Source organism: Rhea pennata, chromosome Z, assembly GCF_028389875.1.
Source record: "Rhea pennata isolate bPtePen1 chromosome Z, bPtePen1.pri, whole genome shotgun sequence".
In the NCBI taxonomy this organism is placed as follows: domain Eukaryota; kingdom Metazoa; phylum Chordata; class Aves; order Rheiformes; family Rheidae; genus Rhea; species Rhea pennata.
Window position 1 is genome coordinate 7,000,805 of NC_084702.1, and position 69,920 is coordinate 7,070,724.

The following is a 69,920-nucleotide window of genomic DNA, read 5'->3' on the forward strand; positions in this document are numbered from 1 at the left end:
TGAGCTGGCCACAAACGAGTGGCTTACTTTGCCTCTTCTAGCCAGTGAAATTCTCATATTTGGGCTGGTTAGCAGCTTTCTGCAGCTTGAACTCCACTTCTCCTCTGTCCCATCAGATCCGAGGACGTCTGAAGTGCCTGAGGCATCAGCAGCCCTGGAGGAAAGCAGAGTTCTTTAGCTGAATTATGCTGGACAGCGGCATGCCGTAGACATTCTCGTTTCCGCAAAACACCAGTCAGAGTTCTCACTTCCCTTCCTTATCCAGAAGTGACCAAACTTTATGAATCAAAATTCAACATACAGCTGAATTTACGCCTTTGGTTCTGACCATGTCATTTCCCAGCGCAAGATGGCTCTTGCAGCTGATTCTGTGCTGATCCTATCCCTCTCCGAGTTTCTCTATACCGGATCAGGTTGGGTGATCAGGATGGCTAAACAGTAGTAACACCAGCCAGTGAATGGACTCCCATTTGAAGTAGCTACTCAGTGTGTTCTTGCAGAGCAGCTGCTCAACAACTCGGTAGTTGTGAGGAGGCAGAGGCTACAACATACAGCTCAGGATGTGGCACATTCTCTTTTCCATAGAGCACACCGTCCTTGGGTGCCACATTGCTCGTGCGATGGCTAGGATGTCAGCGTCACGGCTACATTTGCCCATTACAAGCACATCAACACAGATTACTAACCCGCTCTCTAGCTAGTTGTGAACAAACATAACTGGTGTAGCTCTAAGGAAGATGAGATACAGAATTAATAAGGAAGACAGAATTCTGGATTAGGGAGGGGAAACTGCCAGTGCAGCAACTGCTCCAAAATGAATATGTGAACTGCCTAATGAGAAAAGTGCTCAGAGGTGTAGAGGTTTATATTTGCTGCAGTTTCCCTTTGAGATCATTTTTTTTTTTATCTAAAAATGAAATTTACTCTTTATGGATAGCTGTATGGAGGGGGAAATCTGCACACAAGCTGCTCTTTCTTCTTTCTTTTGGGTTATGCAATCAGAACAGAGAACAGCTCTGGAGGAGGCCTGCACAGAGTCCTGTCAGAATTTAAAAGAAAGGACCTCACAGTAGAGAAAGACTAAAGCAATGTGAGGCTGCATACGGACACCACGTATATTAAGGGTACTGAGCATTAGTTCTGCAAGCCCGCTTTGAACTTCCAGGCTGAATCTCTCATGAATCTTCTCATGAATAATCTCTATGCGTAATGAATGGCTCACAGACCAGGCTGCTGCATGGCACCGCTATTGCTCCTGTTAGCTGCTGTATAGACGGTCTGTTCTCTTCCTTCAGAAAGACCTAAACGCCAGGCACTGGGGAGTGTCCCTAGAGGCAAAATTTGCTTTCTGTCACCTTTAGCCCGCAATGGGGTGTGGGAGATGGGCAGACTCCGGCTCAGGCTGTGAGTAGAGGCGAGTTTGCAGGCCAGTTAGCTAGAATAATGCATTGAGTTTCAAACTCAGGATATTTGCAGCGGACACCGTTGAGACGTGGTTAGGAAATAGTATGTAGTTCCGTTAAAATGGGTTAGTTTTGTGCAGTGATGCAGCAAGGAGGAAAGGGAGGCAAGCATGGAATATACCTTTCAGTGAACATTAGGAACACACAGGCTGCCACAGGTTACTACAGTTATGCCTTCAGCCCACAGAAATTTGTGATCAGGCAGTCCGACCACTGAGAGCAGAGGCCTCTCCCTGGAAAAAGACCCTTTCAGAGTGGTGCGTGGTGGGATGCTGAAAAGCACTGAGGGAGCAGAAGCAAGAGAGGATGGGACCGGTTAGAAGGAGCAGCTTTTTCCCGGCAAGGACAGTCATGCTAGAAATGATGAGATGGGAGCCAGAAAGGGGTGGGGAGCAACGCATGGCTGGCAGCACCAGAGCAGGTCAATGGTATATGGGGAGCAGCAGAGTTAGCTGGGAGGATCTAAGCGCTGTCAAAGTTGGAGAGGGGAAGTTGCTTCCCGGGATCCAGACCAGGCGGTAAGTTCAACGGCATTTTCCCATCTGCAGTAGGACCAAAGCCCTGAGAGGGGAGAGCTACATGGGTCAGGCTTCCCCCATGCCCCGGAGGTGCTGGGCTGCCTGGGCCCTGGGGCGAATGCAGCACAGCTGCTGCCGTGCTGCAGCCTGGAAGGGTTTCTTGCTGCTTCCTGGAGCTGAGGAGAGTGGCAAGGTAGCGCAGCGCTTTGCTTGGGCACCTGTCTGTGCCCGGAGGGCCCCAAGCCATGGCACTTTGTCTTCCTCTCTCACTGCCGAGCAATCTGTAGAGGCAGTGCAGAGCATCCGCAGCCCCCCAGCTGATGCCCTGGTCCTCGAGAGCAGAGCAGAGGAGGGTGCAACTCCTCACAGGGCTTTGGTGCCAGGGCAAGGTTTGGGAGGAGCAGAGGCTGTTGTTGAGGAGGGGCAGTGAGCAGCCCTTTGCCACCGCACCAAAGCCCTGTGAGGAGGGGGGCTGGCCTCTGCCCGTACCCAAGAGACAGGGAGCGGTCAGAAAGAGGGGCATGGAGCAGAAGCCTCCTGCTTCTCTGAGGGAGCTGGCCGCTGTGCTGCAGCATGCTCTTCGTTGCCAGGTCTGGCGAGGGTGGAGTGGGGTGTGTGGGGTGCTCAGTTTGGAGGGGTCCCGTTCCTTCAGCGTGAGAGACAGAGCCATGGGAAGCGCAGTCCCTGTACGTGGCAGACCTGCAGTGCATTCTGCAGCTCCCGGATGCTGGAGGTGTGCGAATCAACCAGCATCGCCTGCAGCACATCATCCAGAGCACTCGGAGCCTGCAGGGACCAAGCAAAGGGAGATGATGCCATGCTGGTGTGGGGTGCCTGCAGGGCAGCAGCTCGACCCTCCAGGAAGGCCTGTGTGAGCATAGAAGGAGCCGGTGAGAGGTGTGGGCACAAAGCAGGTGTCCGGGTCTGTCCATACCTGTCCTGTAGCTCTGGGAAAGGCCTGGCTGGGCTGCGGAGCTTCCTGCTGCTCTGCTGGCACCCCCATCTGGCTGCAGGCAGAAGAACCTGGCTCCAGCAGAGAGAGAGAAGAGGGAGAGCTGTAGGTGCTGGCAGCAGAGAGCAGAGCAAAGGACCCCCCAGCAGGCAGGGGCGAAGCTGGAGAGCAGCAAGGTTGAGAAATGCCGCCGGTGTCCCCGGGCTGGGACCTCTCTTGCAGACAGCCCAAAGCTGTCCCTGCCCTGCAGCAGCACTTGCTGCTGCGAGCTGAGCGGCCTCTGGCTGCCTGTGCCGCGGGCCCTGGAGCAGGATCCCTGTGCCCGGGGCTCCTGTCGCCCCCGGGGGCATCCTGGGGCTGGCTGGTGCCAATCGCAGAGCCCCAGCTTGCAGCCCCAGCGAGCCCCAGCGCCCACCTGGCTTGGTGCCCCCAGGCACGGGCTGCAGCAGACAGGAGGCCACGGCAGAGCCGGGCGGGCTCAGTGCCCCCCGAACTGGGGTGCCCCGCAGCGCCGGCTCACTCACCTGCCTGGTGCAGCGCAGGTGTGCAAACCTCGTGGGGCTCCGGCGGAGAGCTGCTCTGCCAGGGACCTCTATGCTGCTGCTGCTGCTGCGGGGCCGCCGAGGGCCCTGCGGAGCTGCCAAGCCCCAGCACCATCGCTCTTGCTGCTGCCGTGAGGGGATCTTGCGGGGAAAGCCCTGGGCCCTGCCGAGGGCCTGTGGCTGCCGGAAAAGCCGTGGATGAGCCGCAACTGCTCCTGCTGCAGCTCCGCACACTGCCACGCTGTGTCGTCCCTGTGCTGCTGGGCATGGCGGGGCCGCGGCCGCCCTGGCACCCGGCAGTTCTGCGGCTGTCACAAAGAGCGGTGACAAGGGCCCTGCTGCCGCCAGGCAGGTGCCCTCCGGGTAGCGCAGCCTTGCTGCTGCTGGGCAGACTCCGCCGGCCACCGCAGCCAAGCAGCACTTTGTGCGGCAGCCCCCCCATGAGCAACCTCCTGCCACCTCGGTGGGGCAGACCAGAAGCCACCTCACCCGCTCCCGCCTCCCGTTCGGGGACGCAGTTTTGGCATAAGCCCTGCACCTCTGGGTGTGTGTCGCAGTGTGAAAAAGCCATGACCAAGCCTCCGTCTGCCCCTGCCGCTCCTTTCACCTGTGCCCACGGCAGGAATCCAGGCTGTCCCGGTGTAGACTGCAAGCCAAGTGGCAGAGCTCTTTACCGATAGTCCCTCGGACAACCTCTGCCCTAACACAGCCATAGTCTGAGCTCTGTGAGGCTGATGGAAGAGGTAATGCCTGCTTGGAGCATGGTGCCTCAAGAGTTTGTAAGGGGCTTAGAGCTTCCTTCGGGTTGAATGATGAGTGGATCCTCTGGGTGTGGAACGGGCAGGGCGTGAGTTGCAATTGGTCCCTTGCGGTCGTTCCAGGAGGCTGTTGCTGAGTGTCACACGGTGCCTCAGGGTTATTGCGGAGAGCTTGCTTTCCTACGTGTGTTTGGTTCCACCTTCAACAATATGCTCACGTGCTCCAGCGAGCTGCTGGCCTGTGGCTTGGGTGGAAGACCCATGTTACACCTGAACGTCATGATTTTTGAAGTGTGACCCTACCTCTGACTGAGTAGTTACTGCTCAGGGGAGTACTGCAAACCACAAGGTTAATGCCTGTACCACCATTGCCCCTGCGCGTTGTACGTCAACAGCTGTCTCGGCGTGCGGCGACGATTAGCAATCACAACATATCATATCCGACGCCAGGTAGCATTCAATCAATCTGTCGGTATTTCCACCGCACGGGTTGTGGGTGCCTGATTGCTGCCACAGACCCGTTCTTCTGCACCTGGGTACCAGCTTCCCAGGCCTGTGCCTGGGACCTCACGAGAGGTCTAGGGGAAGATTTATTCTGTGGAGATCTGTAACCTTGGCCAAAGCTTTAGCACAAGGGTGGCCTTGAAAGTCGTGTAAGCACTGGGCTATGGTGGCGGTTCCATGGTCCAAGCAGAGGATTTAAGCTGACTCTGTGTTACAGGAGCTTCTGGGGAGGGATTCTCAGGAGCTGTCTTTCGCCTCCCTCTCTTGCAGAGACAGTTGTTTGTCCCTTATCTCAAGATGTTTACTCTGTGGCTTTGGTGCAAGATAGAGATAGTGCTAAGCCTTGCTTCAGCAAGAGGGAGACTAGTACCTGCTTCCGTCCTCTGGACCCACTAAACTCCCAGCCCAAAGTGCTTTCCTCCTGTGGCTACCTACCCTGCCCCCTTCTCTACCCTACCCCAACACCTGTGGCACAAATCGCTGGCCAGAAAACGGGATTTTCCTTCCCAGGAAACAAAGGGCCTGGGCTAGCAGAACTCTCGCAGCTAGGAATGAGATGTGGAGGTGGAGAGTGGGGCAGAGCAAAGCCAAGCTAGTCTGCAGGAGCCTGCCACTGTGGAGACTGTGACCCTCCAGGAGCAGGAGTATCTAATTAACTGGGTTTTGTCCAGCACCAGGCCTCTCACCGCAGAAGGTCCTGCGCTTTGGTAGCTCAAGAGCAATAGCACCATGACCTCCCAGGCCAGCCCATCATTGAGGTTAGATGTGCTAGTGGCTAGTGTGTGTGACTGTGTAGATGTCTCGTTACGCCAAGCAATTTACCTCCACTCATATTTGCCAAGCTCCTGACACCAGAGAAATCAGAGCAAGCTAGTAAATTAACATCCTTACTGTCAGGGAATTCTTGGCAATAGTCTGCCATACTCTCTTGGCTAATAAACCCGAGCAGGCTGTCATCAGCCGCTTCACTTCTCTCCTGTACTCTAGGAGCCCAAATCCTGAGCTGGCCACAAACGAGTGGCTTACTTTGCCTCTTCTAGCCAGTGAAATTCTCATATTTGGGCTGGTTAGCAGCTTTCTGCAGCTTGAACTCCACTTCTCCTCTGTCCCATCAGATCCGAGGACGTCTGAAGTGCCTGAGGCATCAGCAGCCCTGGAGGAAAGCAGAGTTCTTTAGCTGAATTATGCTGGACAGCGGCATGCCGTAGACATTCTCGTTTCCGCAAAACACCAGTCAGAGTTCTCACTTCCCTTCCTTATCCAGAAGTGACCAAACTTTATGAATCAAAATTCAACATACAGCTGAATTTACGCCTTTGGTTCTGACCATGTCATTTCCCAGCGCAAGATGGCTCTTGCAGCTGATTCTGTGCTGATCCTATCCCTCTCCGAGTTTCTCTATACCGGATCAGGTTGGGTGATCAGGATGGCTAAACAGTAGTAACACCAGCCAGTGAATGGACTCCCATTTGAAGTAGCTACTCAGTGTGTTCTTGCAGAGCAGCTGCTCAACAACTCGGTAGTTGTGAGGAGGCAGAGGCTACAACATACAGCTCAGGATGTGGCACATTCTCTTTTCCATAGAGCACACCGTCCTTGGGTGCCACATTGCTCGTGCGATGGCTAGGATGTCAGCGTCACGGCTACATTTGCCCATTACAAGCACATCAACACAGATTACTAACCCGCTCTCTAGCTAGTTGTGAACAAACATAACTGGTGTAGCTCTAAGGAAGATGAGATACAGAATTAATAAGGAAGACAGAATTCTGGATTAGGGAGGGGAAACTGCCAGTGCAGCAACTGCTCCAAAATGAATATGTGAACTGCCTAATGAGAAAAGTGCTCAGAGGTGTAGAGGTTTATATTTGCTGCAGTTTCCCTTTGAGATCATTTTTTTTTTTATCTAAAAATGAAATTTACTCTTTATGGATAGCTGTATGGAGGGGGAAATCTGCACACAAGCTGCTCTTTCTTCTTTCTTTTGGGTTATGCAATCAGAACAGAGAACAGCTCTGGAGGAGGCCTGCACAGAGTCCTGTCAGAATTTAAAAGAAAGGACCTCACAGTAGAGAAAGACTAAAGCAATGTGAGGCTGCATACGGACACCACGTATATTAAGGGTACTGAGCATTAGTTCTGCAAGCCCGCTTTGAACTTCCAGGCTGAATCTCTCATGAATCTTCTCATGAATAATCTCTATGCGTAATGAATGGCTCACAGACCAGGCTGCTGCATGGCACCGCTATTGCTCCTGTTAGCTGCTGTATAGACGGTCTGTTCTCTTCCTTCAGAAAGACCTAAACGCCAGGCACTGGGGAGTGTCCCTAGAGGCAAAATTTGCTTTCTGTCACCTTTAGCCCGCAATGGGGTGTGGGAGATGGGCAGACTCCGGCTCAGGCTGTGAGTAGAGGCGAGTTTGCAGGCCAGTTAGCTAGAATAATGCATTGAGTTTCAAACTCAGGATATTTGCAGCGGACACCGTTGAGACGTGGTTAGGAAATAGTATGTAGTTCCGTTAAAATGGGTTAGTTTTGTGCAGTGATGCAGCAAGGAGGAAAGGGAGGCAAGCATGGAATATACCTTTCAGTGAACATTAGGAACACACAGGCTGCCACAGGTTACTACAGTTATGCCTTCAGCCCACAGAAATTTGTGATCAGGCAGTCCGACCACTGAGAGCAGAGGCCTCTCCCTGGAAAAAGACCCTTTCAGAGTGGTGCGTGGTGGGATGCTGAAAAGCACTGAGGGAGCAGAAGCAAGAGAGGATGGGACCGGTTAGAAGGAGCAGCTTTTTCCCGGCAAGGACAGTCATGCTAGAAATGATGAGATGGGAGCCAGAAAGGGGTGGGGAGCAACGCATGGCTGGCAGCACCAGAGCAGGTCAATGGTATATGGGGAGCAGCAGAGTTAGCTGGGAGGATCTAAGCGCTGTCAAAGTTGGAGAGGGGAAGTTGCTTCCCGGGATCCAGACCAGGCGGTAAGTTCAACGGCATTTTCCCATCTGCAGTAGGACCAAAGCCCTGAGAGGGGAGAGCTACATGGGTCAGGCTTCCCCCATGCCCCGGAGGTGCTGGGCTGCCTGGGCCCTGGGGCGAATGCAGCACAGCTGCTGCCGTGCTGCAGCCTGGAAGGGTTTCTTGCTGCTTCCTGGAGCTGAGGAGAGTGGCAAGGTAGCGCAGCGCTTTGCTTGGGCACCTGTCTGTGCCCGGAGGGCCCCAAGCCATGGCACTTTGTCTTCCTCTCTCACTGCCGAGCAATCTGTAGAGGCAGTGCAGAGCATCCGCAGCCCCCCAGCTGATGCCCTGGTCCTCGAGAGCAGAGCAGAGGAGGGTGCAACTCCTCACAGGGCTTTGGTGCCAGGGCAAGGTTTGGGAGGAGCAGAGGCTGTTGTTGAGGAGGGGCAGTGAGCAGCCCTTTGCCACCGCACCAAAGCCCTGTGAGGAGGGGGGCTGGCCTCTGCCCGTACCCAAGAGACAGGGAGCGGTCAGAAAGAGGGGCATGGAGCAGAAGCCTCCTGCTTCTCTGAGGGAGCTGGCCGCTGTGCTGCAGCATGCTCTTCGTTGCCAGGTCTGGCGAGGGTGGAGTGGGGTGTGTGGGGTGCTCAGTTTGGAGGGGTCCCGTTCCTTCAGCGTGAGAGACAGAGCCATGGGAAGCGCAGTCCCTGTACGTGGCAGACCTGCAGTGCATTCTGCAGCTCCCGGATGCTGGAGGTGTGCGAATCAACCAGCATCGCCTGCAGCACATCATCCAGAGCACTCGGAGCCTGCAGGGACCAAGCAAAGGGAGATGATGCCATGCTGGTGTGGGGTGCCTGCAGGGCAGCAGCTCGACCCTCCAGGAAGGCCTGTGTGAGCATAGAAGGAGCCGGTGAGAGGTGTGGGCACAAAGCAGGTGTCCGGGTCTGTCCATACCTGTCCTGTAGCTCTGGGAAAGGCCTGGCTGGGCTGCGGAGCTTCCTGCTGCTCTGCTGGCACCCCCATCTGGCTGCAGGCAGAAGAACCTGGCTCCAGCAGAGAGAGAGAAGAGGGAGAGCTGTAGGTGCTGGCAGCAGAGAGCAGAGCAAAGGACCCCCCAGCAGGCAGGGGCGAAGCTGGAGAGCAGCAAGGTTGAGAAATGCCGCCGGTGTCCCCGGGCTGGGACCTCTCTTGCAGACAGCCCAAAGCTGTCCCTGCCCTGCAGCAGCACTTGCTGCTGCGAGCTGAGCGGCCTCTGGCTGCCTGTGCCGCGGGCCCTGGAGCAGGATCCCTGTGCCCGGGGCTCCTGTCGCCCCCGGGGGCATCCTGGGGCTGGCTGGTGCCAATCGCAGAGCCCCAGCTTGCAGCCCCAGCGAGCCCCAGCGCCCACCTGGCTTGGTGCCCCCAGGCACGGGCTGCAGCAGACAGGAGGCCACGGCAGAGCCGGGCGGGCTCAGTGCCCCCCGAACTGGGGTGCCCCGCAGCGCCGGCTCACTCACCTGCCTGGTGCAGCGCAGGTGTGCAAACCTCGTGGGGCTCCGGCGGAGAGCTGCTCTGCCAGGGACCTCTATGCTGCTGCTGCTGCTGCGGGGCCGCCGAGGGCCCTGCGGAGCTGCCAAGCCCCAGCACCATCGCTCTTGCTGCTGCCGTGAGGGGATCTTGCGGGGAAAGCCCTGGGCCCTGCCGAGGGCCTGTGGCTGCCGGAAAAGCCGTGGATGAGCCGCAACTGCTCCTGCTGCAGCTCCGCACACTGCCACGCTGTGTCGTCCCTGTGCTGCTGGGCATGGCGGGGCCGCGGCCGCCCTGGCACCCGGCAGTTCTGCGGCTGTCACAAAGAGCGGTGACAAGGGCCCTGCTGCCGCCAGGCAGGTGCCCTCCGGGTAGCGCAGCCTTGCTGCTGCTGGGCAGACTCCGCCGGCCACCGCAGCCAAGCAGCACTTTGTGCGGCAGCCCCCCCATGAGCAACCTCCTGCCACCTCGGTGGGGCAGACCAGAAGCCACCTCACCCGCTCCCGCCTCCCGTTCGGGGACGCAGTTTTGGCATAAGCCCTGCACCTCTGGGTGTGTGTCGCAGTGTGAAAAAGCCATGACCAAGCCTCCGTCTGCCCCTGCCGCTCCTTTCACCTGTGCCCACGGCAGGAATCCAGGCTGTCCCGGTGTAGACTGCAAGCCAAGTGGCAGAGCTCTTTACCGATAGTCCCTCGGACAACCTCTGCCCTAACACAGCCATAGTCTGAGCTCTGTGAGGCTGATGGAAGAGGTAATGCCTGCTTGGAGCATGGTGCCTCAAGAGTTTGCAAGGGGCTTAGAGCTTCCTTCGGGTTGAATGATGAGTGGATCCTCTGGGTGTGGAACGGGCAGGGCGTGAGTTGCAATTGGTCCCTTGCGGTCGTTCCAGGAGGCTGTTGCTGAGTGTCACACGGTGCCTCAGGGTTATTGCGGAGAGCTTGCTTTCCTACGTGTGTTTGGTTCCACCTTCAACAATATGCTCACGTGCTCCAGCGAGCTGCTGGCCTGTGGCTTGGGTGGAAGACCCATGTTACACCTGAACGTCATGATTTTTGAAGTGTGACCCTACCTCTGACTGAGTAGTTACTGCTCAGGGGAGTACTGCAAACCACAAGGTTAATGCCTGTACCACCATTGCCCCTGCGCGTTGTACGTCAACAGCTGTCTCGGCGTGCGGCGACGATTAGCAATCACAACATATCATATCCGACGCCAGGTAGCATTCAATCAATCTGTCGGTATTTCCACCGCACGGGTTGTGGGTGCCTGATTGCTGCCACAGACCCGTTCTTCTGCACCTGGGTACCAGCTTCCCAGGCCTGTGCCTGGGACCTCACGAGAGGTCTAGGGGAAGATTTATTCTGTGGAGATCTGTAACCTTGGCCAAAGCTTTAGCACAAGGGTGGCCTTGAAAGTCGTGTAAGCACTGGGCTATGGTGGCGGTTCCATGGTCCAAGCAGAGGATTTAAGCTGACTCTGTGTTACAGGAGCTTCTGGGGAGGGATTCTCAGGAGCTGTCTTTCGCCTCCCTCTCTTGCAGAGACAGTTGTTTGTCCCTTATCTCAAGATGTTTACTCTGTGGCTTTGGTGCAAGATAGAGATAGTGCTAAGCCTTGCTTCAGCAAGAGGGAGACTAGTACCTGCTTCCGTCCTCTGGACCCACTAAACTCCCAGCCCAAAGTGCTTTCCTCCTGTGGCTACCTACCCTGCCCCCTTCTCTACCCTACCCCAACACCTGTGGCACAAATCGCTGGCCAGAAAACGGGATTTTCCTTCCCAGGAAACAAAGGGCCTGGGCTAGCAGAACTCTCGCAGCTAGGAATGAGATGTGGAGGTGGAGAGTGGGGCAGAGCAAAGCCAAGCTAGTCTGCAGGAGCCTGCCACTGTGGAGACTGTGACCCTCCAGGAGCAGGAGTATCTAATTAACTGGGTTTTGTCCAGCACCAGGCCTCTCACCGCAGAAGGTCCTGCGCTTTGGTAGCTCAAGAGCAATAGCACCATGACCTCCCAGGCCAGCCCATCATTGAGGTTAGATGTGCTAGTGGCTAGTGTGTGTGACTGTGTAGATGTCTCGTTACGCCAAGCAATTTACCTCCACTCATATTTGCCAAGCTCCTGACACCAGAGAAATCAGAGCAAGCTAGTAAATTAACATCCTTACTGTCAGGGAATTCTTGGCAATAGTCTGCCATACTCTCTTGGCTAATAAACCCGAGCAGGCTGTCATCAGCCGCTTCACTTCTCTCCTGTACTCTAGGAGCCCAAATCCTGAGCTGGCCACAAACGAGTGGCTTACTTTGCCTCTTCTAGCCAGTGAAATTCTCATATTTGGGCTGGTTAGCAGCTTTCTGCAGCTTGAACTCCACTTCTCCTCTGTCCCATCAGATCCGAGGACGTCTGAAGTGCCTGAGGCATCAGCAGCCCTGGAGGAAAGCAGAGTTCTTTAGCTGAATTATGCTGGACAGCGGCATGCCGTAGACATTCTCGTTTCCGCAAAACACCAGTCAGAGTTCTCACTTCCCTTCCTTATCCAGAAGTGACCAAACTTTATGAATCAAAATTCAACATACAGCTGAATTTACGCCTTTGGTTCTGACCATGTCATTTCCCAGCGCAAGATGGCTCTTGCAGCTGATTCTGTGCTGATCCTATCCCTCTCCGAGTTTCTCTATACCGGATCAGGTTGGGTGATCAGGATGGCTAAACAGTAGTAACACCAGCCAGTGAATGGACTCCCATTTGAAGTAGCTACTCAGTGTGTTCTTGCAGAGCAGCTGCTCAACAACTCGGTAGTTGTGAGGAGGCAGAGGCTACAACATACAGCTCAGGATGTGGCACATTCTCTTTTCCATAGAGCACACCGTCCTTGGGTGCCACATTGCTCGTGCGATGGCTAGGATGTCAGCGTCACGGCTACATTTGCCCATTACAAGCACATCAACACAGATTACTAACCCGCTCTCTAGCTAGTTGTGAACAAACATAACTGGTGTAGCTCTAAGGAAGATGAGATACAGAATTAATAAGGAAGACAGAATTCTGGATTAGGGAGGGGAAACTGCCAGTGCAGCAACTGCTCCAAAATGAATATGTGAACTGCCTAATGAGAAAAGTGCTCAGAGGTGTAGAGGTTTATATTTGCTGCAGTTTCCCTTTGAGATCATTTTTTTTTTTATCTAAAAATGAAATTTACTCTTTATGGATAGCTGTATGGAGGGGGAAATCTGCACACAAGCTGCTCTTTCTTCTTTCTTTTGGGTTATGCAATCAGAACAGAGAACAGCTCTGGAGGAGGCCTGCACAGAGTCCTGTCAGAATTTAAAAGAAAGGACCTCACAGTAGAGAAAGACTAAAGCAATGTGAGGCTGCATACGGACACCACGTATATTAAGGGTACTGAGCATTAGTTCTGCAAGCCCGCTTTGAACTTCCAGGCTGAATCTCTCATGAATCTTCTCATGAATAATCTCTATGCGTAATGAATGGCTCACAGACCAGGCTGCTGCATGGCACCGCTATTGCTCCTGTTAGCTGCTGTATAGACGGTCTGTTCTCTTCCTTCAGAAAGACCTAAACGCCAGGCACTGGGGAGTGTCCCTAGAGGCAAAATTTGCTTTCTGTCACCTTTAGCCCGCAATGGGGTGTGGGAGATGGGCAGACTCCGGCTCAGGCTGTGAGTAGAGGCGAGTTTGCAGGCCAGTTAGCTAGAATAATGCATTGAGTTTCAAACTCAGGATATTTGCAGCGGACACCGTTGAGACGTGGTTAGGAAATAGTATGTAGTTCCGTTAAAATGGGTTAGTTTTGTGCAGTGATGCAGCAAGGAGGAAAGGGAGGCAAGCATGGAATATACCTTTCAGTGAACATTAGGAACACACAGGCTGCCACAGGTTACTACAGTTATGCCTTCAGCCCACAGAAATTTGTGATCAGGCAGTCCGACCACTGAGAGCAGAGGCCTCTCCCTGGAAAAAGACCCTTTCAGAGTGGTGCGTGGTGGGATGCTGAAAAGCACTGAGGGAGCAGAAGCAAGAGAGGATGGGACCGGTTAGAAGGAGCAGCTTTTTCCCGGCAAGGACAGTCATGCTAGAAATGATGAGATGGGAGCCAGAAAGGGGTGGGGAGCAACGCATGGCTGGCAGCACCAGAGCAGGTCAATGGTATATGGGGAGCAGCAGAGTTAGCTGGGAGGATCTAAGCGCTGTCAAAGTTGGAGAGGGGAAGTTGCTTCCCGGGATCCAGACCAGGCGGTAAGTTCAACGGCATTTTCCCATCTGCAGTAGGACCAAAGCCCTGAGAGGGGAGAGCTACATGGGTCAGGCTTCCCCCATGCCCCGGAGGTGCTGGGCTGCCTGGGCCCTGGGGCGAATGCAGCACAGCTGCTGCCGTGCTGCAGCCTGGAAGGGTTTCTTGCTGCTTCCTGGAGCTGAGGAGAGTGGCAAGGTAGCGCAGCGCTTTGCTTGGGCACCTGTCTGTGCCCGGAGGGCCCCAAGCCATGGCACTTCGTCTTCCTCTCTCACTGCCGAGCAATCTGTAGAGGCAGTGCAGAGCATCCGCAGCCCCCCAGCTGATGCCCTGGTCCTCGAGAGCAGAGCAGAGGAGGGTGCAACTCCTCACAGGGCTTTGGTGCCAGGGCAAGGTTTGGGAGGAGCAGAGGCTGTTGTTGAGGAGGGGCAGTGAGCAGCCCTTTGCCACCGCACCAAAGCCCTGTGAGGAGGGGGGCTGGCCTGTGCCCGTACCCAAGAGACAGGGAGCGGTCAGAAAGAGGGGCATGGAGCAGAAGCCTCCTGCTTCTCTGAGGGAGCTGGCCGCTGTGCTGCAGCATGCTCTTCGTTGCCAGGTCTGGCGAGGGTGGAGTGGGGTGTGTGGGGTGCTCAGTTTGGAGGGGTCCCGTTCCTTCAGCGTGAGAGACAGAGCCATGGGAAGCGCAGTCCCTGTACGTGGCAGACCTGCAGTGCATTCTGCAGCTCCCGGATGCTGGAGGTGTGCGAATCAACCAGCATCGCCTGCAGCACATCATCCAGAGCACTCGGAGCCTGCAGGGACCAAGCAAAGGGAGATGATGCCATGCTGGTGTGGGGTGCCTGCAGGGCAGCAGCTCGACCCTCCAGGAAGGCCTGTGTGAGCATAGAAGGAGCCGGTGAGAGGTGTGGGCACAAAGCAGGTGTCCGGGTCTGTCCATACCTGTCCTGTAGCTCTGGGAAAGGCCTGGCTGGGCTGCGGAGCTTCCTGCTGCTCTGCTGGCACCCCCATCTGGCTGCAGGCAGAAGAACCTGGCTCCAGCAGAGAGAGAGAAGAGGGAGAGCTGTAGGTGCTGGCAGCAGAGAGCAGAGCAAAGGACCCCCCAGCAGGCAGGGGCGAAGCTGGAGAGCAGCAAGGTTGAGAAATGCCGCCGGTGTCCCCGGGCTGGGACCTCTCTTGCAGACAGCCCAAAGCTGTCCCTGCCCTGCAGCAGCACTTGCTGCTGCGAGCTGAGCGGCCTCTGGCTGCCTGTGCCGCGGGCCCTGGAGCAGGATCCCTGTGCCCGGGGCTCCTGTCGCCCCCGGGGGCATCCTGGGGCTGGCTGGTGCCAATCGCAGAGCCCCAGCTTGCAGCCCCAGCGAGCCCCAGCGCCCACCTGGCTTGGTGCCCCCAGGCACGGGCTGCAGCAGACAGGAGGCCACGGCAGAGCCGGGCGGGCTCAGTGCCCCCCGAACTGGGGTGCCCCGCAGCGCCGGCTCACTCACCTGCCTGGTGCAGCGCAGGTGTGCAAACCTCGTGGGGCTCCGGCGGAGAGCTGCTCTGCCAGGGACCTCTATGCTGCTGCTGCTGCTGCGGGGCCGCCGAGGGCCCTGCGGAGCTGCCAAGCCCCAGCACCATCGCTCTTGCTGCTGCCGTGAGGGGATCTTGCGGGGAAAGCCCTGGGCCCTGCCGAGGGCCTGTGGCTGCCGGAAAAGCCGTGGATGAGCCGCAACTGCTCCTGCTGCAGCTCCGCACACTGCCACGCTGTGTCGTCCCTGTGCTGCTGGGCATGGCGGGGCCGCGGCCGCCCTGGCACCCGGCAGTTCTGCGGCTGTCACAAAGAGCGGTGACAAGGGCCCTGCTGCCGCCAGGCAGGTGCCCTCCGGGTAGCGCAGCCTTGCTGCTGCTGGGCAGACTCCGCCGGCCACCGCAGCCAAGCAGCACTTTGTGCGGCAGCCCCCCCATGAGCAACCTCCTGCCACCTCGGTGGGGCAGACCAGAAGCAACCTCACCCGCTCCAGCCTCCCGTTCGGGGACGCAGTTTTGGCATAAGCCCTGCACCTCTGGGTGTGTGTCGCAGTGTGAAAAAGCCATGACCAAGCCTCCGTCTGCCCCTGCCGCTCCTTTCACCTGTGCCCACGGCAGGAATCCAGGCTGTCCCGGTGTAGACTGCAAGCCAAGTGGCAGAGCTCTTTACCGATAGTCCCTCGGACAACCTCTGCCCTAACACAGCCATAGTCTGAGCTCTGTGAGGCTGATGGAAGAGGTAATGCCTGCTTGGAGCATGGTGCCTCAAGAGTTTGTAAGGGGCTTAGAGCTTCCTTCGGGTTGAATGATGAGTGGATCCTCTGGGTGTGGAACGGGCAGGGCGTGAGTTGCAATTGGTCCCTTGCGGTCGTTCCAGGAGGCTGTTGCTGAGTGTCACACGGTGCCTCAGGGTTATTGCGGAGAGCTTGCTTTCCTACGTGTGTTTGGTTCCACCTTCAACAATATGCTCACGTGCTCCAGCGAGCTGCTGGCCTGTGGCTTGGGTGGAAGACCCATGTTACACCTGAACGTCATGATTTTTGAAGTGTGACCCTACCTCTGACTGAGTAGTTACTGCTCAGGGGAGTACTGCAAACCACAAGGTTAATGCCTGTACCACCATTGCCCCTGCGCGTTGTACGTCAACAGCTGTCTCGGCGTGCGGCGACGATTAGCAATCACAACATATCATATCCGACGCCAGGTAGCATTCAATCAATCTGTCGGTATTTCCACCGCACGGGTTGTGGGTGCCTGATTGCTGCCACAGACCCGTTCTTCTGCACCTGGGTACCAGCTTCCCAGGCCTGTGCCTGGGACCTCACGAGAGGTCTAGGGGAAGATTTATTCTGTGGAGATCTGTAACCTTGGCCAAAGCTTTAGCACAAGGGTGGCCTTGAAAGTCGTGTAAGCACTGGGCTATGGTGGCGGTTCCATGGTCCAAGCAGAGGATTTAAGCTGACTCTGTGTTACAGGAGCTTCTGGGGAGGGATTCTCAGGAGCTGTCTTTCGCCTCCCTCTCTTGCAGAGACAGTTGTTTGTCCCTTATCTCAAGATGTTTACTCTGTGGCTTTGGTGCAAGATAGAGATAGTGCTAAGCCTTGCTTCAGCAAGAGGGAGACTAGTACCTGCTTCCGTCCTCTGGACCCACTAAACTCCCAGCCCAAAGTGCTTTCCTCCTGTGGCTACCTACCCTGCCCCCTTCTCTACCCTACCCCAACACCTGTGGCACAAATCGCTGGCCAGAAAACGGGATTTTCCTTCCCAGGAAACAAAGGGCCTGGGCTAGCAGAACTCTCGCAGCTAGGAATGAGATGTGGAGGTGGAGAGTGGGGCAGAGCAAAGCCAAGCTAGTCTGCAGGAGCCTGCCACTGTGGAGACTGTGACCCTCCAGGAGCAGGAGTATCTAATTAACTGGGTTTTGTCCAGCACCAGGCCTCTCACCGCAGAAGGTCCTGCGCTTTGGTAGCTCAAGAGCAATAGCACCATGACCTCCCAGGCCAGCCCATCATTGAGGTTAGATGTGCTAGTGGCTAGTGTGTGTGACTGTGTAGATGTCTCGTTACGCCAAGCAATTTACCTCCACTCATATTTGCCAAGCTCCTGACACCAGAGAAATCAGAGCAAGCTAGTAAATTAACATCCTTACTGTCAGGGAATTCTTGGCAATAGTCTGCCATACTCTCTTGGCTAATAAACCCGAGCAGGCTGTCATCAGCCGCTTCACTTCTCTCCTGTACTCTAGGAGCCCAAATCCTGAGCTGGCCACAAACGAGTGGCTTACTTTGCCTCTTCTAGCCAGTGAAATTCTCATATTTGGGCTGGTTAGCAGCTTTCTGCAGCTTGAACTCCACTTCTCCTCTGTCCCATCAGATCCGAGGACGTCTGAAGTGCCTGAGGCATCAGCAGCCCTGGAGGAAAGCAGAGTTCTTTAGCTGAATTATGCTGGACAGCGGCATGCCGTAGACATTCTCGTTTCCGCAAAACACCAGTCAGAGTTCTCACTTCCCTTCCTTATCCAGAAGTGACCAAACTTTATGAATCAAAATTCAACATACAGCTGAATTTACGCCTTTGGTTCTGACCATGTCATTTCCCAGCGCAAGATGGCTCTTGCAGCTGATTCTGTGCTGATCCTATCCCTCTCCGAGTTTCTCTATACCGGATCAGGTTGGGTGATCAGGATGGCTAAACAGTAGTAACACCAGCCAGTGAATGGACTCCCATTTGAAGTAGCTACTCAGTGTGTTCTTGCAGAGCAGCTGCTCAACAACTCGGTAGTTGTGAGGAGGCAGAGGCTACAACATACAGCTCAGGATGTGGCACATTCTCTTTTCCATAGAGCACACCGTCCTTGGGTGCCACATTGCTCGTGCGATGGCTAGGATGTCAGCGTCACGGCTACATTTGCCCATTACAAGCACATCAACACAGATTACTAACCCGCTCTCTAGCTAGTTGTGAACAAACATAACTGGTGTAGCTCTAAGGAAGATGAGATACAGAATTAATAAGGAAGACAGAATTCTGGATTAGGGAGGGGAAACTGCCAGTGCAGCAACTGCTCCAAAATGAATATGTGAACTGCCTAATGAGAAAAGTGCTCAGAGGTGTAGAGGTTTATATTTGCTGCAGTTTCCCTTTGAGATCATTTTTTTTTTTATCTAAAAATGAAATTTACTCTTTATGGATAGCTGTATGGAGGGGGAAATCTGCACACAAGCTGCTCTTTCTTCTTTCTTTTGGGTTATGCAATCAGAACAGAGAACAGCTCTGGAGGAGGCCTGCACAGAGTCCTGTCAGAATTTAAAAGAAAGGACCTCACAGTAGAGAAAGACTAAAGCAATGTGAGGCTGCATACGGACACCACGTATATTAAGGGTACTGAGCATTAGTTCTGCAAGCCCGCTTTGAACTTCCAGGCTGAATCTCTCATGAATCTTCTCATGAATAATCTCTATGCGTAATGAATGGCTCACAGACCAGGCTGCTGCATGGCACCGCTATTGCTCCTGTTAGCTGCTGTATAGACGGTCTGTTCTCTTCCTTCAGAAAGACCTAAACGCCAGGCACTGGGGAGTGTCCCTAGAGGCAAAATTTGCTTTCTGTCACCTTTAGCCCGCAATGGGGTGTGGGAGATGGGCAGACTCCGGCTCAGGCTGTGAGTAGAGGCGAGTTTGCAGGCCAGTTAGCTAGAATAATGCATTGAGTTTCAAACTCAGGATATTTGCAGCGGACACCGTTGAGACGTGGTTAGGAAATAGTATGTAGTTCCGTTAAAATGGGTTAGTTTTGTGCAGTGATGCAGCAAGGAGGAAAGGGAGGCAAGCATGGAATATACCTTTCAGTGAACATTAGGAACACACAGGCTGCCACAGGTTACTACAGTTATGCCTTCAGCCCACAGAAATTTGTGATCAGGCAGTCCGACCACTGAGAGCAGAGGCCTCTCCCTGGAAAAAGACCCTTTCAGAGTGGTGCGTGGTGGGATGCTGAAAAGCACTGAGGGAGCAGAAGCAAGAGAGGATGGGACCGGTTAGAAGGAGCAGCTTTTTCCCGGCAAGGACAGTCATGCTAGAAATAATGAGATGGGAGCCAGAAAGGGGTGGGGAGCAACGCATGGCTGGCAGCACCAGAGCAGGTCAATGGTATATGGGGAGCAGCAGAGTTCGCTGGGAGGATCTAAGCGCTGTCAAAGTTGGAGAGGGGAAGTTGCTTCCCGGGATCCAGACCAGGCGGTAAGTTCAACGGCATTTTCCCATCTGCAGTAGGACCAAAGCCCTGAGAGGGGAGAGCTACATGGGTCAGGCTTCCCCCATGCCCCGGAGGTGCTGGGCTGCCTGGGCCCTGGGGCGAATGCAGCACAGCTGCTGCCGTGCTGCAGCCTGGAAGGGTTTCTTGCTGCTTCCTGGAGCTGAGGAGAGTGGCAAGGTAGCGCAGCGCTTTGCTTGGGCACCTGTCTGTGCCCGGAGGGCCCCAAGCCATGGCACTTCGTCTTCCTCTCTCACTGCCGAGCAATCTGTAGAGGCAGTGCAGAGCATCCGCAGCCCCCCAGCTGATGCCCTGGTCCTCGAGAGCAGAGCAGAGGAGGGTGCAACTCCTCACAGGGCTTTGGTGCCAGGGCAAGGTTTGGGAGGAGCAGAGGCTGTTGTTGAGGAGGGGCAGTGAGCAGCCCTTTGCCACCGCACCAAAGCCCTGTGAGGAGGGGGGCTGGCCTGTGCCCGTACCCAAGAGACAGGGAGCGGTCAGAAAGAGGGGCATGGAGCAGAAGCCTCCTGCTTCTCTGAGGGAGCTGGCCGCTGTGCTGCAGCATGCTCTTCGTTGCCAGGTCTGGCGAGGGTGGAGTGGGGTGTGTGGGGTGCTCAGTTTGGAGGGGTCCCGTTCCTTCAGCGTGAGAGACAGAGCCATGGGAAGCGCAGTCCCTGTACGTGGCAGACCTGCAGTGCATTCTGCAGCTCCCGGATGCTGGAGGTGTGCGAATCAACCAGCATCGCCTGCAGCACATCATCCAGAGCACTCGGAGCCTGCAGGGACCAAGCAAAGGGAGATGATGCCATGCTGGTGTGGGGTGCCTGCAGGGCAGCAGCTCGACCCTCCAGGAAGGCCTGTGTGAGCATAGAAGGAGCCGGTGAGAGGTGTGGGCACAAAGCAGGTGTCCGGGTCTGTCCATACCTGTCCTGTAGCTCTGGGAAAGGCCTGGCTGGGCTGCGGAGCTTCCTGCTGCTCTGCTGGCACCCCCATCTGGCTGCAGGCAGAAGAACCTGGCTCCAGCAGAGAGAGAGAAGAGGGAGAGCTGTAGGTGCTGGCAGCAGAGAGCAGAGCAAAGGACCCCCCAGCAGGCAGGGGCGAAGCTGGAGAGCAGCAAGGTTGAGAAATGCCGCCGGTGTCCCCGGGCTGGGACCTCTCTTGCAGACAGCCCAAAGCTGTCCCTGCCCTGCAGCAGCACTTGCTGCTGCGAGCTGAGCGGCCTCTGGCTGCCTGTGCCGCGGGCCCTGGAGCAGGATCCCTGTGCCCGGGGCTCCTGTCGCCCCCGGGGGCATCCTGGGGCTGGCTGGTGCCAATCGCAGAGCCCCAGCTTGCAGCCCCAGCGAGCCCCAGCGCCCACCTGGCTTGGTGCCCCCAGGCACGGGCTGCAGCAGACAGGAGGCCACGGCAGAGCCGGGCGGGCTCAGTGCCCCCCGAACTGGGGTGCCCCGCAGCGCCGGCTCACTCACCTGCCTGGTGCAGCGCAGGTGTGCAAACCTCGTGGGGCTCCGGCGGAGAGCTGCTCTGCCAGGGACCTCTATGCTGCTGCTGCTGCTGCGGGGCCGCCGAGGGCCCTGCGGAGCTGCCAAGCCCCAGCACCATCGCTCTTGCTGCTGCCGTGAGGGGATCTTGCGGGGAAAGCCCTGGGCCCTGCCGAGGGCCTGTGGCTGCCGGAAAAGCCGTGGATGAGCCGCAACTGCTCCTGCTGCAGCTCCGCACACTGCCACGCTGTGTCGTCCCTGTGCTGCTGGGCATGGCGGGGCCGCGGCCGCCCTGGCACCCGGCAGTTCTGCGGCTGTCACAAAGAGCGGTGACAAGGGCCCTGCTGCCGCCAGGCAGGTGCCCTCCGGGTAGCGCAGCCTTGCTGCTGCTGGGCAGACTCCGCCGGCCACCGCAGCCAAGCAGCACTTTGTGCGGCAGCCCCCCCATGAGCAACCTCCTGCCACCTCGGTGGGGCAGACCAGAAGCAACCTCACCCGCTCCAGCCTCCCGTTCGGGGACGCAGTTTTGGCATAAGCCCTGCACCTCTGGGTGTGTGTCGCAGTGTGAAAAAGCCATGACCAAGCCTCCGTCTGCCCCTGCCGCTCCTTTCACCTGTGCCCACGGCAGGAATCCAGGCTGTCCCGGTGTAGACTGCAAGCCAAGTGGCAGAGCTCTTTACCGATAGTCCCTCGGACAACCTCTGCCCTAACACAGCCATAGTCTGAGCTCTGTGAGGCTGATGGAAGAGGTAATGCCTGCTTGGAGCATGGTGCCTCAAGAGTTTGTAAGGGGCTTAGAGCTTCCTTCGGGTTGAATGATGAGTGGATCCTCTGGGTGTGGAACGGGCAGGGCGTGAGTTGCAATTGGTCCCTTGCGGTCGTTCCAGGAGGCTGTTGCTGAGTGTCACACGGTGCCTCAGGGTTATTGCGGAGAGCTTGCTTTCCTACGTGTGTTTGGTTCCACCTTCAACAATATGCTCACGTGCTCCAGCGAGCTGCTGGCCTGTGGCTTGGGTGGAAGACCCATGTTACACCTGAACGTCATGATTTTTGAAGTGTGACCCTACCTCTGACTGAGTAGTTACTGCTCAGGGGAGTACTGCAAACCACAAGGTTAATGCCTGTACCACCATTGCCCCTGCGCGTTGTACGTCAACAGCTGTCTCGGCGTGCGGCGACGATTAGCAATCACAACATATCATATCCGACGCCAGGTAGCATTCAATCAATCTGTCGGTATTTCCACCGCACGGGTTGTGGGTGCCTGATTGCTGCCACAGACCCGTTCTTCTGCACCTGGGTACCAGCTTCCCAGGCCTGTGCCTGGGACCTCACGAGAGGTCTAGGGGAAGATTTATTCTGTGGAGATCTGTAACCTTGGCCAAAGCTTTAGCACAAGGGTGGCCTTGAAAGTCGTGTAAGCACTGGGCTATGGTGGCGGTTCCATGGTCCAAGCAGAGGATTTAAGCTGACTCTGTGTTACAGGAGCTTCTGGGGAGGGATTCTCAGGAGCTGTCTTTCGCCTCCCTCTCTTGCAGAGACAGTTGTTTGTCCCTTATCTCAAGATGTTTACTCTGTGGCTTTGGTGCAAGATAGAGATAGTGCTAAGCCTTGCTTCAGCAAGAGGGAGACTAGTACCTGCTTCCGTCCTCTGGACCCACTAAACTCCCAGCCCAAAGTGCTTTCCTCCTGTGGCTACCTACCCTGCCCCCTTCTCTACCCTACCCCAACACCTGTGGCACAAATCGCTGGCCAGAAAACGGGATTTTCCTTCCCAGGAAACAAAGGGCCTGGGCTAGCAGAACTCTCGCAGCTAGGAATGAGATGTGGAGGTGGAGAGTGGGGCAGAGCAAAGCCAAGCTAGTCTGCAGGAGCCTGCCACTGTGGAGACTGTGACCCTCCAGGAGCAGGAGTATCTAATTAACTGGGTTTTGTCCAGCACCAGGCCTCTCACCGCAGAAGGTCCTGCGCTTTGGTAGCTCAAGAGCAATAGCACCATGACCTCCCAGGCCAGCCCATCATTGAGGTTAGATGTGCTAGTGGCTAGTGTGTGTGACTGTGTAGATGTCTCGTTACGCCAAGCAATTTACCTCCACTCATATTTGCCAAGCTCCTGACACCAGAGAAATCAGAGCAAGCTAGTAAATTAACATCCTTACTGTCAGGGAATTCTTGGCAATAGTCTGCCATACTCTCTTGGCTAATAAACCCGAGCAGGCTGTCATCAGCCGCTTCACTTCTCTCCTGTACTCTAGGAGCCCAAATCCTGAGCTGGCCACAAACGAGTGGCTTACTTTGCCTCTTCTAGCCAGTGAAATTCTCATATTTGGGCTGGTTAGCAGCTTTCTGCAGCTTGAACTCCACTTCTCCTCTGTCCCATCAGATCCGAGGACGTCTGAAGTGCCTGAGGCATCAGCAGCCCTGGAGGAAAGCAGAGTTCTTTAGCTGAATTATGCTGGACAGCGGCATGCCGTAGACATTCTCGTTTCCGCAAAACACCAGTCAGAGTTCTCACTTCCCTTCCTTATCCAGAAGTGACCAAACTTTATGAATCAAAATTCAACATACAGCTGAATTTACGCCTTTGGTTCTGACCATGTCATTTCCCAGCGCAAGATGGCTCTTGCAGCTGATTCTGTGCTGATCCTATCCCTCTCCGAGTTTCTCTATACCGGATCAGGTTGGGTGATCAGGATGGCTAAACAGTAGTAACACCAGCCAGTGAATGGACTCCCATTTGAAGTAGCTACTCAGTGTGTTCTTGCAGAGCAGCTGCTCAACAACTCGGTAGTTGTGAGGAGGCAGAGGCTACAACATACAGCTCAGGATGTGGCACATTCTCTTTTCCATAGAGCACACCGTCCTTGGGTGCCACATTGCTCGTGCGATGGCTAGGATGTCAGCGTCACGGCTACATTTGCCCATTACAAGCACATCAACACAGATTACTAACCCGCTCTCTAGCTAGTTGTGAACAAACATAACTGGTGTAGCTCTAAGGAAGATGAGATACAGAATTAATAAGGAAGACAGAATTCTGGATTAGGGAGGGGAAACTGCCAGTGCAGCAACTGCTCCAAAATGAATATGTGAACTGCCTAATGAGAAAAGTGCTCAGAGGTGTAGAGGTTTATATTTGCTGCAGTTTCCCTTTGAGATCATTTTTTTTTTTATCTAAAAATGAAATTTACTCTTTATGGATAGCTGTATGGAGGGGGAAATCTGCACACAAGCTGCTCTTTCTTCTTTCTTTTGGGTTATGCAATCAGAACAGAGAACAGCTCTGGAGGAGGCCTGCACAGAGTCCTGTCAGAATTTAAAAGAAAGGACCTCACAGTAGAGAAAGACTAAAGCAATGTGAGGCTGCATACGGACACCACGTATATTAAGGGTACTGAGCATTAGTTCTGCAAGCCCGCTTTGAACTTCCAGGCTGAATCTCTCATGAATCTTCTCATGAATAATCTCTATGCGTAATGAATGGCTCACAGACCAGGCTGCTGCATGGCACCGCTATTGCTCCTGTTAGCTGCTGTATAGACGGTCTGTTCTCTTCCTTCAGAAAGACCTAAACGCCAGGCACTGGGGAGTGTCCCTAGAGGCAAAATTTGCTTTCTGTCACCTTTAGCCCGCAATGGGGTGTGGGAGATGGGCAGACTCCGGCTCAGGCTGTGAGTAGAGGCGAGTTTGCAGGCCAGTTAGCTAGAATAATGCATTGAGTTTCAAACTCAGGATATTTGCAGCGGACACCGTTGAGACGTGGTTAGGAAATAGTATGTAGTTCCGTTAAAATGGGTTAGTTTTGTGCAGTGATGCAGCAAGGAGGAAAGGGAGGCAAGCATGGAATATACCTTTCAGTGAACATTAGGAACACACAGGCTGCCACAGGTTACTACAGTTATGCCTTCAGCCCACAGAAATTTGTGATCAGGCAGTCCGACCACTGAGAGCAGAGGCCTCTCCCTGGAAAAAGACCCTTTCAGAGTGGTGCGTGGTGGGATGCTGAAAAGCACTGAGGGAGCAGAAGCAAGAGAGGATGGGACCGGTTAGAAGGAGCAGCTTTTTCCCGGCAAGGACAGTCATGCTAGAAATGATGAGATGGGAGCCAGAAAGGGGTGGGGAGCAACGCATGGCTGGCAGCACCAGAGCAGGTCAATGGTATATGGGGAGCAGCAGAGTTCGCTGGGAGGATCTAAGCGCTGTCAAAGTTGGAGAGGGGAAGTTGCTTCCCGGGATCCAGACCAGGCGGTAAGTTCAACGGCATTTTCCCATCTGCAGTAGGACCAAAGCCCTGAGAGGGGAGAGCTACATGGGTCAGGCTTCCCCCATGCCCCGGAGGTGCTGGGCTGCCTGGGCCCTGGGGCGAATGCAGCACAGCTGCTGCCGTGCTGCAGCCTGGAAGGGTTTCTTGCTGCTTCCTGGAGCTGAGGAGAGTGGCAAGGTAGCGCAGCGCTTTGCTTGGGCACCTGTCTGTGCCCGGAGGGCCCCAAGCCATGGCACTTCGTCTTCCTCTCTCACTGCCGAGCAATCTGTAGAGGCAGTGCAGAGCATCCGCAGCCCCCCAGCTGATGCCCTGGTCCTCGAGAGCAGAGCAGAGGAGGGTGCAACTCCTCACAGGGCTTTGGTGCCAGGGCAAGGTTTGGGAGGAGCAGAGGCTGTTGTTGAGGAGGGGCAGTGAGCAGCCCTTTGCCACCGCACCAAAGCCCTGTGAGGAGGGGGGCTGGCCTCTGCCCGTACCCAAGAGACAGGGAGCGGTCAGAAAGAGGGGCATGGAGCAGAAGCCTCCTGCTTCTCTGAGGGAGCTGGCCGCTGTGCTGCAGCATGCTCTTCGTTGCCAGGTCTGGCGAGGGTGGAGTGGGGTGTGTGGGGTGCTCAGTTTGGAGGGGTCCCGTTCCTTCAGCGTGAGAGACAGAGCCATGGGAAGCGCAGTCCCTGTACGTGGCAGACCTGCAGTGCATTCTGCAGCTCCCGGATGCTGGAGGTGTGCGAATCAACCAGCATCGCCTGCAGCACATCATCCAGAGCACTCGGAGCCTGCAGGGACCAAGCAAAGGGAGATGATGCCATGCTGGTGTGGGGTGCCTGCAGGGCAGCAGCTCGACCCTCCAGGAAGGCCTGTGTGAGCATAGAAGGAGCCGGTGAGAGGTGTGGGCACAAAGCAGGTGTCCGGGTCTGTCCATACCTGTCCTGTAGCTCTGGGAAAGGCCTGGCTGGGCTGCGGAGCTTCCTGCTGCTCTGCTGGCACCCCCATCTGGCTGCAGGCAGAAGAACCTGGCTCCAGCAGAGAGAGAGAAGAGGGAGAGCTGTAGGTGCTGGCAGCAGAGAGCAGAGCAAAGGACCCCCCAGCAGGCAGGGGCGAAGCTGGAGAGCAGCAAGGTTGAGAAATGCCGCCGGTGTCCCCGGGCTGGGACCTCTCTTGCAGACAGCCCAAAGCTGTCCCTGCCCTGCAGCAGCACTTGCTGCTGCGAGCTGAGCGGCCTCTGGCTGCCTGTGCCGCGGGCCCTGGAGCAGGATCCCTGTGCCCGGGGCTCCTGTCGCCCCCGGGGGCATCCTGGGGCTGGCTGGTGCCAATCGCAGAGCCCCAGCTTGCAGCCCCAGCGAGCCCCAGCGCCCACCTGGCTTGGTGCCCCCAGGCACGGGCTGCAGCAGACAGGAGGCCACGGCAGAGCCGGGCGGGCTCAGTGCCCCCCGAACTGGGGTGCCCCGCAGCGCCGGCTCACTCACCTGCCTGGTGCAGCGCAGGTGTGCAAACCTCGTGGGGCTCCGGCGGAGAGCTGCTCTGCCAGGGACCTCTATGCTGCTGCTGCTGCTGCGGGGCCGCCGAGGGCCCTGCGGAGCTGCCAAGCCCCAGCACCATCGCTCTTGCTGCTGCCGTGAGGGGATCTTGCGGGGAAAGCCCTGGGCCCTGCCGAGGGCCTGTGGCTGCCGGAAAAGCCGTGGATGAGCCGCAACTGCTCCTGCTGCAGCTCCGCACACTGCCACGCTGTGTCGTCCCTGTGCTGCTGGGCATGGCGGGGCCGCGGCCGCCCTGGCACCCGGCAGTTCTGCGGCTGTCACAAAGAGCGGTGACAAGGGCCCTGCTGCCGCCAGGCAGGTGCCCTCCGGGTAGCGCAGCCTTGCTGCTGCTGGGCAGACTCCGCCGGCCACCGCAGCCAAGCAGCACTTTGTGCGGCAGCCCCCCCATGAGCAACCTCCTGCCACCTCGGTGGGGCAGACCAGAAGCAACCTCACCCGCTCCAGCCTCCCGTTCGGGGACGCAGTTTTGGCATAAGCCCTGCACCTCTGGGTGTGTGTCGCAGTGTGAAAAAGCCATGACCAAGCCTCCGTCTGCCCCTGCCGCTCCTTTCACCTGTGCCCACGGCAGGAATCCAGGCTGTCCCGGTGTAGACTGCAAGCCAAGTGGCAGAGCTCTTTACCGATAGTCCCTCGGACAACCTCTGCCCTAACACAGCCATAGTCTGAGCTCTGTGAGGCTGATGGAAGAGGTAATGCCTGCTTGGAGCATGGTGCCTCAAGAGTTTGTAAGGGGCTTAGAGCTTCCTTCGGGTTGAATGATGAGTGGATCCTCTGGGTGTGGAACGGGCAGGGCGTGAGTTGCAATTGGTCCCTTGCGGTCGTTCCAGGAGGCTGTTGCTGAGTGTCACACGGTGCCTCAGGGTTATTGCGGAGAGCTTGCTTTCCTACGTGTGTTTGGTTCCACCTTCAACAATATGCTCACGTGCTCCAGCGAGCTGCTGGCCTGTGGCTTGGGTGGAAGACCCATGTTACACCTGAACGTCATGATTTTTGAAGTGTGACCCTACCTCTGACTGAGTAGTTACTGCTCAGGGGAGTACTGCAAACCACAAGGTTAATGCCTGTACCACCATTGCCCCTGCGCGTTGTACGTCAACAGCTGTCTCGGCGTGCGGCGACGATTAGCAATCACAACATATCATATCCGACGCCAGGTAGCATTCAATCAATCTGTCGGTATTTCCACCGCACGGGTTGTGGGTGCCTGATTGCTGCCACAGACCCGTTCTTCTGCACCTGGGTACCAGCTTCCCAGGCCTGTGCCTGGGACCTCACGAGAGGTCTAGGGGAAGATTTATTCTGTGGAGATCTGTAACCTTGGCCAAAGCTTTAGCACAAGGGTGGCCTTGAAAGTCGTGTAAGCACTGGGCTATGGTGGCGGTTCCATGGTCCAAGCTGAGGATTTAAGCTGACTCTGTGTTACAGGAGCTTCTGGGGAGGGATTCTCAGGAGCTGTCTTTCGCCTCCCTCTCTCGCAGAGACAGTTGTTTGTCCCTTATCTCAAGATGTTTACTCTGTGGCTTTGGTGCAAGATAGAGATAGTGCTAAGCCTTGCTTCAGCAAGAGGGAGACTAGTACCTGCTTCCGTCCTCTGGACCCACTAAACTCCCAGCCCAAAGTGCTTTCCTCCTGTGGCTACCTACCCTGCCCCCTTCTCTACCCTACCCCAACACCTGTGGCACAAATCGCTGGCCAGAAAACGGGATTTTCCTTCCCAGGAAACAAAGGGCCTGGGCTAGCAGAACTCTCGCAGCTAGGAATGAGATGTGGAGGTGGAGAGTGGGGCAGAGCAAAGCCAAGCTAGTCTGCAGGAGCCTGCCACTGTGGAGACTGTGACCCTCCAGGAGCAGGAGTATCTAATTAACTGGGTTTTGTCCAGCACCAGGCCTCTCACCGCAGAAGGTCCTGCGCTTTGGTAGCTCAAGAGCAATAGCACCATGACCTCCCAGGCCAGCCCATCATTGAGGTTAGATGTGCTAGTGGCTAGTGTGTGTGACTGCGTAGATGTCTCGTTACGCCAAGCAATTTACCTCCACTCATATTTGCCAAGCTCCTGACACCAGAGAAATCAGAGCAAGCTAGTAAATTAACATCCTTACTGTCAGGGAATTCTTGGCAATAGTCTGCCATACTCTCTTGGCTAATAAACCCGAGCAGGCTGTCATCAGCCGCTTCACTTCTCTCCTGTACTCTAGGAGCCCAAATCCTGAGCTGGCCACAAACGAGTGGCTTACTTTGCCTCTTCTAGCCAGTGAAATTCTCATATTTGGGCTGGTTAGCAGCTTTCTGCAGCTTGAACTCCACTTCTCCTCTGTCCCATCAGATCCGAGGACGTCTGAAGTGCCTGAGGCATCAGCAGCCCTGGAGGAAAGCAGAGTTCTTTAGCTGAATTATGCTGGACAGCGGCATGCCGTAGACATTCTCGTTTCCGCAAAACACCAGTCAGAGTTCTCACTTCCCTTCCTTATCCAGAAGTGACCAAACTTTATGAATCAAAATTCAACATACAGCTGAATTTACGCCTTTGGTTCTGACCATGTCATTTCCCAGCGCAAGATGGCTCTTGCAGCTGATTCTGTGCTGATCCTATCCCTCTCCGAGTTTCTCTATACCGGATCAGGTTGGGTGATCAGGATGGCTAAACAGTAGTAACACCAGCCAGTGAATGGACTCCCATTTGAAGTAGCTACTCAGTGTGTTCTTGCAGAGCAGCTGCTCAACAACTCGGTAGTTGTGAGGAGGCAGAGGCTACAACATACAGCTCAGGATGTGGCACATTCTCTTTTCCATAGAGCACACCGTCCTTGGGTGCCACATTGCTCGTGCGATGGCTAGGATGTCAGCGTCACGGCTACATTTGCCCATTACAAGCACATCAACACAGATTACTAACCCGCTCTCTAGCTAGTTGTGAACAAACATAACTGGTGTAGCTCTAAGGAAGATGAGATACAGAATTAATAAGGAAGACAGAATTCTGGATTAGGGAGGGGAAACTGCCAGTGCAGCAACTGCTCCAAAATGAATATGTGAACTGCCTAATGAGAAAAGTGCTCAGAGGTGTAGAGGTTTATATTTGCTGCAGTTTCCCTTTGAGATCATTTTTTTTTTTATCTAAAAATGAAATTTACTCTTTATGGATAGCTGTATGGAGGGGGAAATCTGCACACAAGCTGCTCTTTCTTCTTTCTTTTGGGTTATGCAATCAGAACAGAGAACAGCTCTGGAGGAGGCCTGCACAGAGTCCTGTCAGAATTTAAAAGAAAGGACCTCACAGTAGAGAAAGACTAAAGCAATGTGAGGCTGCATACGGACACCACGTATATTAAGGGTACTGAGCATTAGTTCTGCAAGCCCGCTTTGAACTTCCAGGCTGAATCTCTCATGAATCTTCTCATGAATAATCTCTATGCGTAATGAATGGCTCACAGACCAGGCTGCTGCATGGCACCGCTATTGCTCCTGTTAGCTGCTGTATAGACGGTCTGTTCTCTTCCTTCAGAAAGACCTAAACGCCAGGCACTGGGGAGTGTCCCTAGAGGCAAAATTTGCTTTCTGTCACCTTTAGCCCGCAATGGGGTGTGGGAGATGGGCAGACTCCGGCTCAGGCTGTGAGTAGAGGCGAGTTTGCAGGCCAGTTAGCTAGAATAATGCATTGAGTTTCAAACTCAGGATATTTGCAGCGGACACCGTTGAGACGTGGTTAGGAAATAGTATGTAGTTCCGTTAAAATGGGTTAGTTTTGTGCAGTGATGCAGCAAGGAGGAAAGGGAGGCAAGCATGGAATATACCTTTCAGTGAACATTAGGAACACACAGGCTGCCACAGGTTACTACAGTTATGCCTTCAGCCCACAGAAATTTGTGATCAGGCAGTCCGACCACTGAGAGCAGAGGCCTCTCCCTGGAAAAAGACCCTTTCAGAGTGGTGCGTGGTGGGATGCTGAAAAGCACTGAGGGAGCAGAAGCAAGAGAGGATGGGACCGGTTAGAAGGAGCAGCTTTTTCCCGGCAAGGACAGTCATGCTAGAAATGATGAGATGGGAGCCAGAAAGGGGTGGGGAGCAACGCATGGCTGGCAGCACCAGAGCAGGTCAATGGTATATGGGGAGCAGCAGAGTTCGCTGGGAGGATCTAAGCGCTGTCAAAGTTGGAGAGGGGAAGTTGCTTCCCGGGATCCAGACCAGGCGGTAAGTTCAACGGCATTTTCCCATCTGCAGTAGGACCAAAGCCCTGAGAGGGGAGAGCTACATGGGTCAGGCTTCCCCCATGCCCCGGAGGTGCTGGGCTGCCTGGGCCCTGGGGCGAATGCAGCACAGCTGCTGCCGTGCTGCAGCCTGGAAGGGTTTCTTGCTGCTTCCTGGAGCTGAGGAGAGTGGCAAGGTAGCGCAGCGCTTTGCTTGGGCACCTGTCTGTGCCCGGAGGGCCCCAAGCCATGGCACTTCGTCTTCCTCTCTCACTGCCGAGCAATCTGTAGAGGCAGTGCAGAGCATCCGCAGCCCCCCAGCTGATGCCCTGGTCCTCGAGAGCAGAGCAGAGGAGGGTGCAACTCCTCACAGGGCTTTGGTGCCAGGGCAAGGTTTGGGAGGAGCAGAGGCTGTTGTTGAGGAGGGGCAGTGAGCAGCCCTTTGCCACCGCACCAAAGCCCTGTGAGGAGGGGGGCTGGCCTCTGCCCGTACCCAAGAGACAGGGAGCGGTCAGAAAGAGGGGCATGGAGCAGAAGCCTCCTGCTTCTCTGAGGGAGCTGGCCGCTGTGCTGCAGCATGCTCTTCGTTGCCAGGTCTGGCGAGGGTGGAGTGGGGTGTGTGGGGTGCTCAGTTTGGAGGGGTCCCGTTCCTTCAGCGTGAGAGACAGAGCCATGGGAAGCGCAGTCCCTGTACGTGGCAGACCTGCAGTGCATTCTGCAGCTCCCGGATGCTGGAGGTGTGCGAATCAACCAGCATCGCCTGCAGCACATCATCCAGAGCACTCGGAGCCTGCAGGGACCAAGCAAAGGGAGATGATGCCATGCTGGTGTGGGGTGCCTGCAGGGCAGCAGCTCGACCCTCCAGGAAGGCCTGTGTGAGCATAGAAGGAGCCGGTGAGAGGTGTGGGCACAAAGCAGGTGTCCGGGTCTGTCCATACCTGTCCTGTAGCTCTGGGAAAGGCCTGGCTGGGCTGCGGAGCTTCCTGCTGCTCTGCTGGCACCCCCATCTGGCTGCAGGCAGAAGAACCTGGCTCCAGCAGAGAGAGAGAAGAGGGAGAGCTGTAGGTGCTGGCAGCAGAGAGCAGAGCAAAGGACCCCCCAGCAGGCAGGGGCGAAGCTGGAGAGCAGCAAGGTTGAGAAATGCCGCCGGTGTCCCCGGGCTGGGACCTCTCTTGCAGACAGCCCAAAGCTGTCCCTGCCCTGCAGCAGCACTTGCTGCTGCGAGCTGAGCGGCCTCTGGCTGCCTGTGCCGCGGGCCCTGGAGCAGGATCCCTGTGCCCGGGGCTCCTGTCGCCCCCGGGGGCATCCTGGGGCTGGCTGGTGCCAATCGCAGAGCCCCAGCTTGCAGCCCCAGCGAGCCCCAGCGCCCACCTGGCTTGGTGCCCCCAGGCACGGGCTGCAGCAGACAGGAGGCCACGGCAGAGCCGGGCGGGCTCAGTGCCCCCCGAACTGGGGTGCCCCGCAGCGCCGGCTCACTCACCTGCCTGGTGCAGCGCAGGTGTGCAAACCTCGTGGGGCTCCGGCGGAGAGCTGCTCTGCCAGGGACCTCTATGCTGCTGCTGCTGCTGCGGGGCCGCCGAGGGCCCTGCGGAGCTGCCAAGCCCCAGCACCATCGCTCTTGCTGCTGCCGTGAGGGGATCTTGCGGGGAAAGCCCTGGGCCCTGCCGAGGGCCTGTGGCTGCCGGAAAAGCCGTGGATGAGCCGCAACTGCTCCTGCTGCAGCTCCGCACACTGCCACGCTGTGTCGTCCCTGTGCTGCTGGGCATGGCGGGGCCGCGGCCGCCCTGGCACCCGGCAGTTCTGCGGCTGTCACAAAGAGCGGTGACAAGGGCCCTGCTGCCGCCAGGCAGGTGCCCTCCGGGTAGCGCAGCCTTGCTGCTGCTGGGCAGACTCCGCCGGCCACCGCAGCCAAGCAGCACTTTGTGCGGCAGCCCCCCCATGAGCAACCTCCTGCCACCTCGGTGGGGCAGACCAGAAGCAACCTCACCCGCTCCAGCCTCCCGTTCGGGGACGCAGTTTTGGCATAAGCCCTGCACCTCTGGGTGTGTGTCGCAGTGTGAAAAAGCCATGACCAAGCCTCCGTCTGCCCCTGCCGCTCCTTTCACCTGTGCCCACGGCAGGAATCCAGGCTGTCCCGGTGTAGACTGCAAGCCAAGTGGCAGAGCTCTTTACCGATAGTCCCTCGGACAACCTCTGCCCTAACACAGCCATAGTCTGAGCTCTGTGAGGCTGATGGAAGAGGTAATGCCTGCTTGGAGCATGGTGCCTCAAGAGTTTGTAAGGGGCTTAGAGCTTCCTTCGGGTTGAATGATGAGTGGATCCTCTGGGTGTGGAACGGGCAGGGCGTGAGTTGCAATTGGTCCCTTGCGGTCGTTCCAGGAGGCTGTTGCTGAGTGTCACACGGTGCCTCATTGTTATTGCGGAGAGCTTGCTTTCCTACGTGTGTTTGGTTCCACCTTCAACAATATGCTCACGTGCTCCAGCGAGCTGCTGGCCTGTGGCTTGGGTGGAAGACCCATGTTACACCTGAACGTCATGATTTTTGAAGTGTGACCCTACCTCTGACTGAGTAGTTACTGCTCAGGGGAGTACTGCAAACCACAAGGTTAATGCCTGTACCACCATTGCCCCTGCGCGTTGTACGTCAACAGCTGTCTCGGCGTGCGGCGACGATTAGCAATCACAACATATCATATCCGACGCCAGGTAGCATTCAATCAATCTGTCGGTATTTCCACCGCACGGGTTGTGGGTGCCTGATTGCTGCCACAGACCCGTTCTTCTGCACCTGGGTACCAGCTTCCCAGGCCTGTGCCTGGGACCTCACGAGAGGTCTAGGGGAAGATTTATTCTGTGGAGATCTGTAACCTTGGCCAAAGCTTTAGCACAAGGGTGGCCTTGAAAGTCGTGTAAGCACTGGGCTATGGTGGCGGTTCCATGGTCCAAGCAGAGGATTTAAGCTGACTCTGTGTTACAGGAGCTTCTGGGGAGGGATTCTCAGGAGCTGTCTTTCGCCTCCCTCTCTTGCAGAGACAGTTGTTTGTCCCTTATCTCAAGATGTTTACTCTGTGGCTTTGGTGCAAGATAGAGATAGTGCTAAGCCTTGCTTCAGCAAGAGGGAGACTAGTACCTGCTTCCGTCCTCTGGACCCACTAAACTCCCAGCCCAAAGTGCTTTCCTCCTGTGGCTACCTACCCTGCCCCCTTCTCTACCCTACCCCAACACCTGTGGCACAAATCGCTGGCCAGAAAACGGGATTTTCCTTCCCAGGAAACAAAGGGCCTGGGCTAGCAGAACTCTCGCAGCTAGGAATGAGATGTGGAGGTGGAGAGTGGGGCAGAGCAAAGCCAAGCTAGTCTGCAGGAGCCTGCCACTGTGGAGACTGTGACCCTCCAGGAGCAGGAGTATCTAATTAACTGGGTTTTGTCCAGCACCAGGCCTCTCACCGCAGAAGGTCCTGCGCTTTGGTAGCTCAAGAGCAATAGCACCATGACCTCCCAGGCCAGCCCATCATTGAGGTTAGATGTGCTAGTGGCTAGTGTGTGTGACTGCGTAGATGTCTCGTTACGCCAAGCAATTTACCTCCACTCATATTTGCCAAGCTCCTGACACCAGAGAAATCAGAGCAAGCTAGTAAATTAACATCCTTACTGTCAGGGAATTCTTGGCAATAGTCTGCCATACTCTCTTGGCTAATAAACCCGAGCAGGCTGTCATCAGCCGCTTCACTTCTCTCCTGTACTCTAGGAGCCCAAATCCTGAGCTGGCCACAAACGAGTGGCTTACTTTGCCTCTTCTAGCCAGTGAAATTCTCATATTTGGGCTGGTTAGCAGCTTTCTGCAGCTTGAACTCCACTTCTCCTCTGTCCCATCAGATCCGAGGACGTCTGAAGTGCCTGAGGCATCAGCAGCCCTGGAGGAAAGCAGAGTTCTTTAGCTGAATTATGCTGGACAGCGGCATGCCGTAGACATTCTCGTTTCCGCAAAACACCAGTCAGAGTTCTCACTTCCCTTCCTTATCCAGAAGTGACCAAACTTTATGAATCAAAATTCAACATACAGCTGAATTTACGCCTTTGGTTCTGACCATGTCATTTCCCAGCGCAAGATGGCTCTTGCAGCTGATTCTGTGCTGATCCTATCCCTCTCCGAGTTTCTCTATACCGGATCAGGTTGGGTGATCAGGATGGCTAAACAGTAGTAACACCAGCCAGTGAATGGACTCCCATTTGAAGTAGCTACTCAGTGTGTTCTTGCAGAGCAGCTGCTCAACAACTCGGTAGTTGTGAGGAGGCAGAGGCTACAACATACAGCTCAGGATGTGGCACATTCTCTTTTCCATAGAGCACACCGTCCTTGGGTGCCACATTGCTCGTGCGATGGCTAGGATGTCAGCGTCACGGCTACATTTGCCCATTACAAGCACATCAACACAGATTACTAACCCGCTCTCTAGCTAGTTGTGAACAAACATAACTGGTGTAGCTCTAAGGAAGATGAGATACAGAATTAATAAGGAAGACAGAATTCTGGATTAGGGAGGGGAAACTGCCAGTGCAGCAACTGCTCCAAAATGAATATGTGAACTGCCTAATGAGAAAAGTGCTCAGAGGTGTAGAGGTTTATATTTGCTGCAGTTTCCCTTTGAGATCATTTTTTTTTTTATCTAAAAATGAAATTTACTCTTTATGGATAGCTGTATGGAGGGGGAAATCTGCACACAAGCTGCTCTTTCTTCTTTCTTTTGGGTTATGCAATCAGAACAGAGAACAGCTCTGGAGGAGGCCTGCACAGAGTCCTGTCAGAATTTAAAAGAAAGGACCTCACAGTAGAGAAAGACTAAAGCAATGTGAGGCTGCATACGGACACCACGTATATTAAGGGTACTGAGCATTAGTTCTGCAAGCCCGCTTTGAACTTCCAGGCTGAATCTCTCATGAATCTTCTCATGAATAATCTCTATGCGTAATGAATGGCTCACAGACCAGGCTGCTGCATGGCACCGCTATTGCTCCTGTTAGCTGCTGTATAGACGGTCTGTTCTCTTCCTTCAGAAAGACCTAAACGCCAGGCACTGGGGAGTGTCCCTAGAGGCAAAATTTGCTTTCTGTCACCTTTAGCCCGCAATGGGGTGTGGGAGATGGGCAGACTCCGGCTCAGGCTGTGAGTAGAGGCGAGTTTGCAGGCCAGTTAGCTAGAATAATGCATTGAGTTTCAAACTCAGGATATTTGCAGCGGACACCGTTGAGACGTGGTTAGGAAATAGTATGTAGTTCCGTTAAAATGGGTTAGTTTTGTGCAGTGATGCAGCAAGGAGGAAAGGGAGGCAAGCATGGAATATACCTTTCAGTGAACATTAGGAACACACAGGCTGCCACAGGTTACTACAGTTATGCCTTCAGCCCACAGAAATTTGTGATCAGGCAGTCCGACCACTGAGAGCAGAGGCCTCTCCCTGGAAAAAGACCCTTTCAGAGTGGTGCGTGGTGGGATGCTGAAAAGCACTGAGGGAGCAGAAGCAAGAGAGGATGGGACCGGTTAGAAGGAGCAGCTTTTTCCCGGCAAGGACAGTCATGCTAGAAATGATGAGATGGGAGCCAGAAAGGGGTGGGGAGCAACGCATGGCTGGCAGCACCAGAGCAGGTCAATGGTATATGGGGAGCAGCAGAGTTCGCTGGGAGGATCTAAGCGCTGTCAAAGTTGGAGAGGGGAAGTTGCTTCCCGGGATCCAGACCAGGCGGTAAGTTCAACGGCATTTTCCCATCTGCAGTAGGACCAAAGCCCTGAGAGGGGAGAGCTACATGGGTCAGGCTTCCCCCATGCCCCGGAGGTGCTGGGCTGCCTGGGCCCTGGGGCGAATGCAGCACAGCTGCTGCCGTGCTGCAGCCTGGAAGGGTTTCTTGCTGCTTCCTGGAGCTGAGGAGAGTGGCAAGGTAGCGCAGCGCTTTGCTTGGGCACCTGTCTGTGCCCGGAGGGCCCCAAGCCATGGCACTTCGTCTTCCTCTCTCACTGCCGAGCAATCTGTAGAGGCAGTGCAGAGCATCCGCAGCCCCCCAGCTGATGCCCTGGTCCTCGAGAGCAGAGCAGAGGAGGGTGCAACTCCTCACAGGGCTTTGGTGCCAGGGCAAGGTTTGGGAGGAGCAGAGGCTGTTGTTGAGGAGGGGCAGTGAGCAGCCCTTTGCCACCGCACCAAAGCCCTGTGAGGAGGGGGGCTGGCCTCTGCCCGTACCCAAGAGACAGGGAGCGGTCAGAAAGAGGGGCATGGAGCAGAAGCCTCCTGCTTCTCTGAGGGAGCTGGCCGCTGTGCTGCAGCATGCTCTTCGTTGCCAGGTCTGGCGAGGGTGGAGTGGGGTGTGTGGGGTGCTCAGTTTGGAGGGGTCCCGTTCCTTCAGCGTGAGAGACAGAGCCATGGGAAGCGCAGTCCCTGTACGTGGCAGACCTGCAGTGCATTCTGCAGCTCCCGGATGCTGGAGGTGTGCGAATCAACCAGCATCGCCTGCAGCACATCATCCAGAGCACTCGGAGCCTGCAGGGACCAAGCAAAGGGAGATGATGCCATGCTGGTGTGGGGTGCCTGCAGGGCAGCAGCTCGACCCTCCAGGAAGGCCTGTGTGAGCATAGAAGGAGCCGGTGAGAGGTGTGGGCACAAAGCAGGTGTCCGGGTCTGTCCATACCTGTCCTGTAGCTCTGGGAAAGGCCTGGCTGGGCTGCGGAGCTTCCTGCTGCTCTGCTGGCACCCCCATCTGGCTGCAGGCAGAAGAACCTGGCTCCAGCAGAGAGAGAGAAGAGGGAGAGCTGTAGGTGCTGGCAGCAGAGAGCAGAGCAAAGGACCCCCCAGCAGGCAGGGGCGAAGCTGGAGAGCAGCAAGGTTGAGAAATGCCGCCGGTGTCCCCGGGCTGGGACCTCTCTTGCAGACAGCCCAAAGCTGTCCCTGCCCTGCAGCAGCACTTGCTGCTGCGAGCTGAGCGGCCTCTGGCTGCCTGTGCCGCGGGCCCTGGAGCAGGATCCCTGTGCCCGGGGCTCCTGTCGCCCCCGGGGGCATCCTGGGGCTGGCTGGTGCCAATCGCAGAGCCCCAGCTTGCAGCCCCAGCGAGCCCCAGCGCCCACCTGGCTTGGTGCCCCCAGGCACGGGCTGCAGCAGACAGGAGGCCACGGCAGAGCCGGGCGGGCTCAGTGCCCCCCGAACTGGGGTGCCCCGCAGCGCCGGCTCACTCACCTGCCTGGTGCAGCGCAGGTGTGCAAACCTCGTGGGGCTCCGGCGGAGAGCTGCTCTGCCAGGGACCTCTATGCTGCTGCTGCTGCTGCGGGGCCGCCGAGGGCCCTGCGGAGCTGCCAAGCCCCAGCACCATCGCTCTTGCTGCTGCCGTGAGGGGATCTTGCGGGGAAAGCCCTGGGCCCTGCCGAGGGCCTGTGGCTGCCGGAAAAGCCGTGGATGAGCCGCAACTGCTCCTGCTGCAGCTCCGCACACTGCCACGCTGTGTCGTCCCTGTGCTGCTGGGCATGGCGGGGCCGCGGCCGCCCTGGCACCCGGCAGTTCTGCGGCTGTCACAAAGAGCGGTGACAAGGGCCCTGCTGCCGCCAGGCAGGTGCCCTCCGGGTAGCGCAGCCTTGCTGCTGCTGGGCAGACTCCGCCGGCCACCGCAGCCAAGCAGCACTTTGTGCGGCAGCCCCCCCATGAGCAACCTCCTGCCACCTCGGTGGGGCAGACCAGAAGCAACCTCACCCGCTCCAGCCTCCCGTTCGGGGACGCAGTTTTGGCATAAGCCCTGCACCTCTGGGTGTGTGTCGCAGTGTGAAAAAGCCATGACCAAGCCTCCGTCTGCCCCTGCCGCTCCTTTCACCTGTGCCCACGGCAGGAATCCAGGCTGTCCCGGTGTAGACTGCAAGCCAAGTGGCAGAGCTCTTTACCGATAGTCCCTCGGACAACCTCTGCCCTAACACAGCCATAGTCTGAGCTCTGTGAGGCTGATGGAAGAGGTAATGCCTGCTTGGAGCATGGTGCCTCAAGAGTTTGTAAGGGGCTTAGAGCTTCCTTCGGGTTGAATGATGAGTGGATCCTCTGGGTGTGGAACGGGCAGGGCGTGAGTTGCAATTGGTCCCTTGCGGTCGTTCCAGGAGGCTGTTGCTGAGTGTCACACGGTGCCTCAGGGTTATTGCGGAGAGCTTGCTTTCCTACGTGTGTTTGGTTCCACCTTCAACAATATGCTCACGTGCTCCAGCGAGCTGCTGGCCTGTGGCTTGGGTGGAAGACCCATGTTACACCTGAACGTCATGATTTTTGAAGTGTGACCCTACCTCTGACTGAGTAGTTACTGCTCAGGGGAGTACTGCAAACCACAAGGTTAATGCCTGTACCACCATTGCCCCTGCGCGTTGTACGTCAACAGCTGTCTCGGCGTGCGGCGACGATTAGCAATCACAACATATCATATCCGACGCCAGGTAGCATTCAATCAATCTGTCGGTATTTCCACCGCACGGGTTGTGGGTGCCTGATTGCTGCCACAGACCCGTTCTTCTGCACCTGGGTACCAGCTTCCCAGGCCTGTGCCTGGGACCTCACGAGAGGTCTAGGGGAAGATTTATTCTGTGGAGATCTGTAACCTTGGCCAAAGCTTTAGCACAAGGGTGGCCTTGAAAGTCGTGTAAGCACTGGGCTATGGTGGCGGTTCCATGGTCCAAGCAGAGGATTTAAGCTGACTCTGTGTTACAGGAGCTTCTGGGGAGGGATTCTCAGGAGCTGTCTTTCGCCTCCCTCTCTTGCAGAGACAGTTGTTTGTCCCTTATCTCAAGATGTTTACTCTGTGGCTTTGGTGCAAGATAGAGATAGTGCTAAGCCTTGCTTCAGCAAGAGGGAGACTAGTACCTGCTTCCGTCCTCTGGACCCACTAAACTCCCAGCCCAAAGTGCTTTCCTCCTGTGGCTACCTACCCTGCCCCCTTCTCTACCCTACCCCAACACCTGTGGCACAAATCGCTGGCCAGAAAACGGGATTTTCCTTCCCAGGAAACAAAGGGCCTGGGCTAGCAGAACTCTCGCAGCTAGGAATGAGATGTGGAGGTGGAGAGTGGGGCAGAGCAAAGCCAAGCTAGTCTGCAGGAGCCTGCCACTGTGGAGACTGTGACCCTCCAGGAGCAGGAGTATCTAATTAACTGGGTTTTGTCCAGCACCAGGCCTCTCACCGCAGAAGGTCCTGCGCTTTGGTAGCTCAAGAGCAATAGCACCATGACCTCCCAGGCCAGCCCATCATTGAGGTTAGATGTGCTAGTGGCTAGTGTGTGTGACTGCGTAGATGTCTCGTTACGCCAAGCAATTTACCTCCACTCATATTTGCCAAGCTCCTGACACCAGAGAAATCAGAGCAAGCTAGTAAATTAACATCCTTACTGTCAGGGAATTCTTGGCAATAGTCTGCCATACTCTCTTGGCTAATAAACCCGAGCAGGCTGTCATCAGCCGCTTCACTTCTCTCCTGTACTCTAGGAGCCCAAATCCTGAGCTGGCCACAAACGAGTGGCTTACTTTGCCTCTTCTAGCCAGTGAAATTCTCATATTTGGGCTGGTTAGCAGCTTTCTGCAGCTTGAACTCCACTTCTCCTCTGTCCCATCAGATCCGAGGACGTCTGAAGTGCCTGAGGCATCAGCAGCCCTGGAGGAAAGCAGAGTTCTTTAGCTGAATTATGCTGGACAGCGGCATGCCGTAGACATTCTCGTTTCCGCAAAACACCAGTCAGAGTTCTCACTTCCCTTCCTTATCCAGAAGTGACCAAACTTTATGAATCAAAATTCAACATACAGCTGAATTTACGCCTTTGGTTCTGACCATGTCATTTCCCAGCGCAAGATGGCTCTTGCAGCTGATTCTGTGCTGATCCTATCCCTCTCCGAGTTTCTCTATACCGGATCAGGTTGGGTGATCAGGATGGCTAAACAGTAGTAACACCAGCCAGTGAATGGACTCCCATTTGAAGTAGCTACTCAGTGTGTTCTTGCAGAGCAGCTGCTCAACAACTCGGTAGTTGTGAGGAGGCAGAGGCTACAACATACAGCTCAGGATGTGGCACATTCTCTTTTCCATAGAGCACACCGTCCTTGGGTGCCACATTGCTCGTGCGATGGCTAGGATGTCAGCGTCACGGCTACATTTGCCCATTACAAGCACATCAACACAGATTACTAACCCGCTCTCTAGCTAGTTGTGAACAAACATAACTGGTGTAGCTCTAAGGAAGATGAGATACAGAATTAATAAGGAAGACAGAATTCTGGATTAGGGAGGGGAAACTGCCAGTGCAGCAACTGCTCCAAAATGAATATGTGAACTGCCTAATGAGAAAAGTGCTCAGAGGTGTAGAGGTTTATATTTGCTGCAGTTTCCCTTTGAGATCATTTTTTTTTTTATCTAAAAATGAAATTTACTCTTTATGGATAGCTGTATGGAGGGGGAAATCTGCACACAAGCTGCTCTTTCTTCTTTCTTTTGGGTTATGCAATCAGAACAGAGAACAGCTCTGGAGGAGGCCTGCACAGAGTCCTGTCAGAATTTAAAAGAAAGGACCTCACAGTAGAGAAAGACTAAAGCAATGTGAGGCTGCATACGGACACCACGTATATTAAGGGTACTGAGCATTAGTTCTGCAAGCCCGCTTTGAACTTCCAGGCTGAATCTCTCATGAATCTTCTCATGAATAATCTCTATGCGTAATGAATGGCTCACAGACCAGGCTGCTGCATGGCACCGCTATTGCTCCTGTTAGCTGCTGTATAGACGGTCTGTTCTCTTCCTTCAGAAAGACCTAAACGCCAGGCACTGGGGAGTGTCCCTAGAGGCAAAATTTGCTTTCTGTCACCTTTAGCCCGCAATGGGGTGTGGGAGATGGGCAGACTCCGGCTCAGGCTGTGAGTAGAGGCGAGTTTGCAGGCCAGTTAGCTAGAATAATGCATTGAGTTTCAAACTCAGGATATTTGCAGCGGACACCGTTGAGACGTGGTTAGGAAATAGTATGTAGTTCCGTTAAAATGGGTTAGTTTTGTGCAGTGATGCAGCAAGGAGGAAAGGGAGGCAAGCATGGAATATACCTTTCAGTGAACATTAGGAACACACAGGCTGCCACAGGTTACTACAGTTATGCCTTCAGCCCACAGAAATTTGTGATCAGGCAGTCCGACCACTGAGAGCAGAGGCCTCTCCCTGGAAAAAGACCCTTTCAGAGTGGTGCGTGGTGGGATGCTGAAAAGCACTGAGGGAGCAGAAGCAAGAGAGGATGGGACCGGTTAGAAGGAGCAGCTTTTTCCCGGCAAGGACAGTCATGCTAGAAATGATGAGATGGGAGCCAGAAAGGGGTGGGGAGCAACGCATGGCTGGCAGCACCAGAGCAGGTCAATGGTATATGGGGAGCAGCAGAGTTCGCTGGGAGGATCTAAGCGCTGTCAAAGTTGGAGAGGGGAAGTTGCTTCCCGGGATCCAGACCAGGCGGTAAGTTCAACGGCATTTTCCCATCTGCAGTAGGACCAAAGCCCTGAGAGGGGAGAGCTACATGGGTCAGGCTTCCCCCATGCCCCGGAGGTGCTGGGCTGCCTGGGCCCTGGGGCGAATGCAGCACAGCTGCTGCCGTGCTGCAGCCTGGAAGGGTTTCTTGCTGCTTCCTGGAGCTGAGGAGAGTGGCAAGGTAGCGCAGCGCTTTGCTTGGGCACCTGTCTGTGCCCGGAGGGCCCCAAGCCATGGCACTTCGTCTTCCTCTCTCACTGCCGAGCAATCTGTAGAGGCAGTGCAGAGCATCCGCAGCCCCCCAGCTGATGCCCTGGTCCTCGAGAGCAGAGCAGAGGAGGGTGCAACTCCTCACAGGGCTTTGGTGCCAGGGCAAGGTTTGGGAGGAGCAGAGGCTGTTGTTGAGGAGGGGCAGTGAGCAGCCCTTTGCCACCGCACCAAAGCCCTGTGAGGAGGGGGGCTGGCCTGTGCCCGTACCCAAGAGACAGGGAGCGGTCAGAAAGAGGGGCATGGAGCAGAAGCCTCCTGCTTCTCTGAGGGAGCTGGCCGCTGTGCTGCAGCATGCTCTTCGTTGCCAGGTCTGGCGAGGGTGGAGTGGGGTGTGTGGGGTGCTCAGTTTGGAGGGGTCCCGTTCCTTCAGCGTGAGAGACAGAGCCATGGGAAGCGCAGTCCCTGTACGTGGCAGACCTGCAGTGCATTCTGCAGCTCCCGGATGCTGGAGGTGTGCGAATCAACCAGCATCGCCTGCAGCACATCATCCAGAGCACTCGGAGCCTGCAGGGACCAAGCAAAGGGAGATGATGCCATGCTGGTGTGGGGTGCCTGCAGGGCAGCAGCTCGACCCTCCAGGAAGGCCTGTGTGAGCATAGAAGGAGCCGGTGAGAGGTGTGGGCACAAAGCAGGTGTCCGGGTCTGTCCATACCTGTCCTGTAGCTCTGGGAAAGGCCTGGCTGGGCTGCGGAGCTTCCTGCTGCTCTGCTGGCACCCCCATCTGGCTGCAGGCAGAAGAACCTGGCTCCAGCAGAGAGAGAGAAGAGGGAGAGCTGTAGGTGCTGGCAGCAGAGAGCAGAGCAAAGGACCCCCCAGCAGGCAGGGGCGAAGCTGGAGAGCAGCAAGGTTGAGAAATGCCGCCGGTGTCCCCGGGCTGGGACCTCTCTTGCAGACAGCCCAAAGCTGTCCCTGCCCTGCAGCAGCACTTGCTGCTGCGAGCTGAGCGGCCTCTGGCTGCCTGTGCCGCTGGCCCTGGAGCAGGATCCCTGTGCCCGGGGCTCCTGTCGCCCCCGGGGGCATCCTGGGGCTGGCTGGTGCCAATCGCAGAGCCCCAGCTTGCAGCCCCAGCGAGCCCCAGCGCCCACCTGGCTTGGTGCCCCCAGGCACGGGCTGCAGCAGACAGGAGGCCACGGCAGAGCCGGGCGGGCTCAGTGCCCCCCGAACTGGGGTGCCCCGCAGCGCCGGCTCACTCACCTGCCTGGTGCAGCGCAGGTGTGCAAACCTCGTGGGGCTCCGGCGGAGAGCTGCTCTGCCAGGGACCTCTATGCTGCTGCTGCTGCTGCGGGGCCGCCGAGGGCCCTGCGGAGCTGCCAAGCCCCAGCACCATCGCTCTTGCTGCTGCCGTGAGGGGATCTTGCGGGGAAAGCCCTGGGCCCTGCCGAGGGCCTGTGGCTGCCGGAAAAGCCGTGGATGAGCCGCAACTGCTCCTGCTGCAGCTCCGCACACTGCCACGCTGTGTCGTCCCTGTGCTGCTGGGCATGGCGGGGCCGCGGCCGCCCTGGCACCCGGCAGTTCTGCGGCTGTCACAAAGAGCGGTGACAAGGGCCCTGCTGCCGCCAGGCAGGTGCCCTCCGGGTAGCGCAGCCTTGCTGCTGCTGGGCAGACTCCGCCGGCCACCGCAGCCAAGCAGCACTTTGTGCGGCAGCCCCCCCATGAGCAACCTCCTGCCACCTCGGTGGGGCAGACCAGAAGCAACCTCACCCGCTCCAGCCTCCCGTTCGGGGACGCAGTTTTGGCATAAGCCCTGCACCTCTGGGTGTGTGTCGCAGTGTGAAAAAGCCATGACCAAGCCTCCGTCTGCCCCTGCCGCTCCTTTCACCTGTGCCCACGGCAGGAATCCAGGCTGTCCCGGTGTAGACTGCAAGCCAAGTGGCAGAGCTCTTTACCGATAGTCCCTCGGACAACCTCTGCCCTAACACAGCCATAGTCTGAGCTCTGTGAGGCTGATGGAAGAGGTAATGCCTGCTTGGAGCATGGTGCCTCAAGAGTTTGTAAGGGGCTTAGAGCTTCCTTCGGGTTGAATGATGAGTGGATCCTCTGGGTGTGGAACGGGCAGGGCGTGAGTTGCAATTGGTCCCTTGCGGTCGTTCCAGGAGGCTGTTGCTGAGTGTCACACGGTGCCTCAGGGTTATTGCGGAGAGCTTGCTTTCCTACGTGTGTTTGGTTCCACCTTCAACAATATGCTCACGTGCTCCAGCGAGCTGCTGGCCTGTGGCTTGGGTGGAAGACCCATGTTACACCTGAACGTCATGATTTTTGAAGTGTGACCCTACCTCTGACTGAGTAGTTACTGCTCAGGGGAGTACTGCAAACCACAAGGTTAATGCCTGTACCACCATTGCCCCTGCGCGTTGTACGTCAACAGCTGTCTCGGCGTGCGGCGACGATTAGCAATCACAACATATCATATCCGACGCCAGGTAGCATTCAATCAATCTGTCGGTATTTCCACCGCACGGGTTGTGGGTGCCTGATTGCTGCCACAGACCCGTTCTTCTGCACCTGGGTACCAGCTTCCCAGGCCTGTGCCTGGGACCTCACGAGAGGTCTAGGGGAAGATTTATTCTGTGGAGATCTGTAACCTTGGCCAAAGCTTTAGCACAAGGGTGGCCTTGAAAGTCGTGTAAGCACTGGGCTATGGTGGCGGTTCCATGGTCCAAGCAGAGGATTTAAGCTGACTCTGTGTTACAGGAGCTTCTGGGGAGGGATTCTCAGGAGCTGTCTTTCGCCTCCCTCTCTTGCAGAGACAGTTGTTTGTCCCTTATCTCAAGATGTTTACTCTGTGGCTTTGGTGCAAGATAGAGATAGTGCTAAGCCTTGCTTCAGCAAGAGGGAGACTAGTACCTGCTTCCGTCCTCTGGACCCACTAAACTCCCAGCCCAAAGTGCTTTCCTCCTGTGGCTACCTACCCTGCCCCCTTCTCTACCCTACCCCAACACCTGTGGCACAAATCGCTGGCCAGAAAACGGGATTTTCCTTCCCAGGAAACAAAGGGCCTGGGCTAGCAGAACTCTCGCAGCTAGGAATGAGATGTGGAGGTGGAGAGTGGGGCAGAGCAAAGCCAAGCTAGTCTGCAGGAGCCTGCCACTGTGGAGACTGTGACCCTCCAGGAGCAGGAGTATCTAATTAACTGGGTTTTGTCCAGCACCAGGCCTCTCACCGCAGAAGGTCCTGCGCTTTGGTAGCTCAAGAGCAATAGCACCATGACCTCCCAGGCCAGCCCATCATTGAGGTTAGATGTGCTAGTGGCTAGTGTGTGTGACTGCGTAGATGTCTCGTTACGCCAAGCAATTTACCTCCACTCATATTTGCCAAGCTCCTGACACCAGAGAAATCAGAGCAAGCTAGTAAATTAACATCCTTACTGTCAGGGAATTCTTGGCAATAGTCTGCCATACTCTCTTGGCTAATAAACCCGAGCAGGCTGTCATCAGCCGCTTCACTTCTCTCCTGTACTCTAGGAGCCCAAATCCTGAGCTGGCCACAAACGAGTGGCTTACTTTGCCTCTTCTAGCCAGTGAAATTCTCATATTTGGGCTGGTTAGCAGCTTTCTGCAGCTTGAACTCCACTTCTCCTCTGTCCCATCAGATCCGAGGACGTCTGAAGTGCCTGAGGCATCAGCAGCCCTGGAGGAAAGCAGAGTTCTTTAGCTGAATTATGCTGGACAGCGGCATGCCGTAGACATTCTCGTTTCCGCAAAACACCAGTCAGAGTTCTCACTTCCCTTCCTTATCCAGAAGTGACCAAACTTTATGAATCAAAATTCAACATACAGCTGAATTTACGCCTTTGGTTCTGACCATGTCATTTCCCAGCGCAAGATGGCTCTTGCAGCTGATTCTGTGCTGATCCTATCCCTCTCCGAGTTTCTCTATACCGGATCAGGTTGGGTGATCAGGATGGCTAAACAGTAGTAACACCAGCCAGTGAATGGACTCCCATTTGAAGTAGCTACTCAGTGTGTTCTTGCAGAGCAGCTGCTCAACAACTCGGTAGTTGTGAGGAGGCAGAGGCTACAACATACAGCTCAGGATGTGGCACATTCTCTTTTCCATAGAGCACACCGTCCTTGGGTGCCACATTGCTCGTGCGATGGCTAGGATGTCAGCGTCACGGCTACATTTGCCCATTACAAGCACATCAACACAGATTACTAACCCGCTCTCTAGCTAGTTGTGAACAAACATAACTGGTGTAGCTCTAAGGAAGATGAGATACAGAATTAATAAGGAAGACAGAATTCTGGATTAGGGAGGGGAAACTGCCAGTGCAGCAACTGCTCCAAAATGAATATGTGAACTGCCTAATGAGAAAAGTGCTCAGAGGTGTAGAGGTTTATATTTGCTGCAGTTTCCCTTTGAGATCATTTTTTTTTTTTATCTAAAAATGAAATTTACTCTTTATGGATAGCTGTATGGAGGGGGAAATCTGCACACAAGCTGCTCTTTCTTCTTTCTTTTGGGTTATGCAATCAGAACAGAGAACAGCTCTGGAGGAGGCCTGCACAGAGTCCTGTCAGAATTTAAAAGAAAGGACCTCACAGTAGAGAAAGACTAAAGCAATGTGAGGCTGCATACGGACACCACGTATATTAAGGGTACTGAGCATTAGTTCTGCAAGCCCGCTTTGAACTTCCAGGCTGAATCTCTCATGAATCTTCTCATGAATAATCTCTATGCGTAATGAATGGCTCACAGACCAGGCTGCTGCATGGCACCGCTATTGCTCCTGTTAGCTGCTGTATAGACGGTCTGTTCTCTTCCTTCAGAAAGACCTAAACGCCAGGCACTGGGGAGTGTCCCTAGAGGCAAAATTTGCTTTCTGTCACCTTTAGCCCGCAATGGGGTGTGGGAGATGGGCAGACTCCGGCTCAGGCTGTGAGTAGAGGCGAGTTTGCAGGCCAGTTAGCTAGAATAATGCATTGAGTTTCAAACTCAGGATATTTGCAGCGGACACCGTTGAGACGTGGTTAGGAAATAGTATGTAGTTCCGTTAAAATGGGTTAGTTTTGTGCAGTGATGCAGCAAGGAGGAAAGGGAGGCAAGCATGGAATATACCTTTCAGTGAACATTAGGAACACACAGGCTGCCACAGGTTACTACAGTTATGCCTTCAGCCCACAGAAATTTGTGATCAGGCAGTCCGACCACTGAGAGCAGAGGCCTCTCCCTGGAAAAAGACCCTTTCAGAGTGGTGCGTGGTGGGATGCTGAAAAGCACTGAGGGAGCAGAAGCAAGAGAGGATGAGACCGGTTAGAAGGAGCAGCTTTTTCCCGGCAAGGACAGTCATGCTAGAAATGATGAGATGGGAGCCAGAAAGGGGTGGGGAGCAACGCATGGCTGGCAGCACCAGAGCAGGTCAATGGTATATGGGGAGCAGCAGAGTTCGCTGGGAGGATCTAAGCGCTGTCAAAGTTGGAGAGGGGAAGTTGCTTCCCGGGATCCAGACCAGGCGGTAAGTTCAACGGCATTTTCCCATCTGCAGTAGGACCAAAGCCCTGAGAGGGGAGAGCTACATGGGTCAGGCTTCCCCCATGCCCCGGAGGTGCTGGGCTGCCTGGGCCCTGGGGCGAATGCAGCACAGCTGCTGCCGTGCTGCAGCCTGGAAGGGTTTCTTGCTGCTTCCTGGAGCTGAGGAGAGTGGCAAGGTAGCGCAGCGCTTTGCTTGGGCACCTGTCTGTGCCCGGAGGGCCCCAAGCCATGGCACTTCGTCTTCCTCTCTCACTGCCGAGCAATCTGTAGAGGCAGTGCAGAGCATCCGCAGCCCCCCAGCTGATGCCCTGGTCCTCGAGAGCAGAGCAGAGGAGGGTGCAACTCCTCACAGGGCTTTGGTGCCAGGGCAAGGTTTGGGAGGAGCAGAGGCTGTTGTTGAGGAGGGGCAGTGAGCAGCCCTTTGCCACCGCACCAAAGCCCTGTGAGGAGGGGGGCTGGCCTCTGCCCGTACCCAAGAGACAGGGAGCGGTCAGAAAGAGGGGCATGGAGCAGAAGCCTCCTGCTTCTCTGAGGGAGCTGGCCGCTGTGCTGCAGCATGCTCTTCGTTGCCAGGTCTGGCGAGGGTGGAGTGGGGTGTGTGGGGTGCTCAGTTTGGAGGGGTCCCGTTCCTTCAGCGTGAGAGACAGAGCCATGGGAAGCGCAGTCCCTGTACGTGGCAGACCTGCAGTGCATTCTGCAGCTCCCGGATGCTGGAGGTGTGCGAATCAACCAGCATCGCCTGCAGCACATCATCCAGAGCACTCGGAGCCTGCAGGGACCAAGCAAAGGGAGATGATGCCATGCTGGTGTGGGGTGCCTGCAGGGCAGCAGCTCGACCCTCCAGGAAGGCCTGTGTGAGCATAGAAGGAGCCGGTGAGAGGTGTGGGCACAAAGCAGGTGTCCGGGTCTGTCCATACCTGTCCTGTAGCTCTGGGAAAGGCCTGGCTGGGCTGCGGAGCTTCCTGCTGCTCTGCTGGCACCCCCATCTGGCTGCAGGCAGAAGAACCTGGCTCCAGCAGAGAGAGAGAAGAGGGAGAGCTGTAGGTGCTGGCAGCAGAGAGCAGAGCAAAGGACCCCCCAGCAGGCAGGGGCGAAGCTGGAGAGCAGCAAGGTTGAGAAATGCCGCCGGTGTCCCCGGGCTGGGACCTCTCTTGCAGACAGCCCAAAGCTGTCCCTGCCCTGCAGCAGCACTTGCTGCTGCGAGCTGAGCGGCCTCTGGCTGCCTGTGCCGCGGGCCCTGGAGCAGGATCCCTGTGCCCGGGGCTCCTGTCGCCCCCGGGGGCATCCTGGGGCTGGCTGGTGCCAATCGCAGAGCCCCAGCTTGCAGCCCCAGCGAGCCCCAGCGCCCACCTGGCTTGGTGCCCCCAGGCACGGGCTGCAGCAGACAGGAGGCCACGGCAGAGCCGGGCGGGCTCAGTGCCCCCCGAACTGGGGTGCCCCGCAGCGCCGGCTCACTCACCTGCCTGGTGCAGCGCAGGTGTGCAAACCTCGTGGGGCTCCGGCGGAGAGCTGCTCTGCCAGGGACCTCTATGCTGCTGCTGCTGCTGCGGGGCCGCCGAGGGCCCTGCGGAGCTGCCAAGCCCCAGCACCATCGCTCTTGCTGCTGCCGTGAGGGGATCTTGCGGGGAAAGCCCTGGGCCCTGCCGAGGGCCTGTGGCTGCCGGAAAAGCCGTGGATGAGCCGCAACTGCTCCTGCTGCAGCTCCGCACACTGCCACGCTGTGTCGTCCCTGTGCTGCTGGGCATGGCGGGGCCGCGGCCGCCCTGGCACCCGGCAGTTCTGCGGCTGTCACAAAGAGCGGTGACAAGGGCCCTGCTGCCGCCAGGCAGGTGCCCTCCGGGTAGCGCAGCCTTGCTGCTGCTGGGCAGACTCCGCCGGCCACCGCAGCCAAGCAGCACTTTGTGCGGCAGCCCCCCCATGAGCAACCTCCTGCCACCTCGGTGGGGCAGACCAGAAGCAACCTCACCCGCTCCAGCCTCCCGTTCGGGGACGCAGTTTTGGCATAAGCCCTGCACCTCTGGGTGTGTGTCGCAGTGTGAAAAAGCCATGACCAAGCCTCCGTCTGCCCCTGCCGCTCCTTTCACCTGTGCCCACGGCAGGAATCCAGGCTGTCCCGGTGTAGACTGCAAGCCAAGTGGCAGAGCTCTTTACCGATAGTCCCTCGGACAACCTCTGCCCTAACACAGCCATAGTCTGAGCTCTGTGAGGCTGATGGAAGAGGTAATGCCTGCTTGGAGCATGGTGCCTCAAGAGTTTGTAAGGGGCTTAGAGCTTCCTTCGGGTTGAATGATGAGTGGATCCTCTGGGTGTGGAACGGGCAGGGCGTGAGTTGCAATTGGTCCCTTGCGGTCGTTCCAGGAGGCTGTTGCTGAGTGTCACACGGTGCCTCAGGGTTATTGCGGAGAGCTTGCTTTCCTACGTGTGTTTGGTTCCACCTTCAACAATATGCTCACGTGCTCCAGCGAGCTGCTGGCCTGTGGCTTGGGTGGAAGACCCATGTTACACCTGAACGTCATGATTTTTGAAGTGTGACCCTACCTCTGACTGAGTAGTTACTGCTCAGGGGAGTACTGCAAACCACAAGGTTAATGCCTGTACCACCATTGCCCCTGCGCGTTGTACGTCAACAGCTGTCTCGGCGTGCGGCGACGATTAGCAATCACAACATATCATATCCGACGCCAGGTAGCATTCAATCAATCTGTCGGTATTTCCACCGCACGGGTTGTGGGTGCCTGATTGCTGCCACAGACCCGTTCTTCTGCACCTGGGTACCAGCTTCCCAGGCCTGTGCCTGGGACCTCACGAGAGGTCTAGGGGAAGATTTATTCTGTGGAGATCTGTAACCTTGGCCAAAGCTTTAGCACAAGGGTGGCCTTGAAAGTCGTGTAAGCACTGGGCTATGGTGGCGGTTCCATGGTCCAAGCAGAGGATTTAAGCTGACTCTGTGTTACAGGAGCTTCTGGGGAGGGATTCTCAGGAGCTGTCTTTCGCCTCCCTCTCTTGCAGAGACAGTTGTTTGTCCCTTATCTCAAGATGTTTACTCTGTGGCTTTGGTGCAAGATAGAGATAGTGCTAAGCCTTGCTTCAGCAAGAGGGAGACTAGTACCTGCTTCCGTCCTCTGGACCCACTAAACTCCCAGCCCAAAGTGCTTTCCTCCTGTGGCTACCTACCCTGCCCCCTTCTCTACCCTACCCCAACACCTGTGGCACAAATCGCTGGCCAGAAAACGGGATTTTCCTTCCCAGGAAACAAAGGGCCTGGGCTAGCAGAACTCTCGCAGCTAGGAATGAGATGTGGAGGTGGAGAGTGGGGCAGAGCAAAGCCAAGCTAGTCTGCAGGAGCCTGCCACTGTGGAGACTGTGACCCTCCAGGAGCAGGAGTATCTAATTAACTGGGTTTTGTCCAGCACCAGGCCTCTCACCGCAGAAGGTCCTGCGCTTTGGTAGCTCAAGAGCAATAGCACCATGACCTCCCAGGCCAGCCCATCATTGAGGTTAGATGTGCTAGTGGCTAGTGTGTGTGACTGTGTAGATGTCTCGTTACGCCAAGCAATTTACCTCCACTCATATTTGCCAAGCTCCTGACACCAGAGAAATCAGAGCAAGCTAGTAAATTAACATCCTTACTGTCAGGGAATTCTTGGCAATAGTCTGCCATACTCTCTTGGCTAATAAACCCGAGCAGGCTGTCATCAGCCGCTTCACTTCTCTCCTGTACTCTAGGAGCCCAAATCCTGAGCTGGCCACAAACGAGTGGCTTACTTTGCCTCTTCTAGCCAGTGAAATTCTCATATTTGGGCTGGTTAGCAGCTTTCTGCAGCTTGAACTCCACTTCTCCTCTGTCCCATCAGATCCGAGGACGTCTGAAGTGCCTGAGGCATCAGCAGCCCTGGAGGAAAGCAGAGTTCTTTAGCTGAATTATGCTGGACAGCGGCATGCCGTAGACATTCTCGTTTCCGCAAAACACCAGTCAGAGTTCTCACTTCCCTTCCTTATCCAGAAGTGACCAAACTTTATGAATCAAAATTCAACATACAGCTGAATTTACGCCTTTGGTTCTGACCATGTCATTTCCCAGCGCAAGATGGCTCTTGCAGCTGATTCTGTGCTGATCCTATCCCTCTCCGAGTTTCTCTATACCGGATCAGGTTGGGTGATCAGGATGGCTAAACAGTAGTAACACCAGCCAGTGAATGGACTCCCATTTGAAGTAGCTACTCAGTGTGTTCTTGCAGAGCAGCTGCTCAACAACTCGGTAGTTGTGAGGAGGCAGAGGCTACAACATACAGCTCAGGATGTGGCACATTCTCTTTTCCATAGAGCACACCGTCCTTGGGTGCCACATTGCTCGTGCGATGGCTAGGATGTCAGCGTCACGGCTACATTTGCCCATTACAAGCACATCAACACAGATTACTAACCCGCTCTCTAGCTAGTTGTGAACAAACATAACTGGTGTAGCTCTAAGGAAGATGAGATACAGAATTAATAAGGAAGACAGAATTCTGGATTAGGGAGGGGAAACTGCCAGTGCAGCAACTGCTCCAAAATGAATATGTGAACTGCCTAATGAGAAAAGTGCTCAGAGGTGTAGAGGTTTATATTTGCTGCAGTTTCCCTTTGAGATCATTTTTTTTTTTATCTAAAAATGAAATTTACTCTTTATGGATAGCTGTATGGAGGGGGAAATCTGCACACAAGCTGCTCTTTCTTCTTTCTTTTGGGTTATGCAATCAGAACAGAGAACAGCTCTGGAGGAGGCCTGCACAGAGTCCTGTCAGAATTTAAAAGAAAGGACCTCACAGTAGAGAAAGACTAAAGCAATGTGAGGCTGCATACGGACACCACGTATATTAAGGGTACTGAGCATTAGTTCTGCAAGCCCGCTTTGAACTTCCAGGCTGAATCTCTCATGAATCTTCTCATGAATAATCTCTATGCGTAATGAATGGCTCACAGACCAGGCTGCTGCATGGCACCGCTATTGCTCCTGTTAGCTGCTGTATAGACGGTCTGTTCTCTTCCTTCAGAAAGACCTAAACGCCAGGCACTGGGGAGTGTCCCTAGAGGCAAAATTTGCTTTCTGTCACCTTTAGCCCGCAATGGGGTGTGGGAGATGGGCAGACTCCGGCTCAGGCTGTGAGTAGAGGCGAGTTTGCAGGCCAGTTAGCTAGAATAATGCATTGAGTTTCAAACTCAGGATATTTGCAGCGGACACCGTTGAGACGTGGTTAGGAAATAGTATGTAGTTCCGTTAAAATGGGTTAGTTTTGTGCAGTGATGCAGCAAGGAGGAAAGGGAGGCAAGCATGGAATATACCTTTCAGTGAACATTAGGAACACACAGGCTGCCACAGGTTACTACAGTTATGCCTTCAGCCCACAGAAATTTGTGATCAGGCAGTCCGACCACTGAGAGCAGAGGCCTCTCCCTGGAAAAAGACCCTTTCAGAGTGGTGCGTGGTGGGATGCTGAAAAGCACTGAGGGAGCAGAAGCAAGAGAGGATGGGACCGGTTAGAAGGAGCAGCTTTTTCCCGGCAAGGACAGTCATGCTAGAAATGATGAGATGGGAGCCAGAAAGGGGTGGGGAGCAACGCATGGCTGGCAGCACCAGAGCAGGTCAATGGTATATGGGGAGCAGCAGAGTTCGCTGGGAGGATCTAAGCGCTGTCAAAGTTGGAGAGGGGAAGTTGCTTCCCGGGATCCAGACCAGGCGGTAAGTTCAACGGCATTTTCCCATCTGCAGTAGGACCAAAGCCCTGAGAGGGGAGAGCTACATGGGTCAGGCTTCCCCCATGCCCCGGAGGTGCTGGGCTGCCTGGGCCCTGGGGCGAATGCAGCACAGCTGCTGCCGTGCTGCAGCCTGGAAGGGTTTCTTGCTGCTTCCTGGAGCTGAGGAGAGTGGCAAGGTAGCGCAGCGCTTTGCTTGGGCACCTGTCTGTGCCCGGAGGGCCCCAAGCCATGGCACTTCGTCTTCCTCTCTCACTGCCGAGCAATCTGTAGAGGCAGTGCAGAGCATCCGCAGCCCCCCAGCTGATGCCCTGGTCCTCGAGAGCAGAGCAGAGGAGGGTGCAACTCCTCACAGGGCTTTGGTGCCAGGGCAAGGTTTGGGAGGAGCAGAGGCTGTTGTTGAGGAGGGGCAGTGAGCAGCCCTTTGCCACCGCACCAAAGCCCTGTGAGGAGGGGGGCTGGCCTCTGCCCGTACCCAAGAGACAGGGAGCGGTCAGAAAGAGGGGCATGGAGCAGAAGCCTCCTGCTTCTCTGAGGGAGCTGGCCGCTGTGCTGCAGCATGCTCTTCGTTGCCAGGTCTGGCGAGGGTGGAGTGGGGTGTGTGGGGTGCTCAGTTTGGAGGGGTCCCGTTCCTTCAGCGTGAGAGACAGAGCCATGGGAAGCGCAGTCCCTGTACGTGGCAGACCTGCAGTGCATTCTGCAGCTCCCGGATGCTGGAGGTGTGCGAATCAACCAGCATCGCCTGCAGCACATCATCCAGAGCACTCGGAGCCTGCAGGGACCAAGCAAAGGGAGATGATGCCATGCTGGTGTGGGGTGCCTGCAGGGCAGCAGCTCGACCCTCCAGGAAGGCCTGTGTGAGCATAGAAGGAGCCGGTGAGAGGTGTGGGCACAAAGCAGGTGTCCGGGTCTGTCCATACCTGTCCTGTAGCTCTGGGAAAGGCCTGGCTGGGCTGCGGAGCTTCCTGCTGCTCTGCTGGCACCCCCATCTGGCTGCAGGCAGAAGAACCTGGCTCCAGCAGAGAGAGAGAAGAGGGAGAGCTGTAGGTGCTGGCAGCAGAGAGCAGAGCAAAGGACCCCCCAGCAGGCAGGGGCGAAGCTGGAGAGCAGCAAGGTTGAGAAATGCCGCCGGTGTCCCCGGGCTGGGACCTCTCTTGCAGACAGCCCAAAGCTGTCCCTGCCCTGCAGCAGCACTTGCTGCTGCGAGCTGAGCGGCCTCTGGCTGCCTGTGCCGCGGGCCCTGGAGCAGGATCCCTGTGCCCGGGGCTCCTGTCGCCCCCGGGGGCATCCTGGGGCTGGCTGGTGCCAATCGCAGAGCCCCAGCTTGCAGCCCCAGCGAGCCCCAGCGCCCACCTGGCTTGGTGCCCCCAGGCACGGGCTGCAGCAGACAGGAGGCCACGGCAGAGCCGGGCGGGCTCAGTGCCCCCCGAACTGGGGTGCCCCGCAGCGCCGGCTCACTCACCTGCCTGGTGCAGCGCAGGTGTGCAAACCTCGTGGGGCTCCGGCGGAGAGCTGCTCTGCCAGGGACCTCTATGCTGCTGCTGCTGCTGCGGGGCCGCCGAGGGCCCTGCGGAGCTGCCAAGCCCCAGCACCATCGCTCTTGCTGCTGCCGTGAGGGGATCTTGCGGGGAAAGCCCTGGGCCCTGCCGAGGGCCTGTGGCTGCCGGAAAAGCCGTGGATGAGCCGCAACTGCTCCTGCTGCAGCTCCGCACACTGCCACGCTGTGTCGTCCCTGTGCTGCTGGGCATGGCGGGGCCGCGGCCGCCCTGGCACCCGGCAGTTCTGCGGCTGTCACAAAGAGCGGTGACAAGGGCCCTGCTGCCGCCAGGCAGGTGCCCTCCGGGTAGCGCAGCCTTGCTGCTGCTGGGCAGACTCCGCCGGCCACCGCAGCCAAGCAGCACTTTGTGCGGCAGCCCCCCCATGAGCAACCTCCTGCCACCTCGGTGGGGCAGACCAGAAGCAACCTCACCCGCTCCAGCCTCCCGTTCGGGGACGCAGTTTTGGCATAAGCCCTGCACCTCTGGGTGTGTGTCGCAGTGTGAAAAAGCCATGACCAAGCCTCCGTCTGCCCCTGCCGCTCCTTTCACCTGTGCCCACGGCAGGAATCCAGGCTGTCCCGGTGTAGACTGCAAGCCAAGTGGCAGAGCTCTTTACCGATAGTCCCTCGGACAACCTCTGCCCTAACACAGCCATAGTCTGAGCTCTGTGAGGCTGATGGAAGAGGTAATGCCTGCTTGGAGCATGGTGCCTCAAGAGTTTGTAAGGGGCTTAGAGCTTCCTTCGGGTTGAATGATGAGTGGATCCTCTGGGTGTGGAACGGGCAGGGCGTGAGTTGCAATTGGTCCCTTGCGGTCGTTCCAGGAGGCTGTTGCTGAGTGTCACACGGTGCCTCAGGGTTATTGCGGAGAGCTTGCTTTCCTACGTGTGTTTGGTTCCACCTTCAACAATATGCTCACGTGCTCCAGCGAGCTGCTGGCCTGTGGCTTGGGTGGAAGACCCATGTTACACCTGAACGTCATGATTTTTGAAGTGTGACCCTACCTCTGACTGAGTAGTTACTGCTCAGGGGAGTACTGCAAACCACAAGGTTAATGCCTGTACCACCATTGCCCCTGCGCGTTGTACGTCAACAGCTGTCTCGGCGTGCGGCGACGATTAGCAATCACAACATATCATATCCGACGCCAGGTAGCATTCAATCAATCTGTCGGTATTTCCACCGCACGGGTTGTGGGTGCCTGATTGCTGCCACAGACCCGTTCTTCTGCACCTGGGTACCAGCTTCCCAGGCCTGTGCCTGGGACCTCACGAGAGGTCTAGGGGAAGATTTATTCTGTGGAGATCTGTAACCTTGGCCAAAGCTTTAGCACAAGGGTGGCCTTGAAAGTCGTGTAAGCACTGGGCTATGGTGGCGGTTCCATGGTCCAAGCAGAGGATTTAAGCTGACTCTGTGTTACAGGAGCTTCTGGGGAGGGATTCTCAGGAGCTGTCTTTCGCCTCCCTCTCTTGCAGAGACAGTTGTTTGTCCCTTATCTCAAGATGTTTACTCTGTGGCTTTGGTGCAAGATAGAGATAGTGCTAAGCCTTGCTTCAGCAAGAGGGAGACTAGTACCTGCTTCCGTCCTCTGGACCCACTAAACTCCCAGCCCAAAGTGCTTTCCTCCTGTGGCTACCTACCCTGCCCCCTTCTCTACCCTACCCCAACACCTGTGGCACAAATCGCTGGCCAGAAAACGGGATTTTCCTTCCCAGGAAACAAAGGGCCTGGGCTAGCAGAACTCTCGCAGCTAGGAATGAGATGTGGAGGTGGAGAGTGGGGCAGAGCAAAGCCAAGCTAGTCTGCAGGAGCCTGCCACTGTGGAGACTGTGACCCTCCAGGAGCAGGAGTATCTAATTAACTGGGTTTTGTCCAGCACCAGGCCTCTCACCGCAGAAGGTCCTGCGCTTTGGTAGCTCAAGAGCAATAGCACCATGACCTCCCAGGCCAGCCCATCATTGAGGTTAGATGTGCTAGTGGCTAGTGTGTGTGACTGCGTAGATGTCTCGTTACGCCAAGCAATTTACCTCCACTCATATTTGCCAAGCTCCTGACACCAGAGAAATCAGAGCAAGCTAGTAAATTAACATCCTTACTGTCAGGGAATTCTTGGCAATAGTCTGCCATACTCTCTTGGCTAATAAACCCGAGCAGGCTGTCATCAGCCGCTTCACTTCTCTCCTGTACTCTAGGAGCCCAAATCCTGAGCTGGCCACAAACGAGTGGCTTACTTTGCCTCTTCTAGCCAGTGAAATTCTCATATTTGGGCTGGTTAGCAGCTTTCTGCAGCTTGAACTCCACTTCTCCTCTGTCCCATCAGATCCGAGGACGTCTGAAGTGCCTGAGGCATCAGCAGCCCTGGAGGAAAGCAGAGTTCTTTAGCTGAATTATGCTGGACAGCGGCATGCCGTAGACATTCTCGTTTCCGCAAAACACCAGTCAGAGTTCTCACTTCCCTTCCTTATCCAGAAGTGACCAAACTTTATGAATCAAAATTCAACATACAGCTGAATTTACGCCTTTGGTTCTGACCATGTCATTTCCCAGCGCAAGATGGCTCTTGCAGCTGATTCTGTGCTGATCCTATCCCTCTCCGAGTTTCTCTATACCGGATCAGGTTGGGTGATCAGGATGGCTAAACAGTAGTAACACCAGCCAGTGAATGGACTCCCATTTGAAGTAGCTACTCAGTGTGTTCTTGCAGAGCAGCTGCTCAACAACTCGGTAGTTGTGAGGAGGCAGAGGCTACAACATACAGCTCAGGATGTGGCACATTCTCTTTTCCATAGAGCACACCGTCCTTGGGTGCCACATTGCTCGTGCGATGGCTAGGATGTCAGCGTCACGGCTACATTTGCCCATTACAAGCACATCAACACAGATTACTAACCCGCTCTCTAGCTAGTTGTGAACAAACATAACTGGTGTAGCTCTAAGGAAGATGAGATACAGAATTAATAAGGAAGACAGAATTCTGGATTAGGGAGGGGAAACTGCCAGTGCAGCAACTGCTCCAAAATGAATATGTGAACTGCCTAATGAGAAAAGTGCTCAGAGGTGTAGAGGTTTATATTTGCTGCAGTTTCCCTTTGAGATCATTTTTTTTTTTATCTAAAAATGAAATTCACTCTTTATGGATAGCTGTATGGAGGGGGAAATCTGCACACAAGCTGCTCTTTCTTCTTTCTTTTGGGTTATGCAATCAGAACAGAGAACAGCTCTGGAGGAGGCCTGCACAGAGTCCTGTCAGAATTTAAAAGAAAGGACCTCACAGTAGAGAAAGACTAAAGCAATGTGAGGCTGCATACGGACACCACGTATATTAAGGGTACTGAGCATTAGTTCTGCAAGCCCGCTTTGAACTTCCAGGCTGAATCTCTCATGAATCTTCTCATGAATAATCTCTATGCGTAATGAATGGCTCACAGACCAGGCTGCTGCATGGCACCGCTATTGCTCCTGTTAGCTGCTGTATAGACGGTCTGTTCTCTTCCTTCAGAAAGACCTAAACGCCAGGCACTGGGGAGTGTCCCTAGAGGCAAAATTTGCTTTCTGTCACCTTTAGCCCGCAATGGGGTGTGGGAGATGGGCAGACTCCGGCTCAGGCTGTGAGTAGAGGCGAGTTTGCAGGCCAGTTAGCTAGAATAATGCATTGAGTTTCAAACTCAGGATATTTGCAGCGGACACCGTTGAGACGTGGTTAGGAAATAGTATGTAGTTCCGTTAAAATGGGTTAGTTTTGTGCAGTGATGCAGCAAGGAGGAAAGGGAGGCAAGCATGGAATATACCTTTCAGTGAACATTAGGAACACACAGGCTGCCACAGGTTACTACAGTTATGCCTTCAGCCCACAGAAATTTGTGATCAGGCAGTCCGACCACTGAGAGCAGAGGCCTCTCCCTGGAAAAAGACCCTTTCAGAGTGGTGCGTGGTGGGATGCTGAAAAGCACTGAGGGAGCAGAAGCAAGAGAGGATGGGACCGGTTAGAAGGAGCAGCTTTTTCCCGGCAAGGACAGTCATGCTAGAAATGATGAGATGGGAGCCAGAAAGGGGTGGGGAGCAACGCATGGCTGGCAGCACCAGAGCAGGTCAATGGTATATGGGGAGCAGCAGAGTTCGCTGGGAGGATCTAAGCGCTGTCAAAGTTGGAGAGGGGAAGTTGCTTCCCGGGATCCAGACCAGGCGGTAAGTTCAACGGCATTTTCCCATCTGCAGTAGGACCAAAGCCCTGAGAGGGGAGAGCTACATGGGTCAGGCTTCCCCCATGCCCCGGAGGTGCTGGGCTGCCTGGGCCCTGGGGCGAATGCAGCACAGCTGCTGCCGTGCTGCAGCCTGGAAGGGTTTCTTGCTGCTTCCTGGAGCTGAGGAGAGTGGCAAGGTAGCGCAGCGCTTTGCTTGGGCACCTGTCTGTGCCCGGAGGGCCCCAAGCCATGGCACTTCGTCTTCCTCTCTCACTGCCGAGCAATCTGTAGAGGCAGTGCAGAGCATCCGCAGCCCCCCAGCTGATGCCCTGGTCCTCGAGAGCAGAGCAGAGGAGGGTGCAACTCCTCACAGGGCTTTGGTGCCAGGGCAAGGTTTGGGAGGAGCAGAGGCTGTTGTTGAGGAGGGGCAGTGAGCAGCCCTTTGCCACCGCACCAAAGCCCTGTGAGGAGGGGGGCTGGCCTCTGCCCGTACCCAAGAGACAGGGAGCGGTCAGAAAGAGGGGCATGGAGCAGAAGCCTCCTGCTTCTCTGAGGGAGCTGGCCGCTGTGCTGCAGCATGCTCTTCGTTGCCAGGTCTGGCGAGGGTGGAGTGGGGTGTGTGGGGTGCTCAGTTTGGAGGGGTCCCGTTCCTTCAGCGTGAGAGACAGAGCCATGGGAAGCGCAGTCCCTGTACGTGGCAGACCTGCAGTGCATTCTGCAGCTCCCGGATGCTGGAGGTGTGCGAATCAACCAGCATCGCCTGCAGCACATCATCCAGAGCACTCGGAGCCTGCAGGGACCAAGCAAAGGGAGATGATGCCATGCTGGTGTGGGGTGCCTGCAGGGCAGCAGCTCGACCCTCCAGGAAGGCCTGTGTGAGCATAGAAGGAGCCGGTGAGAGGTGTGGGCACAAAGCAGGTGTCCGGGTCTGTCCATACCTGTCCTGTAGCTCTGGGAAAGGCCTGGCTGGGCTGCGGAGCTTCCTGCTGCTCTGCTGGCACCCCCATCTGGCTGCAGGCAGAAGAACCTGGCTCCAGCAGAGAGAGAGAAGAGGGAGAGCTGTAGGTGCTGGCAGCAGAGAGCAGAGCAAAGGACCCCCCAGCAGGCAGGGGCGAAGCTGGAGAGCAGCAAGGTTGAGAAATGCCGCCGGTGTCCCCGGGCTGGGACCTCTCTTGCAGACAGCCCAAAGCTGTCCCTGCCCTGCAGCAGCACTTGCTGCTGCGAGCTGAGCGGCCTCTGGCTGCCTGTGCCGCGGGCCCTGGAGCAGGATCCCTGTGCCCGGGGCTCCTGTCGCCCCCGGGGGCATCCTGGGGCTGGCTGGTGCCAATCGCAGAGCCCCAGCTTGCAGCCCCAGCGAGCCCCAGCGCCCACCTGGCTTGGTGCCCCCAGGCACGGGCTGCAGCAGACAGGAGGCCACGGCAGAGCCGGGCGGGCTCAGTGCCCCCCGAACTGGGGTGCCCCGCAGCGCCGGCTCACTCACCTGCCTGGTGCAGCGCAGGTGTGCAAACCTCGTGGGGCTCCGGCGGAGAGCTGCTCTGCCAGGGACCTCTATGCTGCTGCTGCTGCTGCGGGGCCGCCGAGGGCCCTGCGGAGCTGCCAAGCCCCAGCACCATCGCTCTTGCTGCTGCCGTGAGGGGATCTTGCGGGGAAAGCCCTGGGCCCTGCCGAGGGCCTGTGGCTGCCGGAAAAGCCGTGGATGAGCCGCAACTGCTCCTGCTGCAGCTCCGCACACTGCCACGCTGTGTCGTCCCTGTGCTGCTGGGCATGGCGGGGCCGCGGCCGCCCTGGCACCCGGCAGTTCTGCGGCTGTCACAAAGAGCGGTGACAAGGGCCCTGCTGCCGCCAGGCAGGTGCCCTCCGGGTAGCGCAGCCTTGCTGCTGCTGGGCAGACTCCGCCGGCCACCGCAGCCAAGCAGCACTTTGTGCGGCAGCCCCCCCATGAGCAACCTCCTGCCACCTCGGTGGGGCAGACCAGAAGCAACCTCACCCGCTCCAGCCTCCCGTTCGGGGACGCAGTTTTGGCATAAGCCCTGCACCTCTGGGTGTGTGTCGCAGTGTGAAAAAGCCATGACCAAGCCTCCGTCTGCCCCTGCCGCTCCTTTCACCTGTGCCCACGGCAGGAATCCAGGCTGTCCCGGTGTAGACTGCAAGCCAAGTGGCAGAGCTCTTTACCGATAGTCCCTCGGACAACCTCTGCCCTAACACAGCCATAGTCTGAGCTCTGTGAGGCTGATGGAAGAGGTAATGCCTGCTTGGAGCATGGTGCCTCAAGAGTTTGTAAGGGGCTTAGAGCTTCCTTCGGGTTGAATGATGAGTGGATCCTCTGGGTGTGGAACGGGCAGGGCGTGAGTTGCAATTGGTCCCTTGCGGTCGTTCCAGGAGGCTGTTGCTGAGTGTCACACGGTGCCTCAGGGTTATTGCGGAGAGCTTGCTTTCCTACGTGTGTTTGGTTCCACCTTCAACAATATGCTCACGTGCTCCAGCGAGCTGCTGGCCTGTGGCTTGGGTGGAAGACCCATGTTACACCTGAACGTCATGATTTTTGAAGTGTGACCCTACCTCTGACTGAGTAGTTACTGCTCAGGGGAGTACTGCAAACCACAAGGTTAATGCCTGTACCACCATTGCCCCTGCGCGTTGTACGTCAACAGCTGTCTCGGCGTGCGGCGACGATTAGCAATCACAACATATCATATCCGACGCCAGGTAGCATTCAATCAATCTGTCGGTATTTCCACCGCACGGGTTGTGGGTGCCTGATTGCTGCCACAGACCCGTTCTTCTGCACCTGGGTACCAGCTTCCCAGGCCTGTGCCTGGGACCTCACGAGAGGTCTAGGGGAAGATTTATTCTGTGGAGATCTGTAACCTTGGCCAAAGCTTTAGCACAAGGGTGGCCTTGAAAGTCGTGTAAGCACTGGGCTATGGTGGCGGTTCCATGGTCCAAGCAGAGGATTTAAGCTGACTCTGTGTTACAGGAGCTTCTGGGGAGGGATTCTCAGGAGCTGTCTTTCGCCTCCCTCTCTTGCAGAGACAGTTGTTTGTCCCTTATCTCAAGATGTTTACTCTGTGGCTTTGGTGCAAGATAGAGATAGTGCTAAGCCTTGCTTCAGCAAGAGGGAGACTAGTACCTGCTTCCGTCCTCTGGACCCACTAAACTCCCAGCCCAAAGTGCTTTCCTCCTGTGGCTACCTACCCTGCCCCCTTCTCTACCCTACCCCAACACCTGTGGCACAAATCGCTGGCCAGAAAACGGGATTTTCCTTCCCAGGAAACAAAGGGCCTGGGCTAGCAGAACTCTCGCAGCTAGGAATGAGATGTGGAGGTGGAGAGTGGGGCAGAGCAAAGCCAAGCTAGTCTGCAGGAGCCTGCCACTGTGGAGACTGTGACCCTCCAGGAGCAGGAGTATCTAATTAACTGGGTTTTGTCCAGCACCAGGCCTCTCACCGCAGAAGGTCCTGCGCTTTGGTAGCTCAAGAGCAATAGCACCATGACCTCCCAGGCCAGCCCATCATTGAGGTTAGATGTGCTAGTGGCTAGTGTGTGTGACTGTGTAGATGTCTCGTTACGCCAAGCAATTTACCTCCACTCATATTTGCCAAGCTCCTGACACCAGAGAAATCAGAGCAAGCTAGTAAATTAACATCCTTACTGTCAGGGAATTCTTGGCAATAGTCTGCCATACTCTCTTGGCTAATAAACCCGAGCAGGCTGTCATCAGCCGCTTCACTTCTCTCCTGTACTCTAGGAGCCCAAATCCTGAGCTGGCCACAAACGAGTGGCTTACTTTGCCTCTTCTAGCCAGTGAAATTCTCATATTTGGGCTGGTTAGCAGCTTTCTGCAGCTTGAACTCCACTTCTCCTCTGTCCCATCAGATCCGAGGACGTCTGAAGTGCCTGAGGCATCAGCAGCCCTGGAGGAAAGCAGAGTTCTTTAGCTGAATTATGCTGGACAGCGGCATGCCGTAGACATTCTCGTTTCCGCAAAACACCAGTCAGAGTTCTCACTTCCCTTCCTTATCCAGAAGTGACCAAACTTTATGAATCAAAATTCAACATACAGCTGAATTTACGCCTTTGGTTCTGACCATGTCATTTCCCAGCGCAAGATGGCTCTTGCAGCTGATTCTGTGCTGATCCTATCCCTCTCCGAGTTTCTCTATACCGGATCAGGTTGGGTGATCAGGATGGCTAAACAGTAGTAACACCAGCCAGTGAATGGACTCCCATTTGAAGTAGCTACTCAGTGTGTTCTTGCAGAGCAGCTGCTCAACAACTCGGTAGTTGTGAGGAGGCAGAGGCTACAACATACAGCTCAGGATGTGGCACATTCTCTTTTCCATAGAGCACACCGTCCTTGGGTGCCACATTGCTCGTGCGATGGCTAGGATGTCAGCGTCACGGCTACATTTGCCCATTACAAGCACATCAACACAGATTACTAACCCGCTCTCTAGCTAGTTGTGAACAAACATAACTGGTGTAGCTCTAAGGAAGATGAGATACAGAATTAATAAGGAAGACAGAATTCTGGATTAGGGAGGGGAAACTGCCAGTGCAGCAACTGCTCCAAAATGAATATGTGAACTGCCTAATGAGAAAAGTGCTCAGAGGTGTAGAGGTTTATATTTGCTGCAGTTTCCCTTTGAGATCATTTTTTTTTTTATCTAAAAATGAAATTTACTCTTTATGGATAGCTGTATGGAGGGGGAAATCTGCACACAAGCTGCTCTTTCTTCTTTCTTTTGGGTTATGCAATCAGAACAGAGAACAGCTCTGGAGGAGGCCTGCACAGAGTCCTGTCAGAATTTAAAAGAAAGGACCTCACAGTAGAGAAAGACTAAAGCAATGTGAGGCTGCATACGGACACCACGTATATTAAGGGTACTGAGCATTAGTTCTGCAAGCCCGCTTTGAACTTCCAGGCTGAATCTCTCATGAATCTTCTCATGAATAATCTCTATGCGTAATGAATGGCTCACAGACCAGGCTGCTGCATGGCACCGCTATTGCTCCTGTTAGCTGCTGTATAGACGGTCTGTTCTCTTCCTTCAGAAAGACCTAAACGCCAGGCACTGGGGAGTGTCCCTAGAGGCAAAATTTGCTTTCTGTCACCTTTAGCCCGCAATGGGGTGTGGGAGATGGGCAGACTCCGGCTCAGGCTGTGAGTAGAGGCGAGTTTGCAGGCCAGTTAGCTAGAATAATGCATTGAGTTTCAAACTCAGGATATTTGCAGCGGACACCGTTGAGACGTGGTTAGGAAATAGTATGTAGTTCCGTTAAAATGGGTTAGTTTTGTGCAGTGATGCAGCAAGGAGGAAAGGGAGGCAAGCATGGAATATACCTTTCAGTGAACATTAGGAACACACAGGCTGCCACAGGTTACTACAGTTATGCCTTCAGCCCACAGAAATTTGTGATCAGGCAGTCCGACCACTGAGAGCAGAGGCCTCTCCCTGGAAAAAGACCCTTTCAGAGTGGTGCGTGGTGGGATGCTGAAAAGCACTGAGGGAGCAGAAGCAAGAGAGGATGGGACCGGTTAGAAGGAGCAGCTTTTTCCCGGCAAGGACAGTCATGCTAGAAATGATGAGATGGGAGCCAGAAAGGGGTGGGGAGCAACGCATGGCTGGCAGCACCAGAGCAGGTCAATGGTATATGGGGAGCAGCAGAGTTCGCTGGGAGGATCTAAGCGCTGTCAAAGTTGGAGAGGGGAAGTTGCTTCCCGGGATCCAGACCAGGCGGTAAGTTCAACGGCATTTTCCCATCTGCAGTAGGACCAAAGCCCTGAGAGGGGAGAGCTACATGGGTCAGGCTTCCCCCATGCCCCGGAGGTGCTGGGCTGCCTGGGCCCTGGGGCGAATGCAGCACAGCTGCTGCCGTGCTGCAGCCTGGAAGGGTTTCTTGCTGCTTCCTGGAGCTGAGGAGAGTGGCAAGGTAGCGCAGCGCTTTGCTTGGGCACCTGTCTGTGCCCGGAGGGCCCCAAGCCATGGCACTTCGTCTTCCTCTCTCACTGCCGAGCAATCTGTAGAGGCAGTGCAGAGCATCCGCAGCCCCCCAGCTGATGCCCTGGTCCTCGAGAGCAGAGCAGAGGAGGGTGCAACTCCTCACAGGGCTTTGGTGCCAGGGCAAGGTTTGGGAGGAGCAGAGGCTGTTGTTGAGGAGGGGCAGTGAGCAGCCCTTTGCCACCGCACCAAAGCCCTGTGAGGAGGGGGGCTGGCCTCTGCCCGTACCCAAGAGACAGGGAGCGGTCAGAAAGAGGGGCATGGAGCAGAAGCCTCCTGCTTCTCTGAGGGAGCTGGCCGCTGTGCTGCAGCATGCTCTTCGTTGCCAGGTCTGGCGAGGGTGGAGTGGGGTGTGTGGGGTGCTCAGTTTGGAGGGGTCCCGTTCCTTCAGCGTGAGAGACAGAGCCATGGGAAGCGCAGTCCCTGTACGTGGCAGACCTGCAGTGCATTCTGCAGCTCCCGGATGCTGGAGGTGTGCGAATCAACCAGCATCGCCTGCAGCACATCATCCAGAGCACTCGGAGCCTGCAGGGACCAAGCAAAGGGAGATGATGCCATGCTGGTGTGGGGTGCCTGCAGGGCAGCAGCTCGACCCTCCAGGAAGGCCTGTGTGAGCATAGAAGGAGCCGGTGAGAGGTGTGGGCACAAAGCAGGTGTCCGGGTCTGTCCATACCTGTCCTGTAGCTCTGGGAAAGGCCTGGCTGGGCTGCGGAGCTTCCTGCTGCTCTGCTGGCACCCCCATCTGGCTGCAGGCAGAAGAACCTGGCTCCAGCAGAGAGAGAGAAGAGGGAGAGCTGTAGGTGCTGGCAGCAGAGAGCAGAGCAAAGGACCCCCCAGCAGGCAGGGGCGAAGCTGGAGAGCAGCAAGGTTGAGAAATGCCGCCGGTGTCCCCGGGCTGGGACCTCTCTTGCAGACAGCCCAAAGCTGTCCCTGCCCTGCAGCAGCACTTGCTGCTGCGAGCTGAGCGGCCTCTGGCTGCCTGTGCCGCGGGCCCTGGAGCAGGATCCCTGTGCCCGGGGCTCCTGTCGCCCCCGGGGGCATCCTGGGGCTGGCTGGTGCCAATCGCAGAGCCCCAGCTTGCAGCCCCAGCGAGCCCCAGCGCCCACCTGGCTTGGTGCCCCCAGGCACGGGCTGCAGCAGACAGGAGGCCACGGCAGAGCCGGGCGGGCTCAGTGCCCCCCGAACTGGGGTGCCCCGCAGCGCCGGCTCACTCACCTGCCTGGTGCAGCGCAGGTGTGCAAACCTCGTGGGGCTCCGGCGGAGAGCTGCTCTGCCAGGGACCTCTATGCTGCTGCTGCTGCTGCGGGGCCGCCGAGGGCCCTGCGGAGCTGCCAAGCCCCAGCACCATCGCTCTTGCTGCTGCCGTGAGGGGATCTTGCGGGGAAAGCCCTGGGCCCTGCCGAGGGCCTGTGGCTGCCGGAAAAGCCGTGGATGAGCCGCAACTGCTCCTGCTGCAGCTCCGCACACTGCCACGCTGTGTCGTCCCTGTGCTGCTGGGCATGGCGGGGCCGCGGCCGCCCTGGCACCCGGCAGTTCTGCGGCTGTCACAAAGAGCGGTGACAAGGGCCCTGCTGCCGCCAGGCAGGTGCCCTCCGGGTAGCGCAGCCTTGCTGCTGCTGGGCAGACTCCGCCGGCCACCGCAGCCAAGCAGCACTTTGTGCGGCAGCCCCCCCATGAGCAACCTCCTGCCACCTCGGTGGGGCAGACCAGAAGCAACCTCACCCGCTCCAGCCTCCCGTTCGGGGACGCAGTTTTGGCATAAGCCCTGCACCTCTGGGTGTGTGTCGCAGTGTGAAAAAGCCATGACCAAGCCTCCGTCTGCCCCTGCCGCTCCTTTCACCTGTGCCCACGGCAGGAATCCAGGCTGTCCCGGTGTAGACTGCAAGCCAAGTGGCAGAGCTCTTTACCGATAGTCCCTCGGACAACCTCTGCCCTAACACAGCCATAGTCTGAGCTCTGTGAGGCTGATGGAAGAGGTAATGCCTGCTTGGAGCATGGTGCCTCAAGAGTTTGTAAGGGGCTTAGAGCTTCCTTCGGGTTGAATGATGAGTGGATCCTCTGGGTGTGGAACGGGCAGGGCGTGAGTTGCAATTGGTCCCTTGCGGTCGTTCCAGGAGGCTGTTGCTGAGTGTCACACGGTGCCTCAGGGTTATTGCGGAGAGCTTGCTTTCCTACGTGTGTTTGGTTCCACCTTCAACAATATGCTCACGTGCTCCAGCGAGCTGCTGGCCTGTGGCTTGGGTGGAAGACCCATGTTACACCTGAACGTCATGATTTTTGAAGTGTGACCCTACCTCTGACTGAGTAGTTACTGCTCAGGGGAGTACTGCAAACCACAAGGTTAATGCCTGTACCACCATTGCCCCTGCGCGTTGTACGTCAACAGCTGTCTCGGCGTGCGGCGACGATTAGCAATCACAACATATCATATCCGACGCCAGGTAGCATTCAATCAATCTGTCGGTATTTCCACCGCACGGGTTGTGGGTGCCTGATTGCTGCCACAGACCCGTTCTTCTGCACCTGGGTACCAGCTTCCCAGGCCTGTGCCTGGGACCTCACGAGAGGTCTAGGGGAAGATTTATTCTGTGGAGATCTGTAACCTTGGCCAAAGCTTTAGCACAAGGGTGGCCTTGAAAGTCGTGTAAGCACTGGGCTATGGTGGCGGTTCCATGGTCCAAGCAGAGGATTTAAGCTGACTCTGTGTTACAGGAGCTTCTGGGGAGGGATTCTCAGGAGCTGTCTTTCGCCTCCCTCTCTTGCAGAGACAGTTGTTTGTCCCTTATCTCAAGATGTTTACTCTGTGGCTTTGGTGCAAGATAGAGATAGTGCTAAGCCTTGCTTCAGCAAGAGGGAGACTAGTACCTGCTTCCGTCCTCTGGACCCACTAAACTCCCAGCCCAAAGTGCTTTCCTCCTGTGGCTACCTACCCTGCCCCCTTCTCTACCCTACCCCAACACCTGTGGCACAAATCGCTGGCCAGAAAACGGGATTTTCCTTCCCAGGAAACAAAGGGCCTGGGCTAGCAGAACTCTCGCAGCTAGGAATGAGATGTGGAGGTGGAGAGTGGGGCAGAGCAAAGCCAAGCTAGTCTGCAGGAGCCTGCCACTGTGGAGACTGTGACCCTCCAGGAGCAGGAGTATCTAATTAACTGGGTTTTGTCCAGCACCAGGCCTCTCACCGCAGAAGGTCCTGCGCTTTGGTAGCTCAAGAGCAATAGCACCATGACCTCCCAGGCCAGCCCATCATTGAGGTTAGATGTGCTAGTGGCTAGTGTGTGTGACTGTGTAGATGTCTCGTTACGCCAAGCAATTTACCTCCACTCATATTTGCCAAGCTCCTGACACCAGAGAAATCCGAGCAAGCTAGTAAATTAACATCCTTACTGTCAGGGAATTCTTGGCAATAGTCTGCCATACTCTCTTGGCTAATAAACCCGAGCAGGCTGTCATCAGCCGCTTCACTTCTCTCCTGTACTCTAGGAGCCCAAATCCTGAGCTGGCCACAAACGAGTGGCTTACTTTGCCTCTTCTAGCCAGTGAAATTCTCATATTTGGGCTGGTTAGCAGCTTTCTGCAGCTTGAACTCCACTTCTCCTCTGTCCCATCAGATCCGAGGACGTCTGAAGTGCCTGAGGCATCAGCAGCCCTGGAGGAAAGCAGAGTTCTTTAGCTGAATTATGCTGGACAGCGGCATGCCGTAGACATTCTCGTTTCCGCAAAACACCAGTCAGAGTTCTCACTTCCCTTCCTTATCCAGAAGTGACCAAACTTTATGAATCAAAATTCAACATACAGCTGAATTTACGCCTTTGGTTCTGACCATGTCATTTCCCAGCGCAAGATGGCTCTTGCAGCTGATTCTGTGCTGATCCTATCCCTCTCCGAGTTTCTCTATACCGGATCAGGTTGGGTGATCAGGATGGCTAAACAGTAGTAACACCAGCCAGTGAATGGACTCCCATTTGAAGTAGCTACTCAGTGTGTTCTTGCAGAGCAGCTGCTCAACAACTCGGTAGTTGTGAGGAGGCAGAGGCTACAACATACAGCTCAGGATGTGGCACATTCTCTTTTCCATAGAGCACACCGTCCTTGGGTGCCACATTGCTCGTGCGATGGCTAGGATGTCAGCGTCACGGCTACATTTGCCCATTACAAGCACATCAACACAGATTACTAACCCGCTCTCTAGCTAGTTGTGAACAAACATAACTGGTGTAGCTCTAAGGAAGATGAGATACAGAATTAATAAGGAAGACAGAATTCTGGATTAGGGAGGGGAAACTGCCAGTGCAGCAACTGCTCCAAAATGAATATGTGAACTGCCTAATGAGAAAAGTGCTCAGAGGTGTAGAGGTTTATATTTGCTGCAGTTTCCCTTTGAGATCATTTTTTTTTTTATCTAAAAATGAAATTTACTCTTTATGGATAGCTGTATGGAGGGGGAAATCTGCACACAAGCTGCTCTTTCTTCTTTCTTTTGGGTTATGCAATCAGAACAGAGAACAGCTCTGGAGGAGGCCTGCACAGAGTCCTGTCAGAATTTAAAAGAAAGGACCTCACAGTAGAGAAAGACTAAAGC